Raw genomic sequence first — 72,089 nt, forward strand, 5'->3', positions numbered from 1 at the left:
CTGATTTTCTTTGAAAAAAGTGTTTGAAAAAAAAAAAAAAAGTAAAATTTTTGAAGAAGAAAAATAAAGAAAAGTGAAGAAAAGAGAGAAAAACTCCTAAAGAAACCAAAGAAGAAAAGAAAATGGAAAATGTAGAGTGTTTCAATAGGGTGAAAGCCATCAAAGTAAAAAAAAACGTGAGTATCCACACTTCTCATAATCCCAGACATGATGCTTAGTTTGGAGTTAGACCTTAGGTTAACCCAACTATTCTTTGTTACACGGATGTTAGTTATTACTCTAGAAAATCAAATCTTGAGAGTTTCTAAGTCAAAATTACATTTACTAACAAGGTTTAATTGAAGTCTAAAATTTACCAAGAAGAGAAATAGTGATTGGGACTCTATACTAAATATTACACCCAAACGACTAATAAATCTACATTGACTAATGTTTTCAATATGATTATTTTATGTCAGAATTGTTCGAATTTGGTGGGTATATTTGGTGTAAACCATCACGAGTTAAACTCGTTCACTAGGGATAACTTAGGGGCTTAAGGGTTTATTGCATTCGTTAAATACAACCGAGAGGCCCATGAAAATGACACTTTTTTCTTTACCTGTCTTTTTATTTTTATTTTTATTTTTATTTTTTATTTCTTGCATTTTTGCTTGGGACTAGTAAAGTTTAGGTTTGGGGGTGCGATCAATGCCTTAAAATATTGAATTTAATATATTTTATCAGAGTATTTATCAGATTCTTAACCTTAGAGTGTTTTTTATTGTAGAGAAAATATTAGTTGGTAAATAATTTGTCAAGCAAATTCTTTTCTATTGTTTAGGCATAACATGGAAAATTTCATGAAAATTAATTTTGTTGTTTGAATTGCATAAAAAAATCAAAAAATATTATTTTAATTTGAATCTTATGATAATTATACAAAAAATAATTATAAAATCCTTTTTTGGGAAAGATTTTAATTATTACACCCTGATTTCTTAAATTATTAGAGAACTACTATTGACACCCCATGTTTTTTAGGGAGCTATTATTGACACCTTAGGTTTTAATTATTCCACCCAAATTCTTAAATTATTTATCACACCCCAATTAAAAATTAAAACACATTCTTCAAACATTACAACAATTTGGCTCAAATTATAATTTCAACATTATAACGCTCGTTCAAACGATTTTAGTAGTTGTTTACAATTATGATTAGGTTCATATAAAATTCTAAATAAAAAATAGATCAAATCTAGCAAATAATGAGATAATTTATTTTGGCACCCCAACTTTTACTTATTATTTTCTTTTTTTATTTGGGGTGTAATCAATAAAATTTGGGGTGCCAACAACAGTTCTCTAACTTTATTTATAAACAAATATTGATATAATTTAAAATTAATTATTCACTCAGAAATTTACAAAAAATGGTACTTTAGATAATTAAAATTTTTTTAATAAAAATAATTAATTTTTAATACTTTAAATATTTATTCTATAAGTAAAATTATGATTTTGTTTGATTTCATTTTTTTGTGTGCTTTTCGATTTTGTTTAACTTTATTTATGAAATAAATATTGATTTTGTTTGATTTGCCGTGTGCTAGCAAATCATTTTCCAAAGGGGGGGGGGGGGTTGGCAAATCATTTTCATCATAAATTTTGAGTTTTTGACAAGTCAAACACTGGAAAATTACAATTTTTGATGAAACTTCAATTTTCCCTTAATTTTTCGTGCAATCAAACATATTCTTATTTAAGCCATAATAAGAAAATAATCTTGCAATTGCTTTATGTCATCACTTTACATGTTCAACTGTATTAAATTGGCATAATTACATAAATAATTATTTAATTGGAAAAATTTGATCATAGCGTGTTCGATTGTGCTAGGCCGAAATCATAAATTCAAATATAAACACAATTGAAAAATTCAAGTACATCAGAGCAACTAGGATGATATCAGAAGATAATGGACTAAAAGTCGACCATTTCCAAGTCAGTTTAACCGCACCACGATGGATCCCAACCACACGACAGTGAAATGGTGATCAATCAAGTTTATTTTGCATGGCCATGCTTCTCATATAGGGGTGATTTTATTGTTGATGCTCACACTTGCCAGATGATTCCATAAGCTAAAATTATCTACAAATAGGACCCTAGGCCTAGTGTAATTTGTTCATTCTCCTTTAATCCTCTCTAGGTCATCTTCCCCAATTTGATTAGGTCTAATTTTTCTTATTTTCTCTATAAATTTCAAAATTGTGAGAGAAAAGAGAGATTATGTGTATTAATTTGATTCATTAATGGAACAACTTGACTTCTTTTTTGCCTTTCTCTTGTTCTGGCAATGATCATAGGCTAGTTTTCCTTCATTGGAGAGGTGGAGAAGTCTAGATCAAATTTACTTTTATGTTTTAGTTCACTATTCCTCTTCTTTGTGCTTATTGTTTGATGGCTATCTTCAAGATTTATCCAACTCCAATTGATCAAATCCTTAAATGAATCCTTGTTATACTAGATTTAAATAGACTAAAATAAGATTCAAGATGGTTTATGTTTAAATTAGATATGGGTAATAAGGATTCACACCCTATGAGTGAAGGAATCCTTGATTTAAATACTCATTTGTTGGTTTTAAAGTAAATTTTCCAAACCAAGAGATATTAGCATGTTCTTGAGTTGAGTTTTCAAAGAGAGTTTGCATTTTTTTATATTAGAATGTAATTGTTGTCACTCTAAGTAAATTCATGTCTCTACTTGGTTTTCTCTCTTGTTTTAGTTTCAATTTCAATTTCAAGCATTTTAATTTCTATTTTTAGTTTTTCTTTAAGACAACCAAACAAAATATTTATTTTTTTTAAATTTTGATTCGATTACATTTTCATTTGAATTAAAGTTCCGTCCTTATCCTTGTGGTTCAACCCTTACTTGTCCTTTGAGTAAGGTAAATTTTATTTGTTCAAAAGAGCCTTACAACATCAACATATATTCAAGCATCACAACACAACGAATAGTGTATATGTTACACCATACTAGGGTTTATTCTTCATATTTATCTTTTCTTTTTTCTACGTCTATGATCTTTAAAATCATTTGATTTTGTGGGTTCTAATTACAATTTTAGTATGCAAGAGACCACTATATCCACCTTATTCTAAAATTTGCAAAGAAGTATCTTTCCAAACTAGTGCCATCATCACTAAAGGTACTCATTTCTCCCCCTTTTGTTTTAATGTCAATAAACACCTACTCTATTGTGATTGGAATTGTTTTGGGAACATTACGATTTCTGTTAATCTTCATTTTCGGGTGTAATTGTCTGATTTTTTTTTGGTCAATTTGGTTGTATATTAATCATATTATGGAGTTTATCTATTTGGATAATTTTTTTGGTGTTGTTGTTGAGGAGAGTTTATCCTACATTTCACCTTACAAAGAAGAGCCACACGATCTTGGACAATCCAACAGCTCAAAACGTTCCAAAATCCAAAACACGTGCTCACTTTATATTTTCAAAATTATAAAGACCCCCCTCCCCAAACAGAAAACCCAATCAGTCTCTCTCACTTATTTCTTTTTCTCTCTAATTTGTCTTCTTTTTCAACCCCTCTTTACAAATCTCTTTCTCTCTCTCTCTCGCTATACTCTCCTCACGAGTTAAACACAAGGAACCTCACGAACAACCATCGTTATTTCTCTCGTAGATCGAAAAACCTAAATCACGAAAACTCTCTCTATATCTCTCTCTCTGTCTGCAACTCTCCTCTCTTGAACCTAGATTGGTAGTTACTCTCGGATTAAGGTTTTTTATTATTATTATGGAATTTGTTGTTTCAGATTTTTGGATTTTCCTTATGAGATGAAATTTTGTTTTGTATGAAAAATGCAATTTGGAAATTGGTACATAGATTTCATGGATTTGGGTTTGGTTTTGTGATTTTTTGTTCTCTTTAATGAAAATTTCTGGTAGTAAATCACATTCAAACTTATGTGTACCAACTGTTTGTAAAAACTCCTTAAAAGATTACATCAATCTAACCTAATCTTCTAACTCTTTTTTTTTCATGGGTTGCTCACACCTGTGGTTTTGATCTCAGAATGAATAAGTGATTTATCTCTTATATTTTCAATTTGGTAGCTGACTATTTATATTTTCTATGTAGAGAATTGAAGGTATCAGTGATTTGAAAGTTCAAGTCCTTGAAGGCATTGCTAGTGTTGTGGTATACGTACAAACTTCTTCAACCCAATTGTAGATTTCTAACCATTGGATTTGAGCATTCTATTGTAGGTTTTATGCACACAATAGAGGGGAAAAAACATTGCTTGTATCTCCAATTAGGTTGATTTTCAGGTGTGTTGATGTATCACAAAAGGGCCAAATAACCATGGATGATAGGTCTGAATGAGTGCGCCACATACTGCAAAATGGAGACAGGGAGTTGGGTATAGGGGTTGCTTCAAATTTGATATAGGGTTATGTTTTACATGTTTAGTATATATATATATATATATTTGAATTCAACTTGATTGATTCAAACTCATTAGTATTTCTTAAGAATTCACCTTATTGTTTAATTGTTTTGATTTATTTGATAATGCATGCATGTATCTTATAGGTGTACTTTAGGAATGTCAAAATTCAATGTGGTTTTTGTCAATTTTTTTTTTTCAAATGGGAGGATTGTCACAAGTATGTGAATGGATACTGTAGACACTCCAATTTGAACATGCTCCACTCGAAAAGATTTTAAAAAGACGTATTTTATATGAAAAAAAAAAACATTAATAGGTGTAAGGGTCCAACTTTTTAAAATTCGATCAATTTTTTTCAAAAAAAAAAAACCTTAGGATTTCCAATTGCCCAATGGCCCACCATAGGATTAATTCATCATCTAAACCTGAAAACGCCTTTGATCCGCATGTACAGATCCACTTTTTATTTTTGGGAGTCGCCACCTAGTTATATAGTCTATTACTATTATATGACATATTAGAGCACATAAAAAGTAAACAATACGAAATAAATGTTACAAGTTGCTGATTAAAATAGTATGGTACTATGTATCTCAATTTTTGATAGAGAGATAGAAGAGTTCATTACTACATCATATCCCTTCCATTTGATAAGATCATATTACATAATTTCTGAAATATTATTCATAAACTATCATATGTTGTTGATATGAGATAGGTATGATTAATTTAGAGATGTTTTGTTATTTTGTCAATCAAATTCCTTATACGACCTAAAAAGCTTGATAAAATAAAAATACTATAATAACACATGGCATGCATGCACATATTTTAGATTATCACCCACGACCCATTTACAATCCTAATTATAGTACTACTAGTACGTGATAAACTAAGGAAATGCCGATTGAAATTGTTATTCATGTACAATGAAAATTGATTACAATACTAATTATAAATAAATTGTAATCTTAATGTTATACAAAACGAGAAGAAGATGAAAAAATAAAGTGAATAGTCCTAATGTGAGTAAAAATGAACACACTATTGCATTTACTTTTTGAGTTTATCAAAGGATAATTATAAAGGCACCTGATAAATTAATAAGGGCAACCCAAATAATTTAAAAGTGGTGAACTTTACTTGAGTTTTATTGTTATTAGAGCACCCCCATGTTTTTCAACTTTTGTTTTCATCTTCCTTATTCTTCTTCTATTAGATTTTTAACCAGGTGATTTTGATTTTTCCTGCCAAAAAATTTATGACTAACTCTGACAAACCTAAATCCTATTTCTTCTAATAATTCTCTCCCCTCCCTACCATTTGTTTATTGAAAATCTCTAACCTAAGACAAAAAATAGAAGAAAATTGAATTGAAATTTCAAATCTTTCATCCCAAAAGATGGAAAATTCCATCTAACCTTACTCGTCAATGATCCAACCTTACTTTTCAATGGTCTAAGTATTTATTTAATTTTTTTTATGTTAAAAAATTCTTCAAAAAGCTTAAGCTTTCTTATTATATTACAAAGATGTATTGGATAAGCCACTATTTGTTTCCAAAATTATGCCACAAAAAGTTACATTTATTTTTAAAAAAATTAATTTTTTTTCTTATTTTATTACAAAGATACATTGTGTAGGTCACCATTTGTCTCCAAAAATATACCACAAAGTTACATTTATGTTAAAAAATTCTTTAAATTTTTTTTCTTATTCTATTACAAATATGCATTGTAGGCCACCATATGTCTCCAAAAATAATTTACCCTTTATAATCATTGAAATTCATTATAATTGATTATTTTATTCCTTTTACTATAGAGTTTTAATGTTGTATCCTCATCACAACAATATACCAACCACGACGTTAGTATTCCATTTACGACTGGCATGGTATGTTTCTAATTTTATTTTTAATAATTATCTTATTTTCATTTAAATAAATTATGTTCATTTAACTAATAATTTGTTTTAATGTAGATTTTTGAAAGTTGTGATTCTCTCGTCAGTTGGTGTCATAAAATTAGAAGAGCTTTAGGGACTTGTTGCCGTTATTAAAAAATTTTGACAATGTGAGTAAGACTCTTAGGATCATTTTTTGTGGTGAGATGAGTGAAAAGTTTAAAATACATAATAAAAAATTTGATTTGAAGAAATGCAATATTAAATATGTTGAAACAGAATAATACGGGTGCCCATTTCAATTAAAGGTGATAGGGATTTCAGAAGAATATCATTGGAATATTATTATTGTGTGTGGATATCGCAACTACATATTGATAGAGTATTTCGAAGGTCACTCATATGTTGTGGGACTTAATATTGAAGAATAAAGTACATTAAAAAAATGATGCATTACAGTGTTAAGTCGAAACAAGTGCTCAACATAATCAAGTAGAAGGCCAATACAAATATACCTACGATGAAGATGATCTATAATGCACGTAAAAAAATTCAACTAATTATAATGGATGGACGTACTAAATTCTAACAATTGATTAAACAATTATATGAGAATGATTATGTAGAATGGAGTAAAAAAGATGAGATTACGAATGTGTTGAGAGAATTTTTGAGCTTATTCAGATTTGATCAAATTAGCAATATGTTTTTCAACAGTCTTTTTTTATAGATTGTACATATAAGACTAATAAATTCATAATGCTCTCTCAAATTGCAGGAGTGACGTACGCCGGGTTAACATTTTCAATTACCCGTGTACATGAAAACGGAGAATAAAAAAAATTATATATGAGTATTGAAATGTCTAAAACTCTTATTGTACCAGAATTCACTTCCTTATATTATTGTTATAAATTGTGAGTTGATTTCGATGAATACTATTGAAAAGGTATTTCCATACTTAATTAATTTCTTGTGTTATTTTCATATTTCAAGAAATGTGATAACAAACTATAAATATTATTTCGAGACAAATGTCAAATGAGAATTATTTTTGACTTCTTAGATTGATTTGATATTTTCTAACAATGAAATTGACTATATTAACTATTTTTCAAGATTTGAGTTATAATTTAGTTAATATCTCAAAGCATTGATGTATGTGAAAGAGAGTTAATTATCTAAGTATAAAGAATGATTCACAATTACGTGAATCAATAGAACAATGCATTTCAAAAATACAATCACCAATATAGTAAAATCTTCTCATACGAAGTTAAAATGATACCTTAGTAGTTTGCAACCTAATTTTACATGTAATTGGGAGGTAGTATACAATTTGATATTAAGTTAGATGATAGGGATAAGAGTTTTTTTCGAGGAAAGTTTGACACATGTTAAGCATGAATATACATCAAAGTCTCTTTTGTCAGGTTTATTTGGATTTGTTTCTAAAATTGTATTAGATTTAATATATGAAGATATGGATCGTTCTAATTAAGTTGGAGTAAATACTAATACTTGTGGATGTGTACTTCGAAGTACTCATAGATTACTATGTGCCCATCCGTCATATTTGAGCGTGAAAGACTTTCTTCCATCTCTTTGAGCGTTATATATAATTTTTTAAAATATTTGCATGATGTTTCCCAATGTTTTCCAATGAGTGATTTGATTGATCAGATGTAACACCCCGTGTTTTAACTCGTATCTCGAAGAAATCAAATAGTGTTAATTCGAAGAATATTCTGAAAAGAAAACTTAGAGTAAAGTACCCAGATTATGCTATGTTCATTTTTGTTGAAAATTGACTTCGCCATTAATTTCAAAACGATCGAAAGATAAACTTTAGCCTATAAGCAAGTTTGAATTCAAGTTCGGGTGAAAAAGTTAACAAATCCTCAAATTTCGCGTTAAGTGGGACCCAAAATAGTAAAGTTTCGTTAGAACGAGAATCAAGAAAATTTGATAATACCGTTAGGTCCGCAATGAAAAATTATTTGAGATAGAATATTCATTCGCCACATTTCGAATCCGAATAATCAAGTTACGATCGAACTTGGAATGATGAGAAGAAATTACAAATATACCCTCATCACTTTCTATTTAAAAGAAAATTTATTTTCTTTTATTCCTTTCTCTTCTTCTCCAAAGAATCAAACGGCAGTCACTTCCCAACTAAAGGGTTTCAACCCATTTCCATCAAGTTCTAGCGCGAACGAAGCCGAGTTGAACCCCGAAGAAGAAGACAAAGTTGTCGGGTACGACGATAGCTACAACCTTACACTCCTTCTTAACGCATTCACGTTCGTTTTCCTCACCCTCCACCAAAAATCAGCAAGTACATTAGGGTATCATCAAACTCGGAGCTTCACCTTGTTGGTAGAGGCTCGTCTTCTAGGGTAGAAGTAGAGGAGAGTGCCGTCGTCGAAGGAGTTGCAAACCCTCGCCCTTTTTGCATCAAATTCAGCTCAACATCAACTTTTTCACCACCAACCTTGATCATTGTGCGAGTTTATCACGTTTGACGTCCACAAACCAAGTAGGGGACTTTCAATTCCTATTGGTAACTTTAGATTTCTGAAAATGTGCATTTAGATTTTGAAACAAAACTTATTTTTTGCATTTAAATCGTAGAAAGTTGGTGTTTAATTTCAAATTCATGGTAGAAGTAGATGTTTTGATTTTGTTTTATCAAGTTTTAATCAAAAACTTATGGGTGGGTCGAATGGTTCGAAGAATGGAAGAAGAATCTGACAAGAGGATCGAAAACTCGAAAGTTCGAGTGAGGTTCAGGCTGTCGGCGAGAAGGGTCAGTGCCACCGGCACCTGCCGAAGGCATTCTGTCGGTCCCACCGACAGAATGGAGCTTCTGCCACCAACGAAATCAAGAGAAAATTTTATACTGTCGGTAGGAGGCGTCAGTCCCACCGACATCTGCCGATGACCAATTTATCGATCCCACCGACAGAACTATGGTTTTGCCACCGACCATCTACCGACACAAACAGTTCTTCAGAACTGACTTCTGTCTTTTGTGTTGCCCTCCTCACACCTTATAAATGTTCCCCACTCTTTATTTCATTAAAAATATTTAGGTAAATGTCCATTTACTTTAAGTTCTTTAATGAAATTAAGGTTTTACCCCCCATTTCGGAACAATGGGAATGATTTCAAGATCCGAATTTCAAAGGATCAAAATCCAAATTTTGGTTTGAAGAACAAAACGTAGTTTTCGACGTTTTCGATAAATTTTCAAAATGTAATAACTTCGCATTACTTTGAATTAGATTATAAAAACTATATAGTATCGAATCTCATGATCGAGACTTTCATTTCGAAAAATCCATTTTCAATTTCGAGAACTTTGAAAAATTGAGTTTCCGACACTTAGTCAAATTTTCACCAGCTTTCCTTATTTTTAACAGTTTTGGTCCCGTGCATCGTTGGAACCTTGTTTTGAATAAAATTTGATGGTTTTCGATGGAAAGACCAAGAATGACTTTGAAAGATTGAAAATGAATGGTTTGATTTGAAAAGATGAAAAGTGAGAATGTCGAGAGAATGGAAGAGGGGATGAACGGTAAAATGTCAGAATCACTCCCGAGGGGTGATGTTTGCATTTTACATTGTATGTTGTGTGTAGGTTGGTGAAAGGATATCCAGGTTATTAATGAAAATGTTGCTTGTTTATTTACGATTATGTTAGCGCGTGCGCTGAGTACTGTTATTTATTTTTAGGCCAGGTGGCCACAGTTGCATGGTAGGAACTAGATATCCATTCTCAATCCTATTCTGTTAATTTCTCTTTTGTTTTAAATGAAAAATTATATATATATGTAGCTATTTTGTGAGCTGTTAAAGGGTTTGTGAATGCTTGAAGGGATAGTGTGTCACATCATCCGGAGGGGTGCACTATCCTGGGATGTACGGTAGGGACTACCAATCCGGGTCCATTCATTTCTTATCTTTACCAGTGAACATGTATTGTAAAGGTGGTCGTATACGAGTGAAGTGTCATTTTGGGAATCACATGCACGCCTGATAGGCATAGACGAAGATGATTGGTCAGTGATCACTAACAATCTAGTAGTAGTCGAACATTCTGACACATCAAAAATAGACCTATTGCTTATGGTCACGTCAAACAGCCTGTTTAAGCCGGATAAATGATCACTAGTATGGTAAGCGCAGCGACCGGCCACAAAATCAGGAACTAAAAGCCAGATTTACTTTGTAACATCATGTCCCGATTGGGAGCGATCCAGTTGTGAATCCCAACGCTCAAATTCTATTACTCCACCACTTGTACTATGTATCTGTGTTATATTTCGAATTATAAAATGAAAAGCATGTCTACTATTTTAGTGTTGTCAACTATATTTGCATAAATAGAAAATGTACATTGAGTATGGATGATTGATGTTATGTGTAATTTTTAAACTGTTTAGTTGCTCATCGCTGGCTATATGTACCAGTTAATCATAGTTTCAATTGTAAAAGTTGCATATTTTGAAATGATGCAGTATGATTAGTCGATCATGTTAGGTGAGGTTATTAGTAGGAATTATTTGTGGACCTACTGGGTAACCATTGTTATTCACCCTTTCCTTCCATGTTTTTTTAGTTGTAGAGCCTATAGTTGGTGAGGCGGGTGTTGAGCCAGTATTTGAGGAGCATCTGGTCGGTTAGATCGATGATCAGAGTCTGTTACCCGGTGAGCATCACGACTACTTCTACTAGGAGTATGTTCGTCCTAGGAGAGGTCTATGTTTTTGGGATTGAGTGTTAGGTCTATGTTAGAGTGAGGAAAATTTTGTAATCCTGTATAACTCTATCCCTTTTTGCGCAACTCTGACCTTGCTTTTTTGTTGTTCATAAATCTTTTCGTTTTCCATTTCCTATTCATTATGGATATGTTACTTTATACAAGATTGTTGGAGTTGGTTTATTAGGTTTGAGTTCTGTGAAACGCTAACATAAACAGATGAGACCATGTCGAAATTTCGAGGCGCCACCTAGTGCCTCGAGGCGGCCTTGAGATTTGTATTAGTATTTGGCGGGGCGTCACAGATCAGATTGGATTTTAAATGTTATGTAAGCATTTTGATGAAAGAAATAAAGAAAGACAGACTAATCTATTGAAGAAGATCAATGAAATTATAAATCCGTTTACAAACTTATTATTTGTACCGGTTTGAAAGGTAAGTATAAAAGATAGGTCAAAATGTAGAAAGTCTTTAAGTAGGCTTAGTCAATAAAAGGCAAAATATCTAATGTAAGCCAAAACATATTAGTCCATCAAAATCGCAACTCAACATCACGCGAATAAGGTCAACGCCAACAGATAGGTATAAGGAAACATTTTCTAATGGAGTTTAATCGTATATAAAATGGGTTAATGATATTAGTGTTAATGGTAACTGTAGATTTAAAATGATTAATGAGTTGCTTGCAATGAGGGTTAATGGTTGGAACAAAGTCTGATTATATTTGATATTAAAATTGAATATGTACATAAAAAAATGTAGTGCATTATTGAGTAGGCAATAAACAACTAATGAAATCTTTAATGTACTTGTACATTTTGAAAGTCATGTAAAGAAGAAGTTTTGAATGACGATACTTGAAATGGGTTATCTCATTTCATCATTTTATACTGTTATGTTAATACACATTTTCAAGGAGATATGCATCACTTTTGTCTCATTGTTCATGTTGCCAATCTTAGAAGCATCACATCGGGTAATAACTATGGGTTTTATTAATGAAAATCATTTCATTCACTTATTTTTAAAATTAAAAAACTCTAATTACTTCGATCGATCACTTATGTCGAAACATGATAGTCATTTCTTGAGAGAGTGTGAAGTTTCATATTTGACAATGATAAACATATTTCGACAGATTATCCGTTCTTACGATAGTTTGGCTGACAACATTATGCTCAATTAAGACAATGATTTATTATTTTGTGGTTGGCATTGTAGACATGAAATATTTATCATGAAACCTCAATACTATATTATCTAAAGTCGTCACCATTCTTTTTTGAAAATAGGTAGGAATGAACACCCGAAATGATTTTGAAATTGATTTTATCATTGTACTGACTCTTGTATATGAAAAAGTCATGGTCTACTTAAGATCTAAGTAGAAAAATCTGGTTAGAGGACGAGGAAGGTGTTAAGCACCCCATCTTCTCCACCATAGGTAACCATCTTTGAAACTTGACCAATCTTTTGAAACTTAAGCAAATAAACAAAAATGCATGTTTAGAGGTGATGTGCAATAAGTAAAAATATTCCTTTAAAAAAAGATTTTGATATCAATGTGACATTAATAATATCTTATGAAAAATGATGACCCATATAATTTACATTATTTTTTATGAGTACGAACGTTGATTTGGGTATTTTAGAAATCCATAATGGAGTTCCCTTAATGTCATAATCTTAATGTATGTATGCAAGGTTAAAAATTTAGTGTTTTAACCCCAATAAGAGTGACACATTTCTTCATTATTACCAAGCATATGTAAGTGGGTGCATGATGTACAATATGATGCATGAGATATATCATAAGGAAAGAATACTTTAACCCCTCACTCTTTTGGCCAAACAGAAGTATAATTTACCAAAGGTGGAAAATAATGTGCATTACATCGTAAATTTTTTTTAAGACATAAACATAAATAGAGGGTTAGGAGTAGAAGATGCAAGTACTTAAATTAAAATCTTAATCTACAACTATATTATCCCTTAATGTTCTTGAATGATATTGAGTCTTGAAAAAAATAACTTAAAGGTTAAGTTTTAGTTGAGGGTAAGAGATTAAAAAAGATGAAGGTTGTTGATTGAGAATGGAGACATGGATATAAGTTTTTGAGTTGAGAGAAGATTAAAGGTATAGAATAAGGATTTTGGTAGAGTTTTAGGTTAAGAGATGGGGGCTTGATAGAAAGAATTACTCATAGAAAATGAAGGTTAGAGATGTAAAGTAAGGATTTTGATAGAGTTTTAGGTTAAGAGATGGGGGCTTGAGAGTAAGAATTACTTATAGAAAATGATGCTATTAATAAAGTTTTTTAAGAATTTTTGAGGATAAAGTGGTTAAACCCTAAAAATAAAAAGAATGACATAATGTTTAGATTATTTGTTTTTGAATTTTTCATTTTTATGGAGGTAAAATTAAAATTTTTTTATAAGAAACTTAAAAGCATTTTTAATCTTTGATTTTTTAATAAATAAAAATAAGAGAACAAAATTATTTTTAGAAAGGGTGAATAGGAGAGTAATAGTATAAAGGTAAAATGGTAGGTAAAAAATGGATTTTGGTTCATTTATAAATAACTCATAAAGTAATAGTAGATGTATATTTTTTAAATGAATTAATGAGAAAGCTCCATGTATGTATTTGAAAATTCTTACATTTTTGTGAATATGATTAAAAGTTCTATAAACTTTAAGAATTTTTATCAAAGACCAAAGTGTCTTTTTGGTTTGACCACACTTACAAAAAAAAGAATTCTTGGGTTTTCACAAAGGAGATAACTTTGCAATTAAATTGGAACATTAAACATTACAGCTTACAGGAGACCACCACGTGTCCCTTTTTGAGAGGTGTAAGACCATGAACTTAGAATAGGCTTGGTAAAATGACATTGACTTTGGATTTTGGTTTTGGGGTTGGTAATGGGCTTAGGATGATTTAAGTTTTGATATTTGGATTAGACTTGAATGTGGACTTGGTATTAGATTAAGATATGAATAATGAATTGGTTAATTGAGAGTAAATTTAGATTAGAGAGCGAGAATGAAATTGAGTTGATCTATGGATTAAAGACATGGGTTAGGGAATTAGATTAGGCATGGGTATGAAATTGAATTGGATTACGAAAACGGATATTGAATTAGATTAAATTAAGGAAGTGTGTATGTAATTAGATTGGATTAGGGACAAGGTTTGGGCATGTAAAATGATATGACATAATGCATGTGTGCATGTATGTATGAAGAAAAGTGTTAAGTGGCAATTATTATGTAACGTGGGCTCGTTAAAGGGTTTTCGACTCTTAATTGACATTAACTTGAGATTTTGAAAATTGGACTCTTTATAATGGGTTCGTGCAAATTGGGGTATCTACAAGCATACATGTAAAAAATGTGACTTGTAATTTTTTGCTAATCGATACTTTTATAACTAATGTGAAATAACTTATAACTAATGAAGTGACTAGTAAATATCGACTTTTGTAACAAAATAATATTTTTATTTATTTATTATCAAATTGTGTTGTAATATGTTATATTTAAAATCATTTTTTTATAATGTCGACATCTTATGTTGATATTTTTCAAATTATGTCGATAATTCTAATTTTCGACACTACACAAGACTTTTTTTTTTGTTCTATATTGACATAAAAATATCAATATTTTTTATATATGTTATTTTTTAAGTATAAACATTAGTGCTTTTAAGAGTTGGTGTATTTTGAACAATACATATATATATATATATTATATATATATATATATATAATATATATATCTATATATATATAATATATATATATATATATATATATATATATATATATATATGTTGACAATGATGAAACAATGTTGATATTTAAAAATGTCAATAATATACATAATTTTCTTGTATTAGATTAATATTTATATGTCGACATTGTCCAATTTTAACGATTCTTAGATGTTGACATTTTTGTTTTATATTTTGAAAAATGTCGATTTTTAGGTATTGAAATTGGTGGGAATATGTTGACATTACACATAACTTTTTTTTTTTATACTAGGTCAACATTTTTCAAATTTGATAATTTGCAAATGTCGACATTATTGAATAATATCAATGTGAAAATCCATAATCCAAAGTCCAGTGGATCTAGTTCATTATTATTTTTTAGTTACTTAACTTTGAGGGTATTTTAGATTTAGTAATAAGGAAATTTATGAGTATGACATATATGTAATTAAAGATATCTCAAGGATTTTAATATATGACATAAAACTAATTTAATATTGATTGAAAGACAATTTTAGAAGGTGGGGATGTCTCACCATTGATTAGGGTATGAGAAGATAACCATTGAAAATAAATTGAAATCTTTTCTTTTTTTTTTTTAATTTTTTTAAAAAATTCAAATTTATCATAATAGACTTAATTTTGTTAGGAAGTTTTTATTTGATATCCTTTAATTAAGAATGTCTTGATTTATCTTAAATTATTTCTCTTTTTATGCGTAACACCCCGTGTTTTTAACTCGTATCTCGAAGAGATCAGATGGTGCTAATTCGAAGAATAATCTAAAAAGAAAACTTAGAGTAAAGTACTCGGATTATGTTATATTCTTTTTTATTGAAAATCTACTTCGCCATTAGTTTCAAAATGATCGAAACATATATTTTAGCCTGTAAGCAAGTTTGAATTCAAGTTCGGGGTGAAAAAGTTAACAAATCCTCGAATTTCGTGTTGAGTGGGATCCAAAATAAAAAAAATTTGTTAGAGGGAGAATCAAGAAAATTTGACCACATCATTAGGACCGCAACAAAAAATTACTCGAAATGGTATACTCACTTGTCATTTTTCGAGTCCGAATAGTTAAGTTACAATCGAAACTAGAAATGATGGGAAAATTACAAGTATGCCCTCAGCTTTTTATAAAAGAAAGTAAACTTTCTTTCATTCACATTTATTTTCCTCTTTTCTAAAGAACCCAAATATCAGTCTTTTTTCTCAAACCTAGGGTTCTCCTCTCTTCACCTCAAGATTCGTTGAGAAGGAAGGACCGTAGAACCCCGACGAAGAAGATAAAGTTGTCGGCTACGACGATAGCTACAACCTCACCTTACTTGTTAACCCATTCACGTTCGTTTCCTCACCCTCCATAAAAAATCAGCAAGTAAATTAGGGTATCATCAAAATCGGATCTTCACCTTGTTAGTAGAGACTTGTCTTCTAGTATAGAAGTAAAGGAGAGTGTCGTCGTCGAAGGAGTTGCAAACTCTCGCTCACTTTGCACTAAACTCAACCCAACATCGACTCTTTTACCACCAACCTTGATTATTGTGCGAGTTCATCGTTTTCGACGTCCACAAATCAAGTAGGGGACTTTCAACTCTTATTAAGAACCGTAGATTTAAAAAAAAAATTACATTTAGGGATATTTCGAAACTTGTGTATGTTTTAAATTTATAGAATGTCGCTTAAATTACTTCAAATTCATGCTAGAAATTGTTATGTTTAATATGTTTTATCGAAGTTTGAATACTCAATTCGTGGGTGGGTTATTAGAATCGAAAATGAGTGAAAAACTTGATGAAACGATGAAAAAAATAGAAAAAATTGAAGTTTTCAGTGTTCTGACGATGCCATCGTGCACTATTCAGGTGCCACCGTGAAAATAAAAGTGTTCGAAAATTTTTTCTGATATTTTTTTTTTGATTACTCATGATTTTAACATGCCAAAACGACTACTTATGGGCCCCATAACTCCTTCAAACGAAGCAGAAAAAAAAAATAAATAAAATTTCATCACGATGGGAATGTTTCAAGTATTCGCGTGATATCTTTCGCATTACCTTGAATTAGGTTACAAAATTACATGGCCCTTATCATGTTGTCAAAGACCTTCATTTACAAAAACCCATTTTTAATTTCGACAACTTTGAAAAATCGAGTTTTCGACACTGAGCCAAATTTTCACCGATTTTTCCAATTTTGGCAGGTTACCTTCACATACTTATTGGGACCCCGTTTTAATAAAAATTAAATAGTTTTTCGATCAAATGAGCAAAGTGTATTTGCAAGCTTGAGAAATAAATATTTGATTTGAAAAGTCGAAAAGTAAAAACACGGTAGAATGGGAATGGGATGAATCGATAAAATGTCAGAATCACATCGAGAGGTGATGTCTGCATTTTACGTTGTATGTTGTGTGTATATTGGTGAAGGGATATCCAAGGATAAATGAAAGGGTTGCATATTTATTTAAATTTATGTTGGCGTAGAGGCTCCGAGTACTGTTGTTTATTTTAGGCTAGGTGGCCATAGTTGCATGGTAGGAACTGGATATCCATTCTCAACCCTATTCTATTAATTTCTCTTTTGTTTTAAATGAAAAACAATATATATATATATATATATATATAATATATATATATATATATATATATATATATATATATATAGCTATTTTGTGAACTGTTAAAGGGTTTGTGAATGCCTGAAGGGACAGTGCGTCACATCATTCGGAGGGGTGCACTATCTTGGGATGTACGATAGGGACCACCAAGCTCATACGTGGTACGGGACGCGTATGAGAGTGGAGTCACAACTGGAATCCAGATCCATTCCTTTCTTATTTTACCAGTGAACGTGTATTGTAAAGGTGATCGTATACGAGTAGAGTATTTTTTTGAGAATCACATACACGCCTGATAGGCATAGATGAAGATGATTGGTCAGTGATCACTAACAATCTAGTAGTAGTCGAACGTTCTCACATATTGCTTACGATCACATCAAATGGCTCGCCTGAGCCGGATAAATGGTCACTAGTGTGGTTAGAGCAGCGACCAACCACAAAATCAGGAACTAAAAGTCAGATTTATGTAGTAACATTATGTCCCGACTAGGAGCGATCCAGTCGTGAATCCCAACTCTCTAATTTCACTACTCCACCATTTTGTATTATGTAATTATTGTTATATTTTGAATTATAAAACTGCAAAGCGTGCTTGTCATTTTAATGTTGTCAAATTATTTGTATAAAAATAAAAATGTATATTGAATACTGATAATTGATGCCATGTGAATCTTTAAAACTGTTTAGTTGCATCATCCCTGGCTATACGTACTAGTTAACTGTAGTTTTAATAGTAAAACTTGCATGTATTGAAATGTTTTAGTATGCTTATTCGTATATGTTAGGTAATGTTATTAGTAGGGGTTGTTTGTGGACCTACTGGGTAACTATTGTTACTCACCCTTTACTTCCTGTTTTTTTAGCTTCAGAGCTTGCAGTCGAAGAAACAGTCGTAGAGCCGTCTAATGAGGATTATCTGGTGGGTCATACCCATGATCAGAATCCGTTACCCGATGAGCATCATGACTACTTCTACTAGGAGTATGTTCGTTCTAGGAGAGGTATATGTCCTTTTTGAGGCCGAGTGCTAGGTCTATGTTAGAATGAAGAAATTTTTGTAATCCTGTATATTTTCACCTTTTTGTGCAACTTTGATCAAATTCTACGATATTCGCAGTTTATTATCATCCACATCTTGTGTATTTTGAACCTTTGCTATATACAAGACTTATTGGTTATTGGCTTATTCTTTGCTTTTGAGTTCCGTGAAATGCTAACATAAGAAGAGTGTGGCGCCCCGCCAAACGTTAACACAAATCCCAAGGCCACCTCGAGGCACAAGGTGGCGCCTCGAAATTTCGGCATGGTCTCCTCTATTTATGTTAGCGTTTCACGGAACTCAAACTTGATAAACCAATTTCAAACAATCTTGTATAAAAATATGTAGATACAGGAAATAACAGCGGAAGACTAATTACATCTAACATGTAAATAGATCAGAGTGCAGAAGAATTAACAATATACAGGCTTACCAAAATACCCTTACTCTAACACAAGCCTAAACTCTCAACTTCAAAATATGTATACACCTGGACGAAACTGACTACACAACAAGGGTATGGCCATAGTGCTCATCGAACAATAAATTCTGACCGTCGATCTGATCGACCAGGTACTCCTCACTTACCGACTCTACGCCTGCCTCGGTAGCTGCAAGTGCTGAAACTAAAAAAAAATAGGAAGGAAAGGGTGAGTAATAATGGTTACTCAGTAGGTCCACAAGTAATTCCCACTAATAACCTTCCCTAAACATGATCGAATAAAGCATACTGAACATTTTAATACATGCAAGGTTTTACAGAATAAAATACGATCAACTGGTACATATAGCCAGGGATGAGCAACTAAACAGTTTAAAAGTTTCACATAACATCAATCATGCATACTCATTATACATTTGTCCTTTTATGCAAATACAGTCGACAACATTGAAGTAATAAACATGCTTTTCAGTTTATAATTCGAAATATAACAACATATACATAATACAAGTGGTGGAGTATTGGAATTAAAGAGTTAGGATTCACGACTGGATTTGTAACACCCCGGATTTTCAACTCATATCTCGAGAAAGTTAAATGGTGAGATTTGGAAGAAAATATCGAAGGAGAGACTTAGAGTAAAATACTCGGATCTTGTTATGATTAATTTCGAGGAAAATCAACTTCGCCATTAGATTCAAAAGGATCGAAATATATACATTATCCTGTAAGCAAGTCCGAATTCAAATTCGGATAGAGAAGTTATAGAATCCTCGAATTTCGTGTTAAGTGGAATCCAAAACAGTGGAATTTCGTTAGAGCGAGAATCGAAAAGATTTGATGACACCATTAGATCCGAATCGAAAAATTATTCGAAATGGTATATTCGTTTGTCATTTTCCGAGTCCGAATAGTTAAGTTACGATCGAAACTAGAAATAAGGGGGAAATTACAAGTATGCCCCTCAGCTTTATTATAAAAAGGGATCTGATTTCTTTTATTTCATTTTCCTCTTCTTCTCTAAGAAAACCCTAAACGACAGCCACTTCTCCACCCTAGGGTTTCGACCCATTTCCGTCAAGTTTGTGAGCGAACCAAGTCCGAGTTGAACCTCGACGAAGAAGGCAAAGTCGTCGGCGTTGTCGAGCTCTACGTCCTCACCCCATCCAACCTCCATTTCCTCTTCTTTTCTCTTGGTTTCCCACAAGAATTAGCAAGTGGGTTTGTTATAATTACTTGGAACCTCATCCAAATCGTAAGAGAGTCGTTGTTGGTCATTAGGAAGCGGGGATAACACCTTCAAAGAGGGTTTCACAACCAACCACTCTGTTGGCACCCGAGTTCAACCACTTTCGAAACTTCGAGCCGCCTAACATTGATCCTTAGTGTTGATTCATCACCCTTGGCGTTCACAACCAAGTAAGGGACTTCCAATTCTTATTGGTAGCTTTAGATTTCCGAAATGTGCATTTAGGGTTTTGAAACAAAACTTATTGTTTGCATTTAAATCGTAGAAATTGGTGTTTGATTTCAAATTCATGGTAGAAGTAGGTGTTTTGTTTATGCTTTATCGAATTTTGATAACAAAATCGTGGGTGGGTTGAATGGTTCGAAAAATGGAAGAAGAAATCGAAAAAGGGATCGAAAAACCCAAAAATAGCGAGTGAGGTTCAGGCTGTAGGTGGGAAGGGTCGGTGCCACTGGCACCTACCGAAGGCATTCTGTTGGTCCCACCGACAGAATGTTGCTTCTGCCACCGACGAAATCAAGAAGCCGCCGAAAACTTTGTTCTGTCGGCAGGACCGTCGGTCCCACCGACACCTGCCGATGAGTAAACTGTCGGTTCCACCGACAGAATCCTGATTCTGCCACCGACAGCCACCGACAGACACAGTTTTGATCAGAACAGTGTTCTGACTCTTGGCTTGACCTCCTCACACCTTATACACTATTTGTCACCCTTTATTTCATTAAAAACATTTAAGTAAATGTCCTCTTTAATTTTTACTTTCCATTTACTTTAATTTCTTTAATGAAATTAAGGTTTTACCCCCCATTTCGGAACAATGGGAATGGTTTTAAGATCCAAATCTCAAAGGATGAAAATCCGAATTTTGGTTTCAAGAACAAAACGTATTTTTCGACGTTTCCGGCAAGTTTTCAAAATGAAATACCTTTCGCGTTTCTTTGAATTAGATTACAAAAACTATATGGTGTCGAATCTCATGATCAAGACTTTCATTTCGAAAAATCCGTTTTTAATTTCGAGAATTTTGAAAATTTGAGTTTCTGACATTTAGCCAAATTTTCACTAGCTTTCTCTATTTTTAACAGCTTTGGTCCCGAGCATCGCTGGGACCTTGTTTTTTAATAAACTTCGGTGGTTTTCAATGGAAAGACCAAAAGAATGACTTTGAAAGATTGAAAATGAATGGTTGATTTGAAATGATGAAAAATGAGAATGTTGAGAGAATGAGAAAAGGGAATGAACGGTAAAATGTCAGAATCACACCCGAGGGGTGATGTCTGCATTTTACATTGTATGTTGTGTGTAGGTTGGTGAAAGGATATCCAGGTTATTAATGAAAGGGTTGCATGTTTATTTCCGATTATGTTAGCGCTTGCGCTGAGTACTATTATTTATTTTAGGTCGATTGGCCACGGTTGCATGGTAGGAACTGGATATCCGTTCTCAACCCTGTTCTGTTAATTTCTCTTTTGTTTTAAATGAAAAATCATATATGTACGTAGCTATTTTGTGAGCTGTTAAAGGGTTTGTGAATGCCTGAAGGGATAGTGTGTCACATCATCCGGAGGGGTACACTATCCTGGGATGTACGGTAGGGACCACCAAACTCATACGTGGTATGAGACGCGTATGAGAGTGGAGTCACAACTGGAATCCGGGTCCATTCCTTTCTTATCTTTATCAGTGAACGTGTATTGTAAAGGTGGTCGTATACGAGTGGAGTGTCATTTGGGAATCACATGCACGCCTGATAGGCATAGACAAATATGATTAGTCAGTGATCACTAACAATCTAGTAGTAGTCAAACGTTCTGACACATCGAAAAGAGACCCATTGCTTACGGTCACGTCAAACGGCCAGCCTGAGCCAGATAAATGGTTCCGCAAGCGTGGTAGACACGACCAGCCACAAAATCAGGAACTACGATGTTATTGGGGAATATCATGTCTTGACTGGGAGCGATCTAGTCGTGAATCCCAACTCTTTAATTCCAATACTCCACCATTTGTATTATGTATATGTCGTTATATTTCGAATTACAAACTGAGAAGCATGTCTATCGTTTTAATGTTGTCAACGGTATTTGTATAGAATGGAAAATGTATAATGAGTATGGATGATTGATGCCATGTGTAATCTTTAAACTGTTTAGTTGCTCATCCCTGACTATATGTACCACTTGATCGTATTTTATCTTGTAAAACCTTGCATGTATTAAAATGTTCAGTATGCTTTATTCGATAATGCTTAGGAAGGGTTATTAGTAGGAATTGGCTGTGGACTTACTGGGTAACCATTGTTACTCACCCTTTCCTTCCTATTTTTTTAGTTTCAGCACTTGCAGTTATAGAGACAGGCGTAGAGTCAGTAATTGAAGAGTATCCGGTCGATCAGATTGACGATCAGAGTTTATTGCCTGGTGAGCACTAGGGCCACATCCCTTAGTGTTGTCAGTTTCATCCAAGATGTATGTAGTTTTTGGATTTGAGAGTTTAGGCCTATGTTAGAGTGAGAGTGTTTTGTTAAGCCTGTATATTGATAAATCTTCTGCACTCTGATCTACTTACATGTTAGATGTAATTAGTCTTCCGCTGTTATTTTCCTGTATCTACATTTTTATATACATGTTTTGTTATAAATTGGTTTATTAGGTTTGAGTTCCGTGAAACGTTAACATAAACAGAGGAGACCATGCCGAAATTTCGAGGTGCCACCTAGTACCTTGAGGTTTGGCATTGGGATTTGTGTTAGCGTTTGGCGGGGCGCTACAGGATTGCTCCCAGTCAGGACATGATATTCCTCAATAACATCGTAGTTCCTGATTTTGTGGCTGGTTGTGTCTACCACGCTTGCGGGATCATTTATCCAGCTCAGGCTGGCCGTTTGACGTGACCGTAAGCAATGGGTCTCTTTTCGATGTGTCAGAACGTTCGACTACTACTAGATTGTTAGTGATCACTGACTAATCATCTTCTTCTATACCTATCAGGCGTGCATGTGATTCCCAAATGACACTCCACTCGTATACGACCACCTTTACAATACACGTTCATTGGTAAAGATAAGAAATGAATAGACCTGGATTCCAGTTGTGACTCCACTCTCATACGCGTCCCATACCACGTATGAGCCTGGTGGTCCCTACCGTACATCCCATGATAGTGCACCCCTTCGGATGATGTGACGCACTATCCCTTCAGGCATTCACAAACCCTTTAACAGCTCACAAAATAGCTACGTATATATATGATTTTTCATTTAAAATAAAAGATAAATTAACAGAACAGGGTTGAGAACGGATATCCAGTTCCTACCATGCAACAGTGGCTACCCGGCCTAAAAATAAACAACAGTACTCAGCGCACGCGCTAACATAATCGAAAATAAACATGCAACCCTTTCATTAATAACCTGGATATCCTTTCACCAACCTACACACAACATACAATGTAAAATACAGACATCACCCATCGGGTGTGATTCTGACATTTTACCGTTCGTTCCCTTTTTCCATTCTCTTGACATTCTCATTTTTCATCATTTCAAATCAACCATCCATTTCCAATCTTTCAAAGTCATTCTTTTTGGTCTTTCAATTGAAAACCATCAAAGTTTATTAAAAAATAAGGTCCCAACGATGCACGAGACCAAAGCTGTTAAAAAAATAAGGAAAGCTGGTGAAAATTTGGCTAAGTGTCAGAAACTCAAATTTTCAAAGTTCTCGAAAAGGAAAACGGATTTTTCGAAATGAAAGTCTCGATCATGAGATTCGACACCATATAGTTTTTGTAATCTAATTCAAAGGGATGCGAAAGTTATTTCATTTTGAAAACTTGTCAAAAACGTCGAAAATTACGTTTTGTTCTTGAAACCAAAATTCAGATTTTGATCCTTTGAGATTTGGATCTTAAAACCATTCCCATTGTTCCGAAATGGGGGGTAAAACCTTAATTTCATTAAAGAACTTAAAGTAAATGGAAAGTAAAACAAAGATTTCTACAATTTAAAATAAACAATAAGTTTTGTTGAAACAACCTAAATGCACATTTCGAAATCTAAAGTTACCAATAGGAATCGAGAGTCCCTTACCTGGTTGTGGACGCCAAGGATACAAGCTAGCGCTACAACTCAAGGTTGGATGGCTCGAGAGTAGAGGTTGGGCTGACCTGGATGCGAAACGAGCGAGGGTTTCCAAGGTATCCGACAATGACGTTCTCATTCTCCTCTATAATGAAGTATAGACCTAGCTCCTAACTCGATGAAGCCATCGGATGGAAGGTGTAGAGTTTCCTTCGCATTATACGGCTGGTGATTGATGGAGGGTAGGGAAAACGAACGACAATGGACGACCCAAGATGGTGAAGTTGTAGCCCTCGTTGTGGCCGACAACTTTGCCTTCTTCGTCGAAGTTCAACTCGGCCTCGATCGCACTAGAACTCGATGGGAATGGGTTGAAACCCTTGGGTTGGGAAGTGGCTGAGGTTTGGGTTCTTTAGAGAAGAGGAGAAATGAAATGAGATAAAAGAAATTAGATTTTCTTTTATAACTAAGCTGAGGGCATACTTGTAATTTTTCCCTCATTTCTAATTTCGACTGTAACTTGATTATCCGGACTCGAAAAATGACAAACGAGTATACCGTTTTGAATAATTTTTCGTTGCGGACCTAACGGTGTCATCAAATCTTTCTGATTCTCACTCTAATAAAACTTTACTATTTTGGGTCCCACTTAACGCGAAATTTGAGGATTTTGTAACTTTTTCATCCAGACTCGAATTCGAACTTGCTTACAGGCTAATGTATATATTCCGATCCTTTTGAATCTAATGGCGAAGTCGGTTTTCCTTAAAATTAATCATAACAAGATCCGAGTATTTTACTCTAAGTCTCTCCTTCGATATTTTCTTCCAAATCTCACCATTTAATTTCTTCGAGATATGAGTTAAAAATCCGGGGTGTTACAAAGAGGAAATTGTCTAAACTTCGAGGTTTGACCTTAGGATTTGTGTTAGTGTTTGGTGGGGTGTTACATTATGAGAAAGAACGGGGAACCTAGAAAAATAATAAATTGAAAATTGAGGGAGGGAAGCTTAGAGAAGGACACATGGTAATCTTAGATTTTTTTATAAAATTGATTCAAATAAATTAACCTATCTAAAAGAGTACCCTCCAATCTATCCATCTATTCTCTTTCACATATTTATCTCACTTCTCATTTCTCTTTTCATACTATCATGTCTCTATCTATTTGTTCAACTTCAAATTGCTACAAAAAATCAAGTAATGATATATGTTATAAGGAGAAATGAGACTTCAAAAGGAATCGATGTAAAAATATTTGGTAAGTTTAACATCTTTTTTTCTTATGATTTATTAATAATAGGATATGAAATAGTACTTGCTTGTAGGTTAAAGAATAATAATGGTAGGGGACTTGGTGATGTAGTTGAATAAATTATGATATTTTTAATTTATATTTCTTTAATATGAGAAAATAAAATAATATTATGAAAGTTAATTATTAATATAAAAATGAATAAGATTACTAGTTTGAAATGATTACAATTATTATTTTCTTAAACATCAAATGAGTGAAAATTGATACAATGATAAGATTGTAATCATTACATGAGCATGAAATAAATGTGTGGTACTTCATGTGATATGAGAAATTGATGTGTATGTGAAACAACTAGGGCGTAGGCCCTTGGGTGCATAATCCTAATGCCTTTGAGGAAGGCCTTAGAATGGGGTAGTTACAGTTTCACTAGATTGGAGATAAAATGACAAAATTGAATATAACGATTTAGCTAAACTGATGATAAAATGACTAAAATTGTTATGTGATTTTGTTATTTATGACGTGTTGAGTTAATTTTTTGTGTGTATTATTTCATTATTATTATATCATTTTCTTTTAATTTTATATTATCATTGAATTATTGGAAGAAGAATGTTATGTTTTCCTATTGGGTTTCGTGGCTCATCCTTTCAATATTCCAGATTTAATTGAATAAGGGTGGCAAGGATTGGAGAGCCCAAATCAAAGGATGCTTTGCATTTCTTAATTTTAGAAGATATTCACGATTTTACTGTGAGTTTATGAGATTAGAAAAGAGATTATATGATTAGTTATTATTTTTTTTGTAAGAAAAATAAAATAAACTCTTACATCTGATGAGCATGAATGTTACATTAATGATTTAAATATTAATGAAAAAATGTGAAAATTGACAAATTATTATTATTTTTAATTTTATTTTCATACTCCAGATTTTGGACCACGGGTCAAATAACAGATCATAGACTATTTCATGGATTCCAAAAATTAGGGTGTGACAATCAATATTTAGTTGTCGAAATTGGTGAGCAAATGCCGACATTTCAAACTATCGATATGACACAACTTTTTTATTTTTATTTTTATATTAGGTTGAGATTTTCTAATTTTGACGATTCTTAAATGTCGTCATTGTTATGAAATATTCTAAAAAATTTAAGTTGGTTTGTTTTCATTTCATTTCATGTATTATATCATTAATAATTAAATATAATATTTCGTATCAGATATCATTGGATGTTACGAATATACAATCATTAAAATATTAATTATATTTTCCCAATTCCTATAAATATGGATCCACTATCTATCTAAAATCCCCATATGGATCAACTTATTCAAAATCTACTTCCAACCAATCCCCCTATCTAAATCACCACCTACCCAATCCCCCAATGGATTTATCACCAATCAAATCATTAAGGGCCCGTGTGGATACAAAAGCCAGAAGTACTTAGAACATAAGTACTTTTTGAAGTACTGTTTGGAGTAGGTGGATAACTATTGTATATTTAGATGCAGGTTCTTAAAAGTGCTGTCAGAAGTACTTTTGATAGAGTTTTGTGTTTGGAAACTATTTTGGATTCTGTTAAAATGATCAAAATGCCCTTATAAGTATCAGTATTTTTAACATTATAACTCAACAAATTATTCTTCAAAAGAAAAAAAATTATTATTTTTATCCATAAAAATTAATATAAATACCCAACAATTATAAACAAATAGAAGATATTGTGAGCAAATATATACAACCACTAAAAATATGAAGAAACTTTCACCACATTAAAGGATAGTAAATTTGTGTGTAATTGTTCACATAAATCTTGCAATAAGAAAATTTCAACCATGGTTGGAATGCTTATAGATAAATCATTGAGTGAGCAATTGGGGGAGTTAGAAATCCAAATTCAAATGCTACACTAAAAAGCTACCACCACAATAATGGATAATAATAAAATATTATTTAATTGTATTTTTGAGGGTATGCTTATGATTTTCAAAATTTATGAGGGGCATACTTGTCCCAAATGCTACACCAAAAAGCTACCATCACATCAATGGATAGTAATATAGTATTACTGCAATTGCATTTTTGAGGTTATGCTTGTAATTTTCAAAATTTATGAGGGGTATACTTATCCCAAATGTTACACCAAAAGGCTACCACCATATCAATGAATAGTAATATAATATTATTCCAATTGCCTTTTTGAGGGTGGGTTTGTAATTTTCAAAATTTATAAGGGGCATACTTATCCCAATCTCGTCATTTTGATAATGTTTTGTGGCTCTGCGCAAGAGTAGTTTAGAGAAGTAGTACTATCGGTATTCTGTGAAAAAGCACTAAAATGACTCCACAGTAAAGTAGTTTTTCTTAGGAGTTATTTATCTAAACACCTTTAAAGTGCTTTTGACTCCCCGTAAAGGTCAGAAGTACTTAAAAAAGTCAATCCACATAGGCCCTAAGTTACTTATTTGAGGCCCATGTCTTTTTATCTTACTTTGACATTTCTACTTTCTCCTTACCTTTCTTAAATCAATTTTTTTTAGTATGTCATCATCATTATCATCTTGAATTGGTATTGGCGACCTATGATTAAAGTGTAAGAGTTTGTAGATTTTTCGTCCTCTCTCAAGTACACTCTAGAATTCTTGTTGAAAACCCAACTGAAGTGATTACCTTAGAAGTGCTAAAGTTTTGTTTCTGTTCACTAACTACGTCAAGTAAACAAATATCAACTAGATCATAATTTGAATAAAAAACATTGCTATTAAATAAATGTATAAATGATCGAAAACTTACTAAATCATTGTTTCCTTTAGGTGTAGAAGTACTTTGATTTTCTAAATCGGTTACAACTCTGTTAATAGGGTTCTTGACGATTGTGTGTGAATGAGTATGGTACTACAAAGGATATTTCGTATCATAGTCCTTATGATTGACAACTTTCGATCATTATTTCTTTTGCAACAATATACGGTCATCCCATTATTTTCAATATTGATATGAAAAATTATATCTCACATTGTAAGTACTAAATGTATGACCTATCTCTGCTCGATAAAGCTAAAATGGTTCCAGAGGGATTGTTTGAATATAATCAGATTATTAGAAGAAGCAAGTAAGATGATATGGCTTAATGATGTTGTATACCATTAAACACCTAGAAAAAAAATAATCTCATCCAATTAATATTCAGTAGTACAATCACGATATGGGTCCTATACCACTTGAAAATTTCATACACAAAATAATCAATATCAAAATTTTATCAATAATAAAAAAATAAAATACCGCTATATGTATATAATTTAATTGAGCTTTACATCGTGTAATTGTAAGTCATCGATAGACTCTCGTAGAAGTATCAGGTTTTGATTTTTTTCTCTATGTAAGGTTGTGGGTTCCAACGTTTTATATGTGGTTCTCCAACTTGAAATGACAAATTTACATTGGATTATAGGGTTGGGATGTGCTCATATAACTATGACAATAAAAAAAATATTATTATATAATTAGTTATAAAAATATAAATAAAATTTTTAATCAAGAATGAAATGATTTTACAATTTATACCTTTAAGAGGAAGATATGCTCACTTATTTGACGCACTTTTGACTTCGATGTGTATCGAAGTTATCAATAGAGATATGTAAGAGTAGTTGTGCTTCTAGCATATTGACTAAATTTTTAAAGATTTATAAACAATCTAAGATACAATACACATATCATTGTACCTGTCTTATAAAAAAAATTGTGTATCCAAACAAGTACAACAAATAACTTCTTTATGCGAGGATGCATTCTAAGAACACTCTTTTAAATGATCACTCAACCACTCCATCCTAACTTGGTAACCTCTATTTTTATCCAACTCTTCCGTCACAACATCTTTTGGTATATCTAATACAGATATAACCAATTATTTCACCTCTACTGATTCTGCATAAGGTCCATTAATATTTTTACCATTCATAGGAAGACCGATAAGGTGCTTCACATTGTCCAAAGTAATACTCATCTCACCAAATAAGAGATGAAATGTATTTGTCATGGGATGCCACCGCTCAACTATGGCAGACAAGAGAGTCTTGTTTATCGACTTATATACGTAAATGACCAAGTTGTGAAGGCTCAAATTCTTTACTCGAGTTCTAACTCCATTATACTTTTTATGTAGACTCCATTTCTTAAGATTATGTGAATGATTGAAGCAATGTAAAACTGAGCTTTCCTACATAATGAAAATTATAATAAACATGAATAATTATTTTTAGATATAATAGACATAATTAAAAATATGTAACACCTCACTATTTCAAGTAGAGAAAGCTACACGATTCTTGTAACTCTTGAGCAAAGACAAATCTTTCGAACTTCTAAGGAATGATTCATTTTCATCTTCGCTTTCTTCTTATCTTCCTTTTCCCCATCTTCATTTTTTTTACTACTTTTCCTCATTTTTGTTTTCTTCTTCATTTTCTTGTTCATGTTTGTGTTTTTCTTTTTTGCACGCACACGATGTCTCCTTTCAGAAGTCGTTGGAAGAATCTGACAAGGATCTTCTTTAGAAGAAGTAGAAGATATTCATTTTTTTTTCTCTTCTTATAGCCTAAACACAATTGATAGAGAAGCGTTTATGTTAGTCTATAACACCGACACTCTATCAAACATAAGTGTTCGTTGATATATTTCAGCAAACATTTAGTGTACATAACACCAATCATTTATCAAAACATAATACTACGTAAGTGTTCAATGATGCATTTCATCAAACACTTGGTCTATATAATACAAAGCATCAAACAAACATTTGAGAGTATGTGGTTGTGGTGTTCATGGTGGGTGCTACGATGGTAGGTTTTTTAAAAGCATTTATAACTTAATTTACACCTAATATTTTTTAAGAAGAGGTTGATTGTGATGTTTGTGGTAACTTGACATGGTGGTGGTGTTCGTGGTACTTAACGTGATGGTGCTACTCATGTGAAATAAACGAAAACTTACTTGATGGGAACTCTGACGATTGATATTGATGGACTGCAGCGGTTGCTTAAGTCAAAAAAGAGGAAGATGGTCATGTTTTTGAAGGAACTTTGACGGTGGTAACTGTTCCGATGACTATGTTAGATGGAGAGAATCTAAATTATTCAAATTGAAGAAGAAGTTGAGTTACTTTCATCTTATGGGTTGTCCTAATCACGAAATCAAAAATACGAGATTGCTCTTTGTGCACGAGTGGCCCTAATGAATAACTGGGGTGCCTTTATGATTTTCCTTTATCAAATGATATTTTTGTTTTGGTAAATAAAACTTAAAAAAACCAAATTTTCTATTTCTAAGTTGGTAACTTTTGTGGAGTACTGATATAGCGACATGGGTTCAAAACACATTGAACTTGCCTTCTCTTCTACTGACAATAGGCAAAAGGACAAAAGTTCAACCATTAATGCATACACTCCAACCATGACTTTAAAACTCCTCTAACATTGAGATGATTCTCTAGGCAATCCGACAATTTGTTCGAGATGGTAAATCTGGATCATCAATTACATTGACTAAATTGAGATCCAAGTTGACTTATCAGATATTTTGAATATACTAATAGAGTTTATGAAAAGTTTGACCAAGTCAATCTATTTTTTATATATATAAAATAATATTTTTATTGACTTAAAAATTTGCAATCTATATAAAATATAGATTTTTGGAATGAGCATTTAGTAATCTACCTCATAATAAGAAAAAAAATATAATTACTCAAATACATATTGAAATTGGATTGAATGAGTTAACTTGTAAAGATCACGGCTCAAGTCAAGTGTAAGACGAGACGATATACTTAGTTTGATTTGGGGTCAAATCAGAATCGAATCGATATAGGTAGATTTCACTAAATAAGAATCAAAATTGAACTAAATCATTCATAGAATCAAACCAAACCAAATTGAGTTAAGGTCAATTTAGTTTAGTTCGATTTATGGGTTGTCAATATCCTTAAACCTGCTTGAAAGCAACATATTTTTAATGAAATAATAAGAATAATAATAATGAACATATAATTTCATATAATAAGTCATTAATTTGTCTATCAAAAAAGTCATTAATATATGTCCTAATTTCTAAAAAAGTAATAAGTCATTAGGGGTTCGATTATCAATTTGGTTCGATTCTATATAAACTTTGAATCAAATTGATCAATTCTCCATTTTCTTAACCCAGAATCGAATCACAACTTATTCCAACCGAACCAAATCACCCCAAAGCTATCGATTTAGTTCGGTTCTTATTTTGAACCGGACCGCGTTACACCCCTACTTTCTAACATTACGCGGTGGTTTTATTAATTTATTTATATCATAAAAAATAAAAAAGGTTAAAATAAAGTTATAATAAAAATTTATTTTAAATATTGGAAGTCCAAAGTTGACTGTCTTTCTTCCTTTCGTAGTCCAGGTGTTACCATCCTCCCTGGCGGACCATAATACCAACATGGATTCATGTCTTATTCTTTATGAATATTTGTTCGTACAAATCTCAAAATTATCCAACGGTGTAAAATTCTTAGATGGCGTTATTAGAACGACGATAGTACCATATATTTTCTTTATGAGAAGTTCTATTGCCACATCAACTTTTACTTACAATACACCAATACTTTCGAATTTGATGTTTACAAATAGATTGGTGTGTTACAAGTAAAAGTAGGTGATTTAATAGTTTCTTTCTTTATTTTCTCTCTCTTCTGAATTTTCAAAGAGAGAACAAAAAAAAAAACCTCATTTTCTCTTCCATCAAATTAACGTACAAGCGGAGGAGTTGATCGCGATTTCCGATCTCATTCTTGGATTCACTCTCCTCCCTGTCTCCACGACCAGATCCAGCCTTCGATCCTCTCTTTGTGTCCCAATTCTACAGAAATTTGCAGGTTCGATGATCTCCATCTTACCATCTCTCGCTTGGATTTCTATCCGTTTTGTTTAGTTTCGATTCTAGGTTATCAGATCCAATTAGATTCGTAATGATTGAATTCGATTTGAATTCGATGATCATTTATCTTTTCTTAGAGTTTGATGTATGAATTTGATTCCTATTCTCGATATTTTGATGTGGATGCTACATCGGATTGATCTGGTAGCTGTTTTGTTATTGATTTTACATGTTTTGTTTGTTTTTATTATTAATATCTGTATTAATTGGGTGAAAACGGTCCAATTTTACAGATTTAGGTGTTTTGATGAGACTTTTTTATGGGGTGGGGATGATTCAATCTTCAGTTCTTCAAATTTTTGTGTAATTCCTCTGATAAACGCTGAAAACATTAAGCATTGAGATTTTCATTCTGATCTCAGCATCGGAAGCTTGTTTGTTTTGTGGGATTAATATCAATTTCGGAAGAAGGATAGATCATTAATCCCTTTGGCATGATTCAGGCTTTAGTTCTTCAATTTTCTGTAAAGCATTTCCGATTTCTGTTTCAGAAGCTTGTAGGTGTTGTGCGATTAACATCGGTATGAAAGAGGGATAGAATTTTCATTCCGATCTTTGGTTCAAAAGCATATACGTATTGTGGGATTAATATCAGTATGAACGAGGGAAATAATTTATCCCCTTTTGCATGATTGCTTGTAAAATTTTTTATTTTTTAAATTTGTTTAAAGCTTTATCACACACTCATAGATCTTGTAGGTTTTAAATAGATGTGTTTATTGGTGTAGATTATGTTGTTCTGATTCTGTGGTGAAAACACGTTATATTTATAACGGTAAGGGGCAATTTGAATGGACCACAAAACACAATAAAAAATCAAAATGGCATCGTAATTATTATCTCCCAGCAATTTTGGTCGGCAACATGACAACATGAATCAATTTTATTATTTAATTTTATCTATAGATATGTCATCTATTGGGACCACTATTAGATTCACTCCGATGTGCTCAGTTCTGATTTTTTATTTTCAATCTTCAGTCATATCACCTTCACAACATCCTCGTCTCCAATACATTCGTTCTAGAAACATGCATTTCCTTTATAGCTGAATATTCTACTTCATGGTGCATATCTGGTCTTATTACCAAATATTTTGTTGTCTCAAAATAGCTTTAGTGTTGCTTATAGGAAAAAAAGAAACAATGAAAGGAAAATTGTTAGTGCCCTTTTAGAGGGAGACGAGATTGGATGACACCCAATTTGTGTGATGTCACTTACGCAACCTGAAAGTGAGCCTTGAACAGCATCACTTTTGGAGGGGATGTGTTTCTTTCTATGACATTTCTGAATTTTGTGTGTGTTTGATTTGGAAGCTGTGGTTATCATCTTTGTAATTTCCTTCCATCTCTTATGGTGCTGTATTTCCTTTGGAGAGATTCCATTATTATTAAGAATAAGAAGATATTCTGGGATTTTTTCTTTAGCTTTTCTTGTTTTCTCTGTTGCTTTATCATATATGTTCCTTAATAATACATTTATACAATTTCTTCTTTTATTTTAAAGCAATTTATTTTGTCTCTGTGTCTTACTTTCTTATTGTTGCTTAATTGCAATTATGTTCTAGTCAGGTGATAATCTGCGAAACTTCTTTACTACAACACGTGAAAAGGCTTTAAAGTGAGTTGTGCTTGAAGAGATCTATCGAATTTTGACTCCAGTGACCATGAAGAAAGCCTTTGATCAAACTGTTCGGGACCTGTAAGAATTGCTCCTCATAGTTTTCATGTGTTCAATAACTATTGATGTTATGTTGGAGTTACAATTATCCTTAAGCACCATAACACACACACACATTTGCACACACCTCTTATTAAGGAAAAGACCCACAACACACAAGGTAAAAGTAGCCTACAGGGCTACCCCAAGGGAATTCTGAACGTCCTTTAGGTGCTTTAAGTTAACATCATCCAAGGGAATTCAGAATGTCCTTGAGGTGCTTTAAGTTATCATCATCATCAAAGCCTTAACCCAAAATGCTTGGGTTGTTTGAACATATCCTGTTCCACCATTCAATTCTTTCTTAAGTTACTTTAGTATTTTCATATTGGAATATATTAAATTGATTATAAGATTTTTTTTCCCATTACTTGCAACTTATCATCATAGCCATCGTCCTTGCCTCAAACCAACTATTTGGGTTTGGCGAAATTATTACTGTTTTGCCATTCAATTCTATCTAGTGCCATATTTTCTCTTAAGCATACTTTTAACCTAAAATAGTGATACTCCAAAATATTGGGGAACTTCATCAGACCTTTAGACATTGTCTTATGCCTTCTGCAGTAAGCGAGGGGTGAACAAGAAAGTTCTCAAAGTTCCAGGAATAGAACAGAAGGTAAAGGTTTTCTTTTTTATGTTCACGCTGTTTGTATTTCTGATTGAGGGATAATACATAGTTATTTTGTATCCTCTTCGCAATTTGTGTCAGCAAAATACTCTTTAGTTTGGTTGGTTTTCGTAGTTTATATCTGTATCAAGCTCTACTCATTCAGGATCAGGCACGCCAACTTAGTTATCTTTTTTGTTTCATTTAATAGGTTCTTGATGCTACTAGCAATGAACCTTGGGGTCCTCATGGATCACATTTAGCAGATATTGCACAGGCTACTAGAAACTAGTAAGTCTTATCTATTTGGATGCTCTGCCCTTCATAGTTTGCTCAAAATGTTTATTTACATAGTACTTCTGCAGTCATGAATATCAGATGATCATGGCAGTGATTTGGAAGAGGATCAATGATACAGGCAAAAATTGGCGGCATGTCTACAAGGTTAGCTCTTTTACAATTTGTACAAGGTTACTTTGGTTACCATATTTCTTACAGGCTATTGGTTGAGATTAATGTATTCATTTTGTTTGATGCAATGTTTGGTGTTCGAATGGGAATGGGGTTGGTTCAATATGTTCATTCTAGTAGGTCAAACGTTCAATTCAGTGATATCATCTTACACCATAAAGTTATGAAATCTAAAGCCTAAAAATGAATTTCTGTTTTGAAAAAGAATAAGAAGCAGCTCTACAATATTTTTGTAACCAACATGTGGTTTTGTCCCATGACAAAAAGTCAGTCATTGACTGGCATTAAGGTATCATTGTTTTTAATAGGCTAGGTGAAGGTTCATGGCACCATTCATTCCTACCTCCAGCAGATTTCTTTTCAAAAGAACCATTATCCACCCGAAGAGATGACCCCTCCTATTTACCATACTTTTCTTTTTTTTTTTTTTCTCATTAGTATTTTAAAAAGATCAAAATGACGCATCTCGTTGTACATGAACAAAAAACCCTCTCTCTCCATTATTGTCTTCCACTCTCTCACTCTCTTGTTCGTACAATTTAAATCCACTCACAAATTCAAACGGTTTACAAACAAAATCTGATGTAGTCTCATGCATACAAGAAGATGAGTATGACTCACACCTTAGCAAAGAGGAAGTTGTTTCAACAATTTACCGTGCTAAGTGTTGGCATAATGGGAAGGGTCATAAGTTAGGTAATATGTTCTATAAGCCTCAAGATAGATAAAATTGAAGTTCTCATTTAGTGCCTGTCTTATTCTAAAGTGTAGGATTGGCTATATTCTACTGTCGATTCATTAGAAACTGTTGTTCATTGGTTGCATCTGATGGGGACATTAAAGCTTGAAGTGCAGATTTTATGTTTTTTTTTTTACTTTTCTGTTTTTGGGCTTTTATTTTTATGTTTTTTTTTTGGGGCTTATTTTCATGTTTTATTAACGCATGGTCTTAGTATAATGTTTGGGGGTAGTTTGGTAACTTTAGAATGTCTTTTATTTTGATCCTGATTCCTTCCATTGCGTAGGGAACAGTTGACCGGTCTAACACTGATTTGATATTAAACTTTGTATATGATCTATAGAAGTAAAAAAAGAAAAAGAAAAAGAAAACTTAAATTTGCATTATATATATATATTTTTCCATTAATTCCATCCATCATGCCATTTCCTTGGCAACTAATCACTCCGTGTTGTTCTTCAGGCATTGACTGTTCTAGAATACCTGGTGGCTCATGGGTCTGAACGTGTCATAGATGATATCAGGGAACATGCATACCAAATATCGGTAATTTTAAGTTCCTTTATGCAAGTTTACAACTTACTATTGATGATGGAAGTCTTCTGCAATTTTTTCTAGGGAATGTGCTGTGTCATGCTGCTGTAGATTTACTGAGTTAATTGTGGGGATTTATTCTTCATCTTGCAGACGTTATCCGATTTTCAATATATTGATTCTAGTGGAAGGGATCAGGGAAGCAATGTTAGAAGGAAATCTCAGAGTCTTGTGGTACTAGTGAATGACAAAGAACGAATTCTAGAAGTTAGAAACAAAGCTATTTCAAACAGGGAAAAGTGAGTTTTCTTCCAAAACAGTTGTACGGATTTTAGCAAGTTCAATGTATCTTTATATGCTTTTCTTATTCCAGATATTTTTTTTATATATGAACAATCCTAAGTGATTATATTGCTCAAGGAACTGACTTGTTTCTTCTTTTTTCTTTATTAATGTAAGTTCCTCTTTGTGATATTTAGATAAATTAGTTTTTTTCTCTTTGAAACATTTTCTTGTAAGAGCTCAAGAAAATAATTGAAATGGTTTAAATCTTGTAAGAGTTTCCTCTCCTGAAATTTTCTCTAGAACTTGATGTGTATCCTAAAACAGAAGGATTTGTAACTGTGCTGGTTAAACTTCACAGGTTTCGCAATACATCCTCAACTGGTGGAATGTATAGGCCCAATTCTTCTAGTCCAGGAGGATATGGTGATCGATATGATGATGACCAAAATGGTTATGGAAGAGAAAGAGAAAAAGAATGGGGCTATAGGGATGATGACCGATATGGCAGAGATGGGGACTCATACAGTCGGGATGGAGACCGTAATGGTAGAGATTCTGATGAACGCTATGGCAGAGATGATTACAAGGATGACGATTATAGGGGAAGAAGTGAAAACATTGATGACCATCAGTATGGCTCAAGAAGTAGGAGTTCTGATAGATATAAAGACCGTGCCTTTGACGATGATGATCGCCATTCATCTCGGTAGGTCTCCACTTTCCATAAACAACCTATCATTGCTAGGCAAACAAAAAGACTCGTGTTGATTTTATTAACTTTCTCTCTCTCTCTCTCTCTCTCTCTATATATATATATATATATATATATATATATATATATATATATATATGGAATAAACACAACTGTAGGTCCCACTCTAGCTAACATTTATGGGGGATAAACATTACAGTTTTAGTGTGGGGTCGACACTACCCACCACATTCCTTTTAATCCCCTTCAATTTTATTGTCTTTCCTCTCCCCCTCCCCCCCTTCCCTCTTTTTCAATAATGTCCCTCCAATTTTACTATCTTTCCTCTTTTACCCCTTCAACTTTAATGTCTCTCCCCTCCCTCCCCCTATTTTCAATAATGTCCCTCAATTTTTGCTGTCTTTCTTGTTTTACCCCTTTTTAAATAATACCCCTCTGACTTTACTATCTTCCCTCTTTTACCCCTTTATCCCACTTTATTGTCTTTCATTCTCTCCCTCTTTCTTAATAAGACATCTCCAGCTTTATTATTTATCCTCTTTTTACTACCTGAATCTCAAATACCTCTTGAACTTCATTATTTTTCCTCTTTTACTCCCTTAACCCAGAGAGGATGCTTGTGCCATAGGCACGGGTGAACTCTAGTAAATATATATATTGATCGTGAAGGCGATCCTCTGGTACACTCTATTCATTTAATTTACCTTAAAAATGACTTGCATCAGATGCATTGTATTTCATGGATTCCAGCTTCACTTATAAATGTCTGCTTACCATTGCTCATGCTAGTATCTTGATTTAAAAGACATGTTATCTATGCTTCTTCTCATTGCAGAAGCAGTGGTGCGAGAGTTGAAGACCATTCTCAGGGCGAAAGGTGAACTTTGAGTAAAATTGTATTGCAACTATTATTTCCAGCCTGTCTCTTTCTGAATCCTTTTTAGTACAGTTTTCAGATCCAGACTGAATGCAAAATAGTTGTTTCAGCCTATCACAAATCTTATTTTACTGTTTCTTGACAGGGGGCTTGAGAGGAAATTCTCTGAACAAAACATTGGTGCTCCTCCTAGTTATGAAGAAGTAGTAAGTGATGCTCGGAGCCCTGATCGGGACAAAAGGTATAACTTCGTATCCGTTAGCATATTATGTGCTCTTGTGAATATATTTTATCATCAAATATTTCTGACATTTTCTTCGATGAAAGGAATGGAGACATTGCAGGAGCACCTATTCCCAAAGCATTCTCTCCACCTGAAAGCACAAGCCAAGGTCCAGAGACCATTGGGGTTGGTACAACTGCATCACCTGCAAACCAGGAATTCGATGCTTTTGATGAATTTGATCCCCGTGGTTCTGCTCCAGGTATTAAAGATGCTCTCTCTCTCTCTGATGCACACACACTCACATATAATGAAACACAATGGTGAACCCCACTCTCTTTATCCCCCACATAAAGAGGGGTTGGGATAATCATACTACGAATCTCGAGGATAACTTAAGCTTTATTGTCTTCCCTCTTCTCATTCTTAGAAAATTTTCCTGGAAGATTTATTTATTTTTCTTTTAAAATTTTCCCTATGAATCTTTTTATATCTTTTATATATTGTGGCTTTATGTGGAAATCAGAAATATAGACAGTAAGGCGGCATATGGTGATACTCAGAATTTGTTTGCAGAATATTTCAACGAAAAACGTCCAAATAGAGAAAAATGCTTTTGAAAACTATTTTCGATTATTACTTTACTGCATATGGTCATACCAAAAAGCTTTCAACAGTAGAATATTTTGTGTGAAGAAGTCTTTTTGATGATTACTTTAATGTATGTATCTCTTATTTTTCAAAATAAAAAAAGCCAAGCCTTTAATATCAGTTGCCTTTTTTTGACTGAAGACTCTTCGTCTAGTTCTTTCTAACAGTACTCTTTTTTATCGCAAATTGACTTACATATTATTGAAAGGTCTGGCAATGAAAAACACAATCCAAATATGGAAAAAAGTTTTTGAGAAGCTCATGAATTATTAACCGTGCATGGTTACACCGAGATTTTTTTCCCCTGTAAACTTTTAAACCAAAAACACTATCCAAAGGGTGAAATTTTTTTATCAACACTTTTTGATGATTAATGTATCTATCTCTGCTTTCCAAAGTAAGCCTAGTCTTTTATATTGGTTTCCCTTCTAGAGATTGAAGACCATTTGTCTAGTGCTTTCTAACAGTACTATTGTTATCGCAAACAGACTCACAGATTGTGAATGCCTCATTTTGATGAATACTTTTGTATGTAACTCAGATTTACCAAAGAAATCCCATATCTTTTATATCTGTTATCTTTTTTTGTTTGTTGATTGAAGACTATCCATCTAGTTCCTTCTTCCAGTATGACTCTTATCGCATTGAAAGTTATGGAATTTTAGGATATCCTCGACACCAAAGTCTTATACAGAAATTTGGGGTTGCTTAAACGAATCCTGTTCTTTCACTCCTTTCTGCTGTTATTGCAATTTTAAAATATCTGAACTAAAAAAAATCTTTTAGAGAGAATAGAGGAAAAGGGTGATATGAGTGGATGAGGTTGGTCGCAATAAAGTGGCAAGCCAATTTTGTAATTTCATGAAACCCCAGGGATGGTTGCATTGTCTATTTAAATTACCATACAACAATCCAAATAATATGAAAAAAGTTCTCTCCAAATTAAATTATAAAACTCCCTTGAACTATAGTAATATCATAAGTTGATACTTTGGTAGTATCATAGTCACCAAAGTCACTGACTTTAAATTGTGATTTTAGAGACTGATGATTAATTGCGACATTTTGAAAAAGTCACGATTTAAAAAAAAAAAAAAATGTGATTGGTTTTTTTTTTTGTGTGTGTGTGTGTGTGCTGAGCAAGCTATTTTAAAAGGTTTTTTTTTCAAAGACCATTTATTCTTAAGTTTAAAATAGGATTTGATGATATAAATGATAACATAACTTAGTAGAAAAAAATATATTGTCTTAACACTATTTCGATTTTTTCATGATTTTTTTCCAATTTTTTTGTTTTTTTCGACTTTTTCCCTTGCCGTCTTATTCCTGAACCCCGATTGGTGACTATGGGTAATATAAGGGTATTTTTCTAGAAAAGGGTCAAGTTTATCAATGCATAAACGATCCATTTTTGTTATATGTAGTATTTGATGATAGATTTTTGGATAGAAACAATGAGGATGCTAAAAGGATAAGTTGTTGACTAAATAATTGCATCTCTCTTTTTAACTTAGTTCTTATCATAAAAATTAAAATTTTAAGGGAACTATAACAATTTTATATCGAAGTAAATATCATGTTTATGGTTAAATGCAATGTAGATAAGTGAAAAAGGCACAAAGGCCTTTCGACGCTTGAGGCACTAGGTGAGGCTTGCCTAAAAAACAAATATAAACTGTGAAAATAAGTTTTAGATATTTTACAATTATGACATGCATAAATATGAGATTTATGAACAAGTTAAAAGTATTTAGCACTTCATTCTCTATAAATAGGCGACCAAAGCACAACCACCAATTATAGACAAGTAACAAACTAGCAATAATAGCCAAATACAAATAAACGAAGAGGCTGTTTCTGTATAGTATCACCAGCAACTTGTGCTGCTTCTGTGCAGCAGCAACAACAGTAGTAGTTTTGTTAGAGTCAGATGACCACACATGAAGAGGCAACAACCGTCCCACAACCAAGAAACAAAGACTTAACATTTTGTGACTAACTTTATAAATAAGAGAGGTTTATGCATGTATCGGGATGATAATGTTTTGCATGATACGTGCTATTTTCTGTAAGAACCAATAAAGAAAAGAAAAGCAGGATACATTTACGATACTCAATTTTTAGTGAGGTGTGCCTTGACCGAGGTGCAGTCAAGGCACGCATCTCATTGAACGTATCTTGGTTGCCTCACCTATTTTAAGGCACCTTTGCTGCGCCTGACCTTGACTACGTTGGTAAAATGGAAGTAGTCATAGTAGATATCATGGTAAAGACCCGCGTATGTGTGTGTGGATCCATTTTCATTTAAACAATCTTATGGATTGAAAACCTACATTGGACAGGGAAAACTATTTTTCTGCCACATTGGACACTTGTCATATTTGCATGTTGGACACATTGCTACAAAATGTTTCAAACACTTGTATATATATGGGTGGCGTTCAGAGGCCCTAAAGAGAGCCAAATTTTGTGCGAAACATTTTTTCAATGTATGGGTTAGATGTTTCGGAATGGGCTGATTTTTTGTGAGGATAATCTCTATGATGAGATCATCCTCACCAAAAATCAGCCCTGCCCGTTCCAAAACTTCTAACCCCATCAAAAGTGGTTTGCAAAAATCAGACGGTCCTCAATTCTTCAACTTGTGAACTAGGGTTAGAAGTGAGCTGATTTTTGGTAAGGATGATCTCTTCACCATAGAGATCATCCTCAAAAAATCAGTCCATCCTGAAACTTCTAACCCCTATTTTGAAAAATGTTTGGCTCTCTTTAGGGCCTTTGAATTCTTTCCTATATATATATATATAGGGTCCCTATCCGTGGCCAACAGTTTGGCAAACATTTTGGCAAACACTTCTTCAAAACATGGGTTAGAGGTCTTGGAATGGGCTGATTTTTGGTGAGGATGATCTCTACGGTGAGGAGATCATCCTCACCAAAAATCAGCTCATTCCAAAACTTCTATCCCCATTTTACAAGTTGAAAAATCGTGAACCGTCCATTTTTTGTAAACCATTTTTGATGAGGTTAGAAGTTTTGGAATGGGCTGATTTTTGGTGATGATGATCTCCTCACCATAGAGATCATCCTCACCAAAAATCAGCCCATTCCAAGACCTCTAACCCATGTTTTGAAAAATGTGTTTGCCAAAATGTTTGCCAAACTGTTGGCCATTGAACGCTACTCATATATATATATATATATATATATATATATTTGCAACTATCACTTAATATAAGGAAGTGACATGGTGAGGTACAATTTTTAATATGCTAGGCCCATTAAAATCATTACAGGGAAAGAAGTGAAGCAATTAAACACCCTACAATACATCCAATGTGCTGTCCATAAAATAAAGTGCTGGCCATATTGCGCCCCTTTATATGATTTTATTATAAATGAAATCATCCCAATACATCCTTTCTATATTGTAAATGTGGATTGAAATATTTCAGGAGTATCTAAATTATTGAACAAACTTCATGGCTGCATCCGTCATTTTCCCCTTCAATAGACACCCCTTGGAAGTCTTATATGAGATGCCCACTAAAACATTAGCTCTTCAATTATAAGAATAATGTTCTGGGCATCCTCCTCAGTTCCTTCAAAAACCCTACCAAGGATTCTTAAGTGCACTTTAATGTGAAGACCATTTTACCCTTTATATGCATGTTTTTTGGCATCCTTTAAATGTGTTTTTAACCTAAAGACAGTTCACACAGTAATGATTTTAATATATTAATTGTTTATTTCTTGATAGAAGATAGAGATTAATTGGTGGATAAGTTAATCCGTGCCGTGGATAAGTCAATCACCACTGTGGAAAATTGATGTATTTTGTCTTCTTTGATCAGCTGCCCCACCTACTGCAAGCGATGGACAAATGGACTTACTTGGTTCCCTCACAGAGTCATTTTCTTCTAATTATTTGGCTCTCATGCCGGCGACTTCTGTAACCACAACCTCTGAGGCCAATGCACCTATCAACTCTGGTTCTGGACCAACATTTGTAGCATTATCATCAGCATCCACTGTTTTGAACCAGGTATCACAACACAGACCCGTTTTCTGGTAAATCTAATTTTCCCAATTTGACACAAAATCTGAGTTTTGTTGGAAGAATAGAAGCTATTTGTGTTCTAATGATTACAAGTTTGATGAAACTTCAATAGTAGAGAATTCTATCCTCGACAACATAGTGATATAGTTAAAAAATGTATCTTGTGTTAATCTCTTTTGCAGCCTTTTGAAGACCCATTCGGCGATTCTCCTTTCAAGGCTATTCCAACTGCTGATAATATCTCAACTCAACCGCAGGCGTTTGTTTCAACAAACAACTTTCAGTCTACTTCCATTAGTCAAAGTTCCACACCTATCCAACCTGTTGCTCCAAAGATGGAAACAATCTCTAGCTTTGACTTCGGGGACACGTTTCCAGGCCTCACTTACACCCCTTCCAGTGTTACTAATGCTCAAGTTCCTTCCGTAAACCCACAATTTTCTCCCGCAGAGCTGCCACACCAGAACATTGATATTCTAGCGGACATACTTCCACCGTCAGGGCCTACAGCTCCAATACATTCACAGGTAGCTTTTCCAGCCCCGAATGGTCCACCTGCACAGCCAACCAGTAATGTTTATGGGAATTTTACATCCTTAGAAGCCTCACAGACAGCTCTTCAACCACCAACTTTTCCACCTGGACCGCCTGTACAGTCAGCTTTTGCTGCTCCAACTGGCCCAGCTGCACTGCCAAGCAATAATGTCCCTGGAAACTACGTCCCACTACCCGGATACACAAGCCATGTAGCTTCCCAAGCTCTAACTGTACCACCCGTGCGGCAAAACAGTGATGTTATGGGGAATTTACTCCCACAGATGGGACCTACAGCCCCAACAGCTTCACAAGCAGGATTGTCTGCTAAAGCTCAACCATCAAAGGACAAGTTTGAAACGAAGTCAACAGTTTGGGCTGATACACTGAACAGAGGGCTAGTCAATTTGAATATATCTGGCCGTAAGTTATTATTTTTTATTTATTTATTTATTTTTGCATCAAGTTTTTAGTTAACATCTTATAGAATTTTAAACATTTATATCTCCATTTGCAGCCAAAATTAATCCATTGGCGGATATCGGAGTTGATTTTGATTCCATTAACCGTAAGGAGAAAAGGGAGAGACCTGTTGCAACTCCTGTAACATCTACCGTCACCATGGGTAAAGCAATGGGATCTGGTTCTGGGATTGGGCGTTCTGGTGCAAGTGCCCTTGCGCCTCCTCCAAACCCTATGATGGGCCCGGGAATGGGCACGGGCATGGGTACAGGCCCAGGAATGGGAATGGGAATGGGAATGGGAGTGGGAGTGGGCATGGGAAGTTATGGTGGAGGAATGAATCAACCCATGGGTATGGGTATGGGTATGGGCATGGGAATGAACATGGGTGTGGGGATGAATATGGGCATGGGTCAGGTAGGTCAACTGCGACCTCCCACAGGAGTACAACCTGGTCAAACCATGCCTAGCGGATACAACCCGATGATGGGACCAAGTGGTTATCCTCCTCAACAACCACCATATGGTGGGTACCGATGAGTATGAGAGAGGGACAGATACATAAATTTTGATTATGAGAGGAATCGACGCCACAATCGCTGCAATCTTGTGCAACTACGACATCCATTTATACTGTCATACTTGGTATTCTAAGTTGTAATTCTGATTGCTTGTTGTATTAATTTTTCACTACTGTATGTTATAATTCATGCTCTTTGGTTCGCTTTCCTTTTCTTTTGGGTTTCATAGTTTCCTAGGTTGCTGCTGCTGCTTCTGCTGCTTTCAGCTGTTGTTAAGTGTACGGATGAGGATTCACCTTTTTCAGGTTGGTTGTATTGTGATTGCATCAAAGATTTATTATAGTATTGATGGTATACTATACTTGCTTAGCAATAAAATCTACTTAATTCTTTTCTGCATTTTGTTTTACTTTCTGTTCTTCATCCTTATTTAAACGTTACTTTACAAAGATGTTTGTTGACTGGATTGAGGTAACCCTGATCTTGACACAAGTTATAGGATTTTGTGTACTCTTAAGAACTTGTAATATGGCGAGCCATTGCATTTTGTAAAATTGGTAACTTGCAACACTTATATCCTCCTGACCGCTCCTGATGGCACCCCTCTTTCAATAGGACCTGCGACATGTCAATCCCTATTAGTTTCTTCGTTTTGTATCCAACAAAATCGCATGCCCCACCATTTTCTTCAAGTTTCCTCTTTGTATTTCCCAGGTAGGAAACTTATTGGCATCTATAGAAAATCATGGCGACGAGTTCTTAAAATATATGCCACAGAAAATGTAGGTGAGGAATCCTTAAAAATAATTTTGACTTCAGTTCGACGAAAGAGTATGGCATGTGACTGTAGTCATTTATTTAGTTTCTTACTTATGTTCCAAACAAAAAGGATATTATCATTCGATGATATGGTGATTTAGTTTCTTACCTTCGACTTTTTTTTGGTGTTATGATCTTCATATAACCATTTTTTTTTGAGTTATGATCTTCATTTAAAATCATTTCATTAGATGAATGTGAATGAGACAAAGTGCATATTTATTTGCGTTATTGTAAGGGCAAGTCAATATTTGGTTTCCTTCCTATTGAACTTCGGTTTGTTCCTTAATTTTATATAGAATTAATGTAGTAGGATGTTGTTGATAATGGGAATTGTAAAGGTCAAGTATTGACCTGATTTTCCTAAATTGTGCAATGGATTTTATATCCATTATTCTATTCCTGCAATGAAAAATGAAGGGTCGATGAAGTTCATGAAAAGTTCTCAAGGGGATATCAAAGTTTGGAACATCAAAATCATAAAACTTTGAAGAGTTGGGTGTGTGCCTTTAGTAATAATCACATCACTCATTTAACATAAATCATCATTATGAATGCATGTAATAAATTTTGACATTACATGACATAATGCGACATGCATGGACTAGCAGGATGATGATTGTAGTGGTCCTTTTCGATTGACTGCAAATTTCTGGCTGCAATGATGGATTCTTTGAGCTTGTTTCATCATGGGGGCACTGATGTGGTACCTTACCTGCCAAAAAAATCTTCAGTCGCTCGAGGTAGTTCTCTCATTTGGGTTTTGTTTTTGATCTCAGGTTAACAAAGAGTTCCCCAAAAGGCCCCATTAGAATCCCTCTCTTATATATAGGCTCCCCTCTTCCATAAATGTCCTCTTCCCCATGATTCGCGGGATATGCATATCGTCAATAATGGAATGTGGGTTGTAAGAGACTTCCTCTTCTGACTTTTCCTGTGGTAGTCAAGTAGCTCTGTGCGGTTGACTGGCCAGTCTCCCCTGATCTCATAAGGCCCAAAAGGAGTTGGGAACTTCGTGACTAAGTGGTACATAGAGGGAACTGTCTTCATCCCATGGATTCACCTTCTTCCTAGATTATATAGGCTGAAGGAGCATCAATGACTGTTAGCCGTGTAAGTGGTCCAATTTCTACAGGAAGGGTGATCTCCCTTAAGGGTTTAGTCTTTGCTCCATGGATTGTTGATCAATTCCTATCCCATCACAAGCTCTCTTGAAGAGGATATCTACTCAGTTGCCATTGTCAATAAAGATCCTCTTCATTGACAAGTTACCAACTGTGTGAGTCAGGATGTGGGGCCACAAATATCTTTGAGTCCTTCTCTTAGAAGACTTTGGTGGTCTTTAGAATAATCGACAGTAGAGTGATCAAACTGAGTCTACTGGCTTTGGCTCAGTTGTCACCTAAAAAACCTCACTGTTTTCATCTACCTCCTGCTTCTTGCTTCTCTCAGCCTTTTGACTCTTCTTACCCCCATAGATCACATTTACTGGTAGTGGGGGTAAGACGTGATTTATTGGTCTTCTTCCATCTTTTGGAGCCTCCTGTTGTACTGTACCACTGCCACGAGCTGTTTAAGCTTGCAGGACTTGAATCAAGTATTTTACTGCATAACACTCATTGGTAGGGGCTTGAATTATTTGTCTTTATAGGGCACTCTTGGGCGGGTCCTTGAAGAAGGATTCTCCTTTGATCTTCAGCTAAACCTCCTCCAGTGTAAGTGTGAATTGTGAAGACCCTGTCTCTGCCTCTATTGCCTCCTTGGGTTAAGAGTGTCCTTCTTGGTCAAACCTTGCAATTGCCTGCTACTCCCTGTTGATTATCAGCTGTGTGACTGTTTGGACTCAGGTAGCCGAGTTTGCCTTCATGACTTGCTCCAACTCGATGTATTTCTCCACTCGAACATAAAGATCTTCCAACGTTATTGGTAATTTCTTCACCAATGAAGCATGAACAAGTACTCCACTTTGGAATGAAAGCACAGCTGTCTTTTCGTCTAAATCTTCCACCTTCAAGGCCTCAGCCTTGAATCTTGCCAAAAATAGTCCTTAATGGACTCTTATCCTTTTACTTCATATTGAACGTGACATGGTGGACATCCTCATGTTGTGGATGTAGTGAGCTACAAACACGTCCTCCAAGTTATCACAAGACCTAAGTGCTTCCCCACCCCCAGCCTGGATAATAGCTCCCTTCAGGCTGGAGGGGAATAGCTTATAGCCATCACCTGCTCCCCTCCATTTTACGTTTTTGCCCCTAGTGGCTGTGTCCCCTTTTTTGTGAGCTTCTTCTAGTGTCTCCTTTCTCGATGGTGAGAGGCCGAATCATTCTATTGACCAAGCTCTCGTTCTCTGTGCAGAGAACCTCCATTTCCTTATCTTGTAGCTCAATCCTTTCCTACTTGTGATGAAATAATGTTTAAACATCTAGGTGTGTTGAATTAGAATTCTTTCTAATAATAACTACTTTGTAATTTGATTTGGGAATAATGCTAAGATTAGAATCCTAAGATCACATAAAATCTTGTCAGGAATCGCATGGATTCTCTTTTTATTTTTACGATCTTCCCTTAGTGAGAAGGGCTTTGACTCTGTCACATGTCACTCAAGTCTGAATCCTTTTAAAGACTCAATTGGACTAACACGTGGATGTTTTAACTAAAACCAAGTCATTTTCCAACTTTAATAGTGCAACATGTGTCTTACCTGACTTAGCCTTTTCATACATAATTGGCCACATGTAAGTTTTTCATTGGACCTGCCCATAGGCGATTAAGGGAAAAATTTCAAGGGAGTATGTTCTCTGTGTGAGTGAGTTATTCAATGAACAGAAGTTTTATTCACTCCTCGATTGTTGGTTTGGGTAGATCATTGGCCAGACTACGGATCCCAAAATTCAGAGGCGTGGCAAAGTCTGCATTTCTTCATGGTAAAGCATTTCATCAACTTGGTGGTGAACAATAAATGATCTAGCAGTTATACAAAAGGTCTTTTATTATTTATCAAATACAAGTACAAAATGTGCCAAAGAAATTAAGAAAATTTGATTGTGAATGTAACAATGAATTGTTTGGTATCAATTGTTAGATTGTTAATCAAATTGCAATAAAATATTGAACCATGGAAAAATTACATACCTGGTCACTGATTGGCTGTACCCTGAAGGTTGATGTTGTTTGGCAGCGTCGATTAATGCCTTATTGATGAAAAATGGAGAAATACTTGATCACTAAGTGCGACAACCCTTAAGGGGTGGCTCAATGACAATTTTGGATCCAATAAGCGGTAAGAGTCTATAGGTTGAGTTCGATTATGAGCAATATTTCCTTAGGGCCATCCACAAGGGTGCACCCTCACATACACAGTGCATGTGATGTGTGGGCGTTGCACGTACTTGGGGGAGGGACCCATATGCCTTGGCTCCGGTACGGACACTTCCAGTCCCCCTAGTTGCACGTAAGTTTGGACACCCTTGTCATTCAAAAAAAAAAAAAAAAAAATTCTAAGTGCGACAAGAAAGTTGGAAGAAGAGAAGAATTATTACTAGTTTTTGATGTAGGATTCAATTTAGGGTGGGGTAAATTTGGTATTTAAGAAATTGATTAAGGTAATTTTACCTGCCTATTTCATGGTGTTTTCCATTTTCAACAAATGCAGTTTTGAGTTGAGGCCATTTTGAGTTTTATTTATTTATTTATTTATTTTTATAGGGAAAATTACTTAATAATCCCTGACTCTAGTCTTTCTTTGAATTTAGTCCTTGACTTTTGTTGGTAATCAAAATAATTAATTTAGTAAATCCCTCTTTTCAAAATAATCCTTGAACCTCACTCTAGACATTTCTCATGATTGAAATGTCGAAATTACCTTAACCATTCAAACTCAAAATTTTCGTTTAAAAAAAAAAAATTGGATTTTCGGTATCTTGGTCGACTTTTGGAGACTTCATTTCGATGAAAATGATTTGAGAAGGAAGAATAAGCTATTTTCAAGGGATTTTTTTTCCAACATTTGGAAGATGTATGTAAAAAAAATTTGGGTTTTTCAATTGCTTTGTTTCCTTTTTGGATGAAAATCAATTAAGGATGGTTCTTTTGGTTCGATATCATATACACAAGTCGTTATGTCAAGTTTTCAACCGATCTTTCCATGTATTTCAATTGGAAAAACTTGAAAAAACGAAATCTAGTGGGTTTTACAGTATTGAGGGTGACACTTTATTTTTTTAAAAAACTTATTGTTGAGGCCACCGATTTTTTAAGTATAGTTGACCTCGAATTTTTTTTTGTGAGGTTGACAATAATGAAAACAATTGGTGACCTCGACAATAATTTTTTAAAAAAATGTCAACCTATATTGAACTCAAAAATAAAAATTATCGACTTCAACACTGTAAAATCCACGTATTTTCATTTTTTCAAGTTTTTCTAACTAAAATACATGGAAAGATCGACTTGCAACTTGACATAACGACTTGTGTAGGTGATTTAAAACCAAAAGAATTAACCTTGACCAATTTTTATCCAAAAGGAAAGCAAAACAATTGAAAAATCCCTAGTTTTTTTTACATATATCTTCAAAATACTTAAAAACCCCCTTGAAAATGACTTCTTCTTCTGTCTCAATACTTTTCATCAGAATAGAGTTTCCATAACTCAATTGGGATGCCACAAATCCAATTTTTTTGGATGAAAATGGAGAGCTCGATTGGTTAGGAAAATTTTGATATTTCAATCATGAGAAATGTTTAAAGTGGGGTTTAAGAACTATTTTGAAAAGAGGGATTTACTAAATTGACTATTTTGATAACCTATAGAAGTCAAGGACTAAATTGAAAGAAAAGTTAGAGCCAAGGACTATTAAGTAATTTTTTTGTAATCGTGTTATCGTTAATTTTTAAAATGGAATATGTAGTGCCCAAATTAGCGTTTTGAACCAAAACGCACTGGTTGCGTGTTTTATACAGCATCGAGCTACAACTTAATAACATGGTCAAGTTTCGAACCCAACTCACTGCATCTTCAAATTGACTCAACCAAATTGGCAAGTTGAATCAACGAGTTGGTTCTATTGACTTTGGGGTTGAATCTCTTTGAAATCCAATCAAGTCAATAACCCTATTCAAGGGATCAACTTTTATGAATACCAGGGGTATCAATGGTTCGGTTCAGGTTTGTTTTATAAAGATACAAAACTTGATCCATTTAGTTTTTATTAATTTAAGTTCCTATCAATTTTGGTTCTCAAATGGAACCGGAATTATAAATAAAATTTTCCTTTCAAAAGTTACTGTGAAGGAAAATAATTGCATATTAATCTAAGCCGTACACATGTCCAAACCAGTTAAGTGGTACCAGGCATAGATCAACATGCGTGGCACTGCCCTGCAAGTAAGGTAAGTTAGAGTAGGGACTTCCCTAGTCTGGCTAACAGGGCAACATATCATGAAGCAAGACCAGGTCTGCCAAGTAGGGCAGACCAGATCGTAAGGCTGATGCGTGCACGTCAATCCTAAAGATCCCAGAAGAGATATCTACAGTTTAGTACGATCAATCCAAGAAATCTTGATTAGTTAAATAACTTCGTAGAGTCAATAGACATCCCATGATCATAGCCTACATAGGGGGAAACCTTATGAATAGATAGGGGGGGGGGGATAAATAGCACATGAAGTCCTATTGAGGATGATTTTTTTTTGAGGGATCGGAGGTCTAACCAGTACTAGAGACTATTCCTCTACTTTTTTAACTTGAGCGTCAGAGTGATTTTGGCAGTACCACGCCACCATGAGGAGGGAGGTGGTAGGAACGACTTCGAATCAGTGTGGTTGGATTCATCAGGACTGTCTACCGAATTTCGACCACACAGAAGTGACGCCGTTCGTGGGAACACCAATAGTAGATTAATTTCAATCAAAATAATGGTGAGATCCACAAGAACAAATGAAGTCAATACAACCAGTGACTTTAGCTACAGATGCACAACTCTTGACGATGTTTGATGCCATGAGGAAACAACATGAGGAAATACAGAAGAAAATGGATGACTTAGTTGAGTAAAACCAGAATATGAGTCAACGTCTCGATAACCAACAACTAGCGCGGCAAGATAGCTTGTCAAGAAATCCCCAGCTAACAAGCAAGGATGATTGTGCCTCGAGCACGGAATGGAGTGCACCATTGCTAATTCCTACGAGAGAAGGTGAAACAGAGGTCGCTACTGCAACCACTCAGACTGAGCCTGTAATAGGCTTAACTCGAAAAGAGGTTAGAGAGATGATTAGAAATGAGATGATAAAGAGTGCCGATGTAGGCACGGTAGTAGCACAAGCCATTCAGGGGATTCAGAACTCTCCCTTTAAGGTAGAAATATTTGCCGAAGAGATCCCGAAGAAGTTTGTGCTGCCACATTTTACCTTTTATTCAGGGACAAAGGACCTAGTGGAGCATCTATTCCATTCTCAACAAATGCTTGTGTTGTGGGAGGAGAAAGAAGGGTTGATGTGCTGGTTGTTCCCCTCGAGTTTGTAGGGAAAACGTTAATGTGGTTTCATAAGTTGTCATGCGGGTCAATTGCCTTATTTGAGGAACTCTGCACGACTTTTGTAACGCGATACATTGGTAATAGGAAGAGCGATGAAGATGTCGACACGCTGCTCAGCATGAGGTTGCGATCTGGGGAGAGCTTTAGAGAGTTCACGAGGAGATTCAGAGAGGAAGTGATTTCCCTAGAGAGTTGCGATGAGAGAATGACTGTGGTGGCATTCAGAAATTCCTTACTATCTGGCTCAAGGCTGTATAGGTCCCTTGTGAAGAGGAAACCAGAAATGCTGAGCGAATTATTTGAAAGAGTAAAGAAGTACATTCGCTTAAAAGATGACCCTCGGAGTTCGGTTGGGAAGAACAAGGCTATACGCGTTGTAAAAAAGCCTAATAGACATCATCAGCCATAATAGCAAGGTAGAAAAAGGCCGCTTGAGCAAGATTGGAAGAAGAGAAGAGAAGGGACGTATTTTGCTATGCTTCCTAGTGAGATCTTACTGTTCATCGCACATAAACCATATTTTGACTGGCTTGCTCTTCTTCCTCGAGATCAGATACACCAAGATAAGAGGTACTATGAGTATCACAAGGTGTGGGCATATACCACCAATAGATGCCAAGCCTTGAGAAGATTCCTTCAGAGACTATAGAGCAAGGCAGGTTGAGAGATCTGCCCAGAAGACAAAGAGAGGATTCACCCCGAGATAGGAACCATAGGGCTGATTAGTCACCTATTGAAGGGCAGGATGGAAGGGCATTGGTGATACATGTTGTATTCAGAGAGGATACTGGAAAGTCAGGGCAGAGTAGGGTTGGTGAAAGGATTAAAAGAAGGAGGGCAGAGTACCTAACTCATGTCTTGACAATAAATAGTAGGCCTAAAGAGTAGAGAGGACCCTATGGGAAACAAAAAGTGGCGTTCACTAAGAAGGACTTGGAGGGGGTAGTGAGGCCCTATTGTGACGCTCTCGTGGTAATGCTGCAGGTGGGCACCTTTACACTCAAAAGGGTGTTGATCGACAGTGGTAGCTCTGTAGATATTTTGTATGCTTCGACCTTCTTGAAGATGGGCTTCAACATGAATGTGCTCACCCCAGCGGGAGCACCGTTGATTGGATTTGATGGGAGATCCAATCAACCTTGGGGGGAAATAGTGCTACCTGTGCAGGCGGGATCGGTAACCTTGATGACCAGGGTCATGGTTGTTGAGGCGAGTTCACCATATAACACCATTTTAGGGAGATGGTGGACACATGAGATGCGAATGGTTCCATTTACATACTACTAGGTCCTTCGATTCCCCCTTCTACAAGGGATGTAGGAAGTACGGAGCGATCAAGTGACAACTCAAGTGTGCATGTTGGACAGGGAAGGGTTTTTTGAGACTAAAGTCCAGCAATAACAATTACAATGGGTGGAGATCAAGCCTGGTGGACCCCCATGCCTAGAAGACATCCAGATGATAAATGTGGGAGAAGGAAAATAGATTGGAGTAGGGGCGGAGTTGGAGTCGGAAGAGCTGAAAGAATTAATTGATTGCTTGAGAAGAAATCGGGACGTCTTCGCTTGGTCCATCAAAGAGATGCTAGGGATCAGTTCGGAAGTGATTTGCCACCACTTAAATGTAGAGTCAACTTTCAAGTCGATCAAGCAGAAACCAAGGAGATTAGCACCACATTTCAGGGAAGCTGTGAATGAAGAAGTGAACAGGTTGATCAAGACAGGATTTATTAGGGAGGTACAGTTTCCAGAATAGATAGCGAACATCGTAGTAGTACCTAAAAAGAATGGGAAGATTAGAGTATGTATAGACTTCACAAACTTGAAAAAGGTTTGTCCCAAGGATAGTTTTCTAATACCAATGATAGATCAGTTGGTAGATGCAACTTTCAGCCATGAAAGGTTACTCTGGCTATAATCAGATACATTTCAGCCCAATAGATCAAGAGAAGGCAATATTCATTATAGAATAAGGGCTCTATTGTTACAAAGCGATGCCCTTTGGCCTAAAGAATGCGAGGCTACTTATCAGAGGTTAGCAATAGAGTTTTTTAGAGACCTATTTGGTACAATAGTAGAAGTATATATAGATGACCTACTGGCCAAGAGCAAGAGGAAGGAATACCATGTTAGTGATTTGGAAGAAGTCTTTTCTAAGATATGGAAAGTGGGAATGAAGCTTAACCTAGAGAAGTGCACTTTCACATTAATTTAAAAGAAATTCCTAGGTTACCGAGTCACGAAGAGAGGAATCGAAACCAATCCAGATCAGATTAGAGCATTATTAAAAATGCCTTCCCCAAGGACTCAGAAGTAAGTTCAAAAGCTAGCAGGGATAATAGTTACCTTAAATCATTTTATTGTCAGGTCTTTTGATTAATACAGACCCTTGTACCAATTGTTACAGAAAAGTTTCAAGTTTGAGTGGATGGAAGAATGTGAGCAAGCTTTCTCAAAATTGAAGAGATACCTTGGTAAACCACCCATACTCTCAAAGCCAGAGGTAAGAGAAGAGTTGTGATTGTATTTGGCTACTTAAGAGCATGCACTCAACTCAGTCTTGGTTCGGATTGGAGCAACAGCAAAGCAACCCATCTATTTTCTAAGCAAAACTTTCATGGATGTAGAAATGTATTACTCGAGGCTCGAGAAAGTGGGATTAGTCTTAATCTATACGGTGCTACGCCTGAGACCATATTTCCAAGCACATTGAGTGCAAGTTATCACAGAGTTTCTTTTAAAATCTGTGTTGGGAAAAGTGGAAGGTTAAGCAGAATGACCAAATGGGCGATGCAGTTAACAAAGTTTGGGCTTGAATTCAAATCCAGAATTTCGTTGAAGGGCCAAGCGATAATTGATTTCTTGGCAGACTTACCGGTGGAAGAGAAAGTAGGTCTATTGGTAGAAGAGTTGGAACACGTGGACGGTGAGCAATAGTTGCAAATCGGTCTAGGATGGAAGGCCTATGTGGATGGATCATCCAATTTCGAAGAATCAGGAGTCGGAGTAGTGCTGATCACTTCAGATAGGTCAAGAATAGAAAATGCGGTTAGATTGGGGTTCAAAGCGTTGAACAACGAGGTAGAGTACGAGGCGATGCTACTCGGCTTTGAGTTTTTAGCATGTCTGGGGGTGTCTAAGGCAATAATCTACAGTGATTCGTAATTTGTGGTAAATCACATCAATGGGACGTTCGAAGCTTGAGATCCCAGGATGTAGCTCTATATAGAGAATATTAGATCTGCTATGTATCGCATATGAGAGGTCAAAGTAGAGCACATACCCCAAATAGATAATGGGTATGCAAATGCTCTATCTTACATCGCCTTGATCTTGGCTGGGCAAGGCAGGAGAGAATTGCCATTGGGCTACCAAGAACGTCTAGCAATAGACAAGCCCGGGTTGATTAGCTTGGTAGCAGTTATGAGGGACCAAGGATGGATAAACTCAATCTTAGCCTTCTTGTAGTATGAAGAACTACCCGGTGATCCAAAGGAGGCTAAGCGAGTCAAGAACCGAGTAGAGAGGTACACAGTCCTAGATGGGATTTTGTACAGGAAATCTGTTGTAGGATCACTCCTGCGGTGCTTACCTCCAAAAGAAGCAAAAGAGGTGTTAAGCGAAATCTACGCGAACTATGAAAACCATTCAGAGGCATAATATTTGGCACATAAGGTACTCTCCCAAGGTTATTTTTGGCCTTATCCATAGAAGGATGTAGCGCTGTATGTCAAGTACTGTGATAGTTGCCAGAGACACGGGAAGATAATTAGGCAGTCGGCAATGCAACTCAATTCCCTTGTCAGCCCATGGCCCTTTGCGCAGTAGGGGATCAATTTAGTAGGTTTGCTACCTAGGGTACCAGGTAACCTGATATTTTTATTGATAGCGACAAACTATTTCACTAAGTGGCCAGAAGCACTCCCTCTCACTAGGATTTGATAGCAAGAGGTTCAGAAATTCTTGTAGGGGAACATTATTCGCAGGTTTGGTGTGTCACGCTCCATAATATCCGATAATGGAAGACAATTTACTAGAGAACAAATCAGAAAATTTTGCAGTGAGCATGGAATAACACAATTATTTTTTACACCGTAGTACCCACAGGGCAATGGGCAAGTCAAGGCTACAAATAAAGTATTGATAAACATTTTAAAGAAGAAGTTAGGGAAAACAAAGGGCAGGTGAACAACGGTCTTGCATAGAGTTTTATGGGCTTAAAGGACAACTGTTAAAACTTCTACGGGGATGTCTCCATTCGTCATAACCTACGGAATGGAAGTAGTAATCCTTAAAGAGAACAGCTTCCCCACAGTACGGTCCAAAGTAGTATAGACTGATAGAAACAACCAACAAATGATTGTAGAACTAGACCTGTTGGAAGAAAAATAGGACGCGACATTGGTAAGATTATGACAGTATCACAAGAAGCTGCCAAGCTACTTCAATAAGAAGGTCCGCCCCTGGTGGTTTCATGAAGGAGACTTAGTGTTACAGCGAGTATTCCAAAATACATAAGAACAGAATAGTAGCAAGTTGGGTGCAAATTGGGAAAGGCTATATAGAGTAGCAAGAGTAAGTCAGAGGGGAGTCTATCATTTAATAACCATGTCTGGTCAAGAACTGCCTAGACCATGGAATGCATGTAACTTGAAAAGATATTATCAATAAATGTTTTGCCTTAGTTGTTCTGAATTTCTATTAAGGAATTAGCAGGAAAGTGGGATCCAACCGAGATCCGGGCCTACGTGAGTCTTCTTTACCTCCAGTGGCAGAATAAGTCGGGGCCCAACTCTGACATGAGTAACAAAAGCACTGTGTGGATCTAGCCAGGATCCGGACTTACGTGGGTTGTCTTTACCTTCATTGGTAGACTAAGAAACTGGTCGGAGTCCTATTTTGTCATGAGTTCAAAGAGTACTAAAGTGGGATCCGGGCCTACAAGGGTCTTCTCTACCTTTATTGGCAAAGTAAGAAGTCGGTCGGAGCCTAATTCTTATATGAATAACAAAACACTGTGTGGATCCAGCTGAGATCCGGACCTACGTGGGTCTTCTCTACCCTTGGTGGTAGGGTAAGAAGCTGGTCAGGGTCCTACTCTATTATGAGTTCACTAGCAGTAAATTTAGCCGATTGACAAAGTTGAAAAGTTAAAATGGATTTAAATCCTTCTTCAATGACAGTAACTCTAATAGTCATTTACAGAGTTAGTTTAGTAAAAGGTTCCACCTAAAGTAACACTTACTTAATGTAGAACCTACGGGGGAGAATGTGGTAAAAATGGGTTGATTGTTAAAGTAGAAAAAATGGGTTGATTGTTAAAACAGGATGACCTGATTATGAAAGCAAGATAACAATTTATGCACAAGTAATATGCAAGGGGTAGTGTGAAGAGCGCGTGAGCAGTTTAACTAGCGTAAGCAGAGCAATAGTGAAATAAGAAGAGCGTAATGTAGAAATGCGCTGAGTTAGGAAGTAGATTAGTAGGACGCATGTGTAGTGTGAAGTGGTAAAAAGAAAAAGGTAAAGTGTCAAGTATATAAATGCAAAATTTTTTCCACTAATAGCAAAGAGAAAGTATAAAGAGATCCCAAAGTTGGGATAACACAAAGTGCATTAACATAATAGCTGAGAGCAGATCATCGTTCAGGAGAGGATGGCTGGCTAGTCGAGGGATAAATTTGGGTAAAGTGGCCGGAGGATCAGCTTGAGTAGCAGGAGCAGCAAGAGGATTGACTTCAATAGTAAAGCTTGGAGGATCAGTGGCTTAATCCTGGTCCATGTCGATGACAGGAACAAATGATTGGTCAGAAGGGTAAGTAAGGGGGCAAATTGCTGGACTGGGCTGAAAATCCATTGTCGGAGTAGGATTCAATTCTAAGATAACACCAACCTCCAGGAGGTTGCCAGGAGCTCAATGAAGGATAGCAATAGGGTTTTCCTCATCATCCAGCTAGAAGGGGGGGATACGCTCAAGGCACCCAGTCCAAGGAAAATTCCTGACGGGAGATACCAAAGGAACGTCGTCCATGTCCTCTTCATCATCCCCCTCTTTCTTTTTCTCTTCCCTTTCATACTGAAGTCGAATAGCCTCAGGGTCTTTGTGGTAGACTTTTGTAGAAGCCTCCTCTGCTAACCGAGAGCACTGGGCTTGTAGTTGCCCCAGTAGCTTCCTAGTTTCAACCTCATCCTCTTTAGCCTGAGCCATCCAGGTTAAATTAACACTGTTATCAGAGAACCCAATTCAAGCTCTTGCCGTTGCACTTTCTTTTGGAGCTCCACTAGCTCTACGTTTCTTCGATGCACTCTTTCATTATAGTCGACCAGCTCCAGTTGAAGAACACCCTAAAGATTTATCAACTTTATATTAGAGGCCTCCAAGGCTAGGATTGCCTAGGAGAATTGGGCTAGGTTGGCCTCTATCTCCTTTCTAGCCTATTGGGAAAATTGGCTAGAAGAGGTTAGCTCAACTTGGAGCGTGGTTATTTTTTCTTCCTACTCTCTGGATAGGATAACTGCTTGGTTCTCGGCCTCACACCACTTTAAGAAGGCTAGAGTCCCATAAACATGGGCCTGTGAAACAAGGTAAAAAATGTTAAGCTAATAGAAACTACATGGCAGATGAGCAAAGTAGGAAGAACAAGGAATTACTTGGTGAAGGCCGTGGATGAAACCGGTCAGTGTTAGCTCGATTAGCAACATCCTAGTCCTTAGGCAAGATGGACTGGGAGAGTAGGGAAGCAACGACGACAAGGTCTTTCACCCCGCAACTCTTATTGTAGACGTGACAAGGGGGCCGGAAGATGTTGCTCTCAATCCCACCCTGGAGGAAGGCCCTACGACCCATCTAGGCAGATGCTGCTACCTCCAGAGGCATCTTATGTAGGGAGGGGCTTTCATGCTTAGACTCCTCTGAAGGAGAAAGACTTTTCAAGCTTCTCTTGACCAGCCAACGTCTATTCCGTGGTTGAAGGTCAGGAGCAAGGCTGCCCTCCCTAGTGGCGGTAATACTCTACCCTGCCTACATCTGGGTCTCTATGGGAGGCTCCATAGAAATAACTACGACACTAGTAGTAGCATCAGTAGCAACCGTAGTAAAAACCAAAATAGAGGCAGAGGCAGAAGCAGGGGCAACAGGGACCCCAGGCACCATAGCCAGCTGACCAACCTTTCCAGAAAGGTTGGAGCATCGAGAAATCTGGCTCCTCTTTTTCTTTCGCCTCTTGACTGGGATAGTGGGAGGAATGACCTTGATGGTAGGGAGCATGATAGGAGGAACTCCAAGAGGTTGATGTCCATCATGTTGGAGGATCCTAGCAGAATCCCCGAAGGGGGAGAGTTTGAAGTAGAATGGATCAAACATTTCAAACCTTGCTTGTATAGGGAAAATGAAGTCAGATCAGTAGGATCCCCTCGTCGTAGAGGAGGCCGAAGGGGAACATAGGCAAGAAGGAATGGATCTAGATCTTCCATGGTCCGCCCAACTTGGCCAAAGGAAACTCGTCGTACAGGTGGCCACGAAACATCAATAAAAAGATCTTCTACTACCGCCCCCTTTGCAACTCTGGTTCAGGGGTCCACTGCTATGAGCCTCCGATCTTTGGATGCACTGTGTTCTTTCTTAGCCTCCACAGCCACCAGAGCAGAAGAATCTGTGAAAAGAGCAAGGAAACAGTTAAAGGTAGGATAAATCAAAAATAGAGTAAATGATAAGACTCAACTAGTAGCTTTGAACTAGTATTACCCTAGAAGGTTCGAGGGAACCTGAATCCCTCGTGAGGAGTGTTAGGCGTGACTTCCCAGTCCTTAGAAATGTAGTGGGGGGCCACCCTTTATCAAAACTAGGGAGAGAAGGTATCCATACCACTACTGCGCTCTTAGATGACAAGTAGTACCCTGGGCGTTGGTGGACAGCCTTCAGGTCGTATTGAGAAAGAAAGTTGTTGGGGGTGATGCCCATTTTCTCCTCATCCTCTACCAGATGGTAGAAATTCCTAGATATTTGGCTTGGGGCCCAGTTTATCTTACTTAGTACCTTTCTATGAAAGGCAAAGAGAGGGAAAATAAGGCCAGCCTTAATTTGGCTGGCATAGACTAGGATTTCTCTTTGGTGGCATTTGCCAAGGGCGTCATAGTCATCACCGACTCGAATGTATATAAAGACTTTGTCAAAATTGGGACACAGTGATAGCCATTGAGGAGATACGTATGTAGAAGAAAGTGGACAGAAAGAGAAGATTATCTCAATGTGAGAGAGGTAACTATAACAACGAAGTAGATAAAGAAAGGTAGAGATTCTTCATAGAGAAGCACGATGACAGATTTTCATAGTTTTAATATGATAGCAAGAGAAGAATATACTAAGTCCCCTATTTATAAGAAGAGGCGAAGGAGCACGTACGCTTGTAAGGACAACTTGAGCCCAGTTGGAGCATCGCCGATAGGGGTAGTACCGAAGGTAATAAGACACGTAGATGAACATAGATGAAGAGTGATCCATCTAAGTTGTCAAAGAAGATCTGAAGTGACGTTACATTGGATGCGTCGATTCGAAAACAATAGATGCAATTACTGAGATCTAGACAACTAGTAAGAAAGTGGGAACATGTCTCGAGGAGACGAAAAGACCCTAAGCTTCCTTGAGAGGGGGTAATTGTAAAGGAAAATAATTGCGTATTAATCTAAGCCATATACGTGTCCAAATTGGTTAAGTTGTACCAGGCGTAGATCAGCATACGAGGAGTTGTCCTGCAAATAGGCAGGTCAGAGTAGGGACTTTCCTAGTCTGGCTAGTAGGGTAGCATAACATTTAGCAAGACCAGGTCTACCAAGCAGGGCAGGCAAGGTCATAAGGCAACCGTAAGGCTGATGCGTGTACGTCAATCCCATAGATCCTGTAAGAGATCTCTGCAATTTAGTACAATCAATCCAAGAGATCTTGAATAGGTAAATAACTCTGTAGAGTTAGTAGATATCCCATGATTATAGCTTACATAGGGGGAACCCTATAAACAAGTAGGGAAGGGGGATAAATAACACTATTAAGGGGGATATTTTTTTGGAGGGATCAGAGGTCTAACTAGTATTAGAAACTATTCATCTACTTCTCTAACTTGAGCGTCAGAGTGATTTTGGCAGGTACCATGTCGCCGCGAGGAGGGAGGGGCTAGGAACGACTTCGAATCAGTGTGGTTGGATTCATCAAAGCCGTCCATAGAATTTCGATCGCACAGTTATGATTCTCGATTCTTATTGGTTTTTATTAATTTGTGTTCTCAATCCATTCGATTCCAAGAGAACCAATTCTAATAGGGTTATCAATTTGGCCTGGCCCGTTAACTGGTGTAGTCAACTCAAGAAAACAAGGTTTATGGTCAAAATTGAGCTTACAAAGCTTGGGTCACCCTTAAAATTTCGAGTTAGTTGAAGTATGGTTCTAACCCGCTTAAACCTATGAATGAAATTGATATTCACGAGAAAGGTTGTGTTAAAGGCATCCCAATTATTACCAAGGGCACCCCAAACCATAGCCAAATTGTTGTCTTATATGGGTTAAAAGTTTTGAAATGAGTTCGATCCTACCCATAGGCCATTTTAATATTATTCACCGACAAGGTCCGGACATGCGATCATTCTGTACCTATTTTTGGTTTGTTTGAACCTTTTAAGATCGATCCCACCCGTAGGTCACTTCAATATTCTTTGCCGACAAGGGCCATACATGTGATCAATTCTAGGTTTGTTAGAATCTTCTAAGATCGACCACACTCGTGGGTCACTTTAACATTCCTCGTTGACAAGGGCAATGTATGCAATCGATCCTCATCAATTTTAGGTATATTAGAACCTCTTAAGATCAACCCCACTCATGGATCACGTTTATTCTTCGTCGACAAGGGCCGTATATTGTGATCAATTCCTCATCCATTTTATGTTTGGTAGAACCTTCAAGCTTGACCCCACGTGTGGGTCACCTTAGTCATCTTTGCTGACAAGGGTCGTGCAAACAAAAAATCTATATTTGTTGTAGGTTTGTTAGAACCTCAAAGTTCAATCCTGCTCATGGGTCGATCATTCCCTATCAATAAAGGCTATGCGAACCTCATTCAAAATTTCATGGGTTCAAATCTCATACATCTTAGATACCCATTTTTAAGGTTCAAGGGTAAAGTGACCCTATACAATGAACCTTATTCAAGACCTTTCTGGTTTAAATCTCATACACTCGAGATACCCACTTCCAAGGTTTAAGGGCAGGGGGACCCTATACAGTGAACTTCGTTTAAAGTCTTCAGGCCTTTGCCTCATACACTCAAAACAACTAATCCAAAGATCTGTGCCTATCACCCATATAAGGGATGTTATTTTGTGTCTCCTACATCTGAGATACTTTCATCCTATTATGACTCATACATTCGAAGTAGCTTTTCATCTTGTAGATCTGAGCTACTTAAAGATCCTTGACTTCTTAAAGGTCACCTTAGATTGAGTGTTTCAATGTTAGAAGGTCTGGGTGGGGACCTATCTTCATTTCAAATAGTTCCAAAATTCTCTTAAATTCTCAACCTTAGATATCTCTTCAGATCAAGTGTTCAATTCTACAACGTTTGGGCAGGGACGTTTCTCCACTTTTTATAGATCTAGATTTCTTAAGGATTATCGACCTTTCAAAAGTCATCTTAGGTCGAGTTTTAATGTTAGAAGGTCTGGGCAGGTACCTGTTTTCATTTTTATAGCTCAAACTTTTTCAAATTCACAACCTTGCATTTTACTTCATAGATCGGGTTTCTCAAAGACCTTTGAATATTTTAAAGGACAATTTAGTGTACGTTCACTTCATAGATCGAGTCTCTTAAAGACATTTGGACATCTTAATGATCAATTTAATGTGCTTTCGCTTTGTAGATAGGGTTTCTAAAAGACCTTTAGACCTCTTAAAAGTCACCTTAATAACCATTTCCTTCTTTTTCACACTTTTTATCGCTTAAGGAGCTTTAGTAAAACATCTTAGATTCTCTTAGGTCAGTTCTACTACATTTCGCTAGGCATCAATAAAAAAAGAAAAAGATAAAGGGTTGCGATTGGGGTCATTGTTCATTTACTCATCTTTTTAGGGTTTTTCTAGATTCACCATGAAGAGAACTTGATTTTTGACCTAATCATAATAAAAGTAAGTAAATAATTATAAAGTCATCATTTCTGTTGCATTAAAGTTGAATCTTTTGTTTTTTTTTTAAATCTAAGGTACCAACACTTCAAACAAGCTTATTGTTTTAAGGGGGCCAACATTGGGCATCCGAGGATCAGGGTTGAAAGGAAAATGGCTACAACTCAAAGTCATTAACTTCTCAGATCCAGGACCGTCACCATGGAACCAATAGAGAGGGTAGAATCTCTACTCATAGAGAATCTATGAGCTACAAATAGTCAGATAGGCAGTCGTCCAATTAACAAAGAAGCTTTCAAGAAGCTAAATGATCAAGTTGTAGCAATTGGAAACATATTATCGGCATTGATTCAGATCCTAGGAGTTACACAAACCATCCAGGAGCATGCCACTAGTTCAGAGAATTCAAGTCAATAGACTCCAACTACAGTTAACCCAACAATGGTGCCTCCCCTGATGGCACCAACTATCAACCCCACGTATGTACAAGCTTAGAACAATATACTGACACCAACTCAAGATGTAAACATCCCTCATTTTGTCATCACACAATATCCACCTCAATACCAACCCGAGGTAGCACATGAGGGAGAATCCAATTGGGTTAGAACGCCAGAGAGGAACTATGTTGAGGACAGGCTATCAAGTCACATGGATGCAATTATAGAAGAATTGAACCGTCTAAGGGGAGGTGATTCCTAAGACAACTTTGGTTTCAAAAACTTATGTTTTCACCCAAACTTTGTACCACCGACAGACTTCAAATGTCTAGAGTTTGAAAAATACAATGGCATTGGGTGCCTTCTTACTCATTTCAAGCTATATTGTGGTACTATGTCTCAGTATAGGAGAAATGACAAGTTGTTGGTACAAATGTTCTAGAGAAGTTTAACCGGGATAACAAAGAGATGGTTTACGCAATTGGACCATAGTAAGATTAGGAATTAGAGAGACTTGGCAAACACCTTGATGGGAAACTATAGGTTTAACATAGATGTTTCCATGGATAGGTAAAGGGTAGTAAAAATGACAAGGAAGCCCAAGGACACCATTAGAGAGTACACTCAACGATAGAGGGAGTTAGCTTTGCAGATGAAACCCCCTATGACTAAAATTGAGAGGAATACCATGTTCATCTTGACTTTAGGGCAACATTATTACACCCATCTCATAGGGCACACCACAACCAATTTTTCTTCCTTGGTACTAAAAACAGATAAAAATTAAAGATAGTTTGAAATCAAGATTAATCATAGATTGGTCGGTCTCACAACAAGGTGCATCGTCAAGCTTAGTGCCAAAGAAGCCAGCAATCAAAACAAAGAAAAAGGAAGAAAGGTAGGTAAACTATGTGCAATCGACCCAATCACCAGTTCATATCCCAACCACAGCACCAAGACCACCGATGATTTTCCAAGCACAACCAATATGTCCGTATCAAGCACCACAACCCCCAACAAGGCCACATAACAGCCAACAACAGTTTCAAGGACAAACACCACCACAACAACAACAATATCATCAACTATACAACAATCAATACAACAACAATAATCAGCAATAGAAAATGATGGACTTCGCAAGATTACCGATGAAACTTTCAGAGCTCTTGTCGACCTTTGTGAATGGGGGGTTACATTACACATAGACAACCACATTTAGAAGCAGAGAACACATTTGGATATGATCCCACTACTTATTGTGAGTTCCATATGGGAGCTTCCTATCATCCTATAAATCGGTGTTGGCAGTTGATGAATGTTGTTCAAACCTTCATAGATTGAAAGCTCATAGTTTTGGATCTTGCACCGACACAACAAAATATAAACCAAAACCTTCTCTTAATCCATGATAGGAATAGTGCAAGGCCTGCAAATATAGTTAATGCAATCTCAGAGGAAGAAGCCAGCTTCGACCTTCGTAGTTGATCATACCTCTAGGATCGAAAGTCAAGGTACATTTAAAGCCAAATCCCTAAGATATTTCGATTAACGTTCTCATTCCTCGAAATCAAAATAGCTTTCCCATTCGTATCTCTACTCAGTCAGGGTATTTCATTCTAAATTCCTTACCTTTCTTCCCAAATCTATCACCCCTCACCTTGTCCTTAAACGTTATCACCCCATAGGATTTCATACAACCCCCAATATCCCCCTTACCACATCTCAGCATCCACACACCTACTTCATCCATACCAACCACAGAACCCCTACCTCTAGTCTTTCATGTTCAACCTAACCTACCCCAATTCATATTCAAAACCCCTAAACATTTTCCTACATTTCCAACAAGGTGGTGTCTTGGAGTTATGAGATTGGTTTGGTATTTCTAAACGGAAAAGGAAAGGTCAAAGATGAAAAAGTGGTTGAGAAGCCAGAGAAAATGAAAGAGCCTAAAGACATAAGTCACATTAGCAGGGCAAGTAGAGTTTTGAAAATGATAGAAAAATGAATAGTATGGAAAACAAAGGACAATAAGAAAAATATAGAAAAAGAGAAGGGGAAACAAGTCATAGTTGAGGTTGGATAGAACAATAAGATAGGATGGTTAACAAGTGAAAACTAAACTGGATAGATAACAAATGAAATATGGTTGTTAAAAGTAGAGAAGCTAGTTGGGATAGAGTCGATAGCAAAATAAGCAACAAAAGCAGTTGAGAATGGGATAGTCGAGATAGACATAGTCAAAATAGAGTAGAAGATACCTGCAAAAATAGATAAGAAATGAAAGAAAAGATAGAGGCAATATTGGACAAAGGGAAAGGTAAGGCGATTATCTCGTGGAAGAAGTGCGTAAACAGGCAAAAAAGGAACAAGGCAAAAAGAAAGTTACAAACAAAGAAGTATTAGAATTTCTCAAACTAATTAGCATAATAAAATAATTGAACAAAGTACTGGCCCAGGTGTCTATTCTAGGGCTATTACATGTTCAGAGAAACATCGAGAATCGCTTTTGAAGGTATTCAGTAGGACACATGTAGCAGAAGCCACTTTCCCATAATAGTTGAAGAAGATGGTTGGACTAATCGTGGCATCCCCAGAGGGCTGTGGCCATATAGAGCCACTACATATTGGAGTGGTGTACAAAGGCATGATTGTTGCTCATGTGTTACTAGACAATAAATATGCATTAAATGTCTTTCCTTACACCACATTGAAGAAGCTAGGTATGGACAAGACTCTATTGAGATCTAACTGTAGACATGAGAATGTTCATCCTTGAACCTCAACGCTACGTGGTTTGGAGTCGTCACCATTCTTTTTTGTAAATGGATGTGAATGGGCATCCGAATTGATTATTTTGAAAATCATTTTTTTATGGCATTGTAGTGACTCTCATTCTTGGAAAAGGTATGGTCTACCTAAAATCTAGGTAAGGAAATTCGGTTAGAGAATGGAGAAGGTGTTAAGCACCCCATTCTCTCCACCTATGGTGGTTACCTTTAGATTTGACCATTTTTTTTAAAGATTAACATAACAAGTAAAATGAATAAGATGCATGAAGTGAGTGGGTGCACATAGTGTGTATGTACCTCTTTGAAAGAGGATTTGATGTTGGTGTTGACATAAGAAATATCTTATGGGAGAAGATATTCTATGGAGTCAACACACCTTTGCATGAGTTGAGATGTTGGTTTAATGATTTTAGAGAAGTTCCACGAATGGAGTTCTCTTAGATCTATAACCTTAATGCATGCATACTTAGCTAGAAACTTAGTGTTTTAATCCCATCAAGAGAGTTACACATTTTTTCATCATAGCCAAACATATGTGATGTGTGTGCATAGTGTACATTATTATGCATGATATGATAAATGGGTTCAAAAGGGCTCAACCTCCATCCTTTCGACCAAATCGCCTCAAGCATTCCATGCCCAAAGTTGAGGTTCAATCTACTTGAAATGAATGAGGGTTTTCCATCACATCGTAAATGCTTCTAAAAAAAAAAAAAGAGATAGAAGGAGAAGATGCAAGTTAAAAGATAAATAAATAACTATTACCCCACCTTGTCCCTTTTGGAAGTCTTAAATGAACTTGAGCTTGAGAGATGAACTTGAGAGTTGAAGGGTGGAGTTGAGGGGTGAGAGAGTTGAAGGTTAGGAGATGATAGATGAGTAGAGATTTTGGTAGAATTTTAGGTTGAGAGATGGATGCTTTAGAGCATGAGTTTTTCATAGAAAATGAGGGTATTTATAGAGTTTTTGGAGAACTTTTAGGGATAAAGTGGTCCAACCCTAAAAATAAAGAAAATGGACATGAGATTTATGTTATTTCTTTTTAAATTTTTCATTAGTATGTGGGTAAAGATGACATTTGTGAAGAAATCCTAAAAGCATTCTTTGATCTTTGGTATTTTGGTAAATAGAGGTGAAAGAACGAAAACACTTTTAGGAGGGTAAATAAGGGAGTGACATGTGTAAAGGTGGAGTGGTAGGTAAAAAGTAGACCTTCGTTCATTTGTAAATAACACATAAAGCAAGGGTAGAAGTATAATTTTGAAATGAACTAATGGGAGAACTCCATGTATGTACTTTAAGATTCTCACCTTTTGAGGGTATGATTGAAAATTCTCTCAACTTTATAAATTATTACCAAAGACCCAAGAATTTTTTTGGTTTGACTAACCTTTTTGGGAAGGGCATTCTTAAATTTTCACAAAGAAGAGTTGACTCTCCAATTAGATGATGCATTGGGTATTGAGGGCTTATGGGAGATCAACATGTGTCATCTTTTGAGGGGGTGTAAAAGAATGGGCTTGGAGTGGACTTGGGCTATGGACTATGGGCTTTAAGGGTGGGCTAAAAGAATGAACTTGAATTTGGGTTAGAAGGTAGGCTTTGTCTTGGGCTTAGGTTGGATTAGGAAATGGACCTTGGTTGTGGTATAGGTGATGGGGCGGCGAATGGAGAACGGTTACGGATCCGGATTGGATCATAGAGGTGGAGTGGATTTAGACCGGGTTAGGGACAAGGTTGAGTATGTAAAATTATGTGGTATGATGCATGTATGCATGGAAAATGATGCCAAGTGGCGATGCGGGTCCATTGAGAGGCTTAAGTTTAACTCGGAATCAATTCGAAGAAATTTGGATTTGCCTAACGGGTTCGTGCGAATTGAGGTGTCTACAGCTGCCCCTCTTTGCAGGAGTTGCTTGCAAAGAATTGTAAAGAATAAATTAGACCCTTTATTTGTACGAATCCGAAATAATTTATTGCCTAATGATTAAAACGTTGGGTGGATTGAAGATTTTTGTAAGATGTGGCTACCCAAGCACGGGGTCTGACAGGATTAGCCTTTTTGAAACCCTTGACTTTGTGGCACGGAGCTCGTTTGAAGTTTTGAATTGATTTTTGATGAACTTTGGAAAGTGATTGTGTTTTAAACCATGCAATTTTGATATATTCATCTTTTTCCCTTGTTCATTCCGGGCTTTGAAACTTCCCCTATTTGGATCTTTATTATTATTATTATTATTATTATATTATACTATATATATATATATATATATATTTATTATTATTATATTTTTTATTTTTATTTTTTGGAGTCCGCTTTGTATCCGCGGACTGAATTTTCCCTTGATGGTCCACTCACAAAAGTCGGACTAAATGATTTTACCCTGGTCCGCTTAGTGTAAGCGGACTAAACCACTTTTTTTCGGTTCGCTCATGATGAGCGTACCAGTAGCTTTATTCCTCCACTTTTCAAATGGCCTTCTTCGCGCGTTCATTTTACTGTCACTCCCTCTCTCTTCTCTTTTGCCTTCTCATCTTCTCGCTCTCTCATTCTCTTGCCTTCTTTGCGTTCGCATTTTCTTGATCTCTCTTTCTCTCTGTCTCTGTGGTTTTCCCGCTCCTGGCTATTGCGCGTTCATGGACACTGTGGAGCTTGGGCGATAAAGCTTGATTGAGGCGAAACATCTGTTGGGGTTTCTTCGTGTTACATTCAGGTGCGTTCTTGGGTCTTGTTGGCAAGGTCAGTCTTTCTTCCCCTCCCCCTCTTTTCCCTTTGTCCTCTGTATTTTTTCAACGCCATGCTGTTGTTATTATGTTTTTCGTGTGGGTTTATCTCGATTGAGTTTGGGGTTGAGGTTTGTGGTTGGTTTATTTGGCTTGGAACCTTGATTGTGGACTTGATTGATTAAAATTTTGATTATCTGATAAGTTATGGTTTGATTGAAAGGTTTTGTAGGATCTATTTTTTTTGATTATGGTTTCAAGTTTGTTGAGGTTTTGGGTTTGTTTGAGGGGTTAGTTTTAGATTTTTAGGGATTTTAAAGTTTTTGCATTTGATTAATTGAGGTTTTGAAGTCTGATTTGTTAAGTTTTGGTTTGTTAGGTTTTTTAATGGATTAAGGTTTGAGTGAATTAAGATTTTAGTTAATTGATTTGTTAGGTTTTGTTAGAGTTAAATGGATTAAGGTTTGAGTGAATTATTAAGATTTTAGTTAATTGATTTGTTAGGTTTTGTTAGAGTAAAATGGATTAAGGTTCAAATGGATTGTTTGATTTTAATTAATTGATTTGTTAGGTTTTGTTACAGTTAAATGGATTAAGGTTTTAAATGGTTTGTTTAATTCTGTTGAGGTTTTGGTGGTTTATCAAAATTTTGAATTTATTAATTGGCTTATATTTTAATTGATTGTTGTCTAGTTAGATTGATCCAATTTTTAATTGTCCGTTGGTTGGTTGAGATTTTTTTATTTGATGGTTGATTGGTTGGATTGGGCGAGGTGATTGTTGATTAAATTTTTAATTGCTTGTTGATTAAGATTTTTAATGGTTTGTTGATCGAGATTTTTAATGGTTTGTTGATTGGTTGAGATTTTTGTTGATTCAAATTTTAATTGTTTGTTGATTAAGATTTTTAATGGTTTGTTGATTGGTTGAGATTTTTATTTGATGGTTGATTAGTTTGTTTATGCTATGTTGGTTAGCTACCCCTGACACACGATGCTCTAATATGATTCAAGTTATCGTTTACTTGGCGTTTGGGGCTTATCATAAATCGTATTTGACTTGCTTGTTTTTTGGGTTTTGTGGGGTTAGTTTAGGTGGTTTTGGGTTGTTTGGTTGTTTTCGTCTAACGTGTCGAGAGTCCTAGCGTTTGTTTTGTCAATTGCGGAAGGTTTATTGACTTATTGTTTCGTTGAAGCGTTTAAGGCGTAGCAAGTCCTAGTATTTGTTCTGTCGAGCGTTGAGTTTTTGCCTTTTGCATAGATGGGTCGTGCTCGGAGGTTTACTGTTGCTTTTGAAGGGGATGCGGAGGACGTTCGGTCCGCTGTCCGGGCCCGATTCGATACTAGAGCTAGTCTAGTGTTGCGCGCGGAGGGGTCTTCTTTGTCATTTCACGTCGCTTCTAGTGGTTCCTCTGGCGAGGCTTCATCTTCTAGTGAGTCTTCTCCTGGGAGTGAGAGGGTGGTTAGAGTTTTGAGGCGTCGTACTATTTCGAGGCGCCTGACTAGAGGTAGGCTTGCTGCTACTGTTGGGAGGGTGCCAGGTGGACGAGACGACGGAGGACACGCCCTAGAGATAGTAGTGTGAGTGGGGAGAGAGCTTAGGGTAGGGAGAGAGCTGCTGCGACAGCTAGAGTGGAGCTTCCAGCCCATGTTAGGGAGCGAGTTGCTGATACGTCGCTATTGGCTGGGCTAAGTGGTCATGTGTCTATGCTGGCGAGGATGGATCAGCCGACTCCTTTCCGGTCTGGTCACTTTTCGTGGTAGCTGGAAGAGATTCTTGGACGTGTATCGACTCTTCTCTGAGGATTTGCGAGGGCAGTTCGCTCGTTATGACTTTGGGGCTTTCTTGAGGATTCCTTACTTTCGAACTGATAGGTTGATATTTATAGCTATGATGGAGCGTTGGTTCCCTGTCACCCATTCATTCCATATGCCCGAGACTGAGATCAGCATTCATCCTTCTGACTTCGTGGCGATTACTGGGTTGGCGATGGAGAGAGAGGCGATTCAGCCATAGCTTTTGCCCCTGGAGGAGGTGGCTAGCTTGCTAGGGACCCCGTACATCCCTGTGGGCTCAGTTGGCAAGCTGGGCCGTGTCAACATGAGCTATTTGTGGGATTTGCTAGGACATCGTGGATGTACGGTTCAGAGGGGAGATGCTGATTTTGCTGCCCTTTTCGTATAGCGTTCCTTGTATGCTGGGGAGCTACTTCTTCTTGGAGGATGACTCTACTATTTTTACTACATTTCTCCCTTTACTTTGAGATATTGAGGGAGTCGATGACTTCGACTGGGGTAGTTTTATTTATGGCACCATTATCGGTGGCCTGGATCGAGTAGTCGAGGGTATCACATCCCCTCGGGGAGGAGGAATTTCTGCCAGATTCTTCTGGCCATTTATTGAGGTGACTTCTCCTTCCTCTATTGTCCTTATGATTTTGCCTATTCTGCCGTGTAGTTGTCTGATTCTGTCATTTGCTCCAGCTTTTTGTCCACGTGCATTTCCCATATTATTTACCGACCATGCGTCACCCGGATGAGGGGTTCCCTCTTGGAGCTTTCTGGGCGACTCGGGATTACTGGACGGTCAAGAGCA

At 35.9% G+C, this 72,089-nt stretch overlaps 1 protein-coding gene across 2 annotated transcripts; it reads left to right on the plus strand.

The window, feature by feature from the left end:
* Positions 1–32,359: 32,359 nt before the first annotated feature.
* Positions 32,360–45,408, plus strand: LOC147382427 (clathrin interactor EPSIN 2-like). Of its 2 annotated transcripts, none has more exons than XM_086427512.1 (14): positions 32,360–32,549; positions 34,179–34,312; positions 34,898–34,949; positions 35,152–35,231; positions 35,306–35,384; positions 36,613–36,696; positions 36,838–36,983; positions 37,328–37,675; positions 38,517–38,558; positions 38,704–38,799; positions 38,886–39,043; positions 43,287–43,477; positions 43,675–44,449; positions 44,544–45,408. In XM_086427512.1, exons 2-14 carry the CDS (start codon positions 34,278–34,280, stop codon positions 45,026–45,028), a joined length of 2,571 nt encoding a protein of 856 aa, XP_086283638.1. In that variant the 5' UTR covers positions 32,360–32,549; positions 34,179–34,277; the 3' UTR covers positions 45,029–45,408. The 2 variants fall into 2 exon arrangements, with proteins under 2 accessions (XP_086283638.1, XP_086283639.1); XM_086427513.1 differs by having other exon boundaries at positions 34,183–34,312.
* Positions 45,409–72,089: the final 26,681 nt, after the last annotated feature.

Source organism: Akebia trifoliata, chromosome 16, assembly GCF_017979445.1.
Source record: "Akebia trifoliata isolate Shusen 1 chromosome 16, ASM1797944v1, whole genome shotgun sequence".
NCBI lineage: Eukaryota > Viridiplantae > Streptophyta > Magnoliopsida > Ranunculales > Lardizabalaceae > Akebia > Akebia trifoliata.

Excerpts from the sequence above, each read along its gene's own strand:
- LOC147382427 (XM_086427512.1), top strand. The coding sequence starts at position 34,278 with ATGAAGAAAGCCTTTGATCAAACTGTTCGGGACCT. Across the intron at positions 38,559-38,703 it reads GACCATTCTCAGGGCGAAAG|GGGGCTTGAGAGGAAATTCT; the intron begins GTGAACTTTGAG and ends GTTTCTTGACAG. Across the intron at positions 43,478-43,674 it reads CATCCACTGTTTTGAACCAG|CCTTTTGAAGACCCATTCGG; the intron begins GTATCACAACAC and ends TCTCTTTTGCAG.